Source organism: Miniopterus natalensis, chromosome X (genome assembly GCF_054644295.1).
Source record: "Miniopterus natalensis isolate mMinNat1 chromosome X, mMinNat1.hap1, whole genome shotgun sequence".
Lineage (NCBI taxonomy): Eukaryota > Metazoa > Chordata > Mammalia > Chiroptera > Miniopteridae > Miniopterus > Miniopterus natalensis.
Genome location: NC_142103.1, coordinates 40,702,451 through 40,774,539, shown reverse-complemented (window position 1 = coordinate 40,774,539; position 72,089 = coordinate 40,702,451). Strand labels below are relative to the sequence as shown.

Genomic DNA, 72,089 nt, shown 5'->3' with positions numbered 1-72,089 from the left:
GGGAGGGAGCTTTGAGCCTCCAAGCCTCAAGGCTGGGAGCTCAGCTCAGGCTTCAGGGGGGACTCCCCCTTCCTATGCTTCCCCCTTACCGGACCCCGTGACGTGTCTTCAGTGCTCCCCATTCGCACTCTGTCCACTCAGGTATGTTTTCCTGGTTTTTCCAAGCTGGTTACATAGGATTTTAGGAGTAAATCAAGTCCAAGTCCGTGGCTGGGTGCGGGGGTGCTCTGCTGCTCCTCACAGCGCCACTGTCTTCCTCTCTCCCTGTAACTTTCTTAATGAACTTTCTTTTATAGTTTGATATATTCACTCTGAATTCTTTCTTTGTCAAACTCAAGAACCAAGGTCCAATTTCACCACCAACACCACTGGTAACATCACCTTTGTTCTAATTTGTTTAAAAGAAACTCATTCCCAAGTTGATGCTGTTCTATATTCTGGTACCTAAAACCCCTTATAACGACAAGAGTGAGAACCAACAGGGAAACCAGATGAGTGAGCTAAATGCTGCACCAGAGGCAGCCCTTGCAAGCATGCCCATGGCCGGTGGGGCACCAGCACTGTAGCATGGGTCCTCTCACCTTACCATATGCATTACACCAAGGACTGTGTAGAAAGCCAGTGAGAGCCAGGGAATTCAGAGGAGGTAGCAGAACAATCTTCACTCTTCTCCTACTAGACTCCTGCCCAAACCAAGATGGTGGTGTAGGTAAACATGGTATGCACTTCCTCTCATAACCACATAAAAATTACAACTAAAGTACAGAATAACCATCATTCATAACCACCTGAAATCTTACAACTAGGGATTTAAGGAAGAAACCACATCGAGGCTGGTAGGAGGGGAAGAGATGCAGAACAGGCTGGTCCCACGCCCACATGTGGTGGATAAAAATTGGGAGGGTTAGCTTGGCCCCCCTTGAAGAGTGAGGGGTCCTAGCCCTGCACCAGGACCCCCAGCCCAGGGTTCTAATGACAGAAAGTGAAATCCCCATAACTTCTGGCTGTAAAAACCAGTGGGGAAGAAAGCTAAGGGAGATGAAGGGCTGCTAGAATCCCAGGCAGTTCCTCTCAAAGGGCCCTTCCACAAACTTACTTGGAGTCACTCCCTCTGAGCTCCAGCACTGGGGAAGGAGCTTGAAAAGCACAGGAAACTTATACGGAAGAACTGATTTGTTAAGGCAAGACGTGGAGGAAAAAGTGAGAAGGCAAACACCATATCTGAGATTCCATAGACCTGGATCATGGTTTGCTCCAACATGGTGATTCCTGAAAGCTACACCAAACCAAAACTTTGGACCCAACCAAGCTGCTTCCAGTGGCTTTTCCATACATACATCTTGTCTTGGTTTATGCTTCAGATTTTCCTAAAAATCTCTCAAACAAGCAGCATCTGGCCTCAGCATGCACCATACCTCTCTATAAGTGGCCCCAGGCTGACACTGGAAGGAGCCAGCCTCGGTTTTCAGCTTGGCCTGGCCTGGGCACTTGCAAGCCTAGCATAAGTAGCTGCCACTTGCAGATCACTTTGTAACTCATGCTGGGTGGCCCCAGGCAGAATACAGGCAGTGGCTGACATTGGCTTGCATCTCCCAGGAGGCTTCAGAGCCATCACACCCATTGGATAGCTTCAGACCACATTGCAGCAACTCCACCTAACTGCCTCCACAAACAACACACTCAAAAGGTAGACTCATCAGAAACCAGAACCCCACTGAAGTAAGTACTGCTCTGTGGGTTCAACCCCTTCACAGCTGATCCTCCACAGTGGTTGCAGCCATTCCTCACAGCTTAAGGGTAAATTTCTCCCATTGATGTGCCAACAGCAATCATGGTTCAACAACAACAGGAGTTTCTACACAGCTCACACAAGTGGGGTACACCTGGAGCACACAGCTTGGGTGATCTTGGAGACTGTGTCACTGGACCCCACAGGACACATATTACATAATACCACTCTACCAAGCCCAGGGAACAGAGCAACTCTACCTCACACATAGAAACACACACAGGGAGGCAGTCAAACTGAGGAGACAATGAAACAGGCCTCAAATGAAAGAACAGAACAAAACTCCAGAAAAAGAACTAAACAAAAGGGAGCCACACAGTCTACCCAATGCAGAGTTCAAACACTAGTTATAAAGATGCTCTACGAACTTAGGGGAAGAGTAAATGAACTTAGTGAGAACTTCAAGAAAGCTATAGAAAACATAAAAACAAAGATAGAAAACAAAAAAGAACCAGTCAGAAATAAAAAGATACCTTCAATGAAATAAAAAAATATTACATGGCCAGGCCAGCATTGCTCAGTGTTTGAGAATCAAACTATGAACCAGGAGGCTCGATTCCCAGTCAAGGCACATGGTCAGATTGTGGGGTCTATCCCCAGTAGAGGGTATGCAGGAGGCAGCCAATCAATGACTCTCTCCCATCATTGATGTTTTTATCTCTCTCTCTCCCTCTCCCTTTCTCTCTCTGAAGTCAATAAAAACATATTGATGATTTGTACATGAAGCCAAAAATAAAATAAGTGACTTGAAATATTAGGAAGCCAAGAAACACCCAATCAGAACAGCAAAAAGGAAAAAAGAATATAAAAAAGAGAATAGTGTTAAGTGCCTCTGGGATAACTTTAAACATACCAATATTTGCACTATGGGAATGCCAGAAGGAGAAGAGAGAGACCAAGAAATTAAATGAAAAAGTAATAACAGAAAACTTCCTTAACTTGGTATAGAAAATAGACATACAAGTTCAGGAAGCACAGAGAGTCCTAAACAAGATGAACCCAAGGAGAGCCATACCAAGACACATCATAATTAAAATGCAAAAGGTTGAAGAAAAAGAACAAATCTTAAAAGCAGCAAGAGAAGAGTAGTTACCTACAAGGGAGCTCCCAAAAGACTGTCAGCTCATTTCTCAGCAGAAACTTTGCAGGCCAGAAGGGATTGACAAGAAATATTCAAAGTGATGGAAAGCAAGGACCTGAGTTTACTCTATCCATCAAAGCTATAATTTATAATTGAAGGACAGATAAAGAGCTTCCCAGACAAGAGAAAGTTAAAGGAATTTATCACCACCAAACCAGTGTAATATGAAATGTTAAAGGGTCTTCATTAAGAAGAAGGGAAAAAAAAGATAAAAAATATAAACAATAAAATGCCAATGAATGCATATCTACCAGCAATTGAATCTAAAAAACAAAATAAACAAGCAAGCAGAACAGAAAAAGACTCATATACAGAAAAAATTCTGTAGGTTGTCAGATGGGAGTGATGTTGGAGGGGTGGGTGAAAAAAATGAGAGGATTAAGAAATACAAATTGGTTGTTACATAATAGTCATAGGAATGTACAGTACAGGATAGGCAATATAGTCAATAATATTGTAATTACTGTGTATAGTGTCAGATGGGTACAAGATTTATTGGGATAACCACTTAGCAAGTTATATAATATCTACTCCCTGGACTGTACACCTGTAACTAATGTAATATTCTATGTCAACTGTAACTGAAAAATAAAAAGATTTTTAAAAGACAGGAGTGGTGATTGTGCGAAGAATAAAAATGAGACACCAAGTTGTTATTGGTGGAAGTGGGTGCTGGGGTTGGGGTCCTTATGGTATCCTGAGAAAAAGAATTTTCTGAGACTTGCATGGGAGGATGTGATTTTGACTTGTGTGGAATTACATCCCTGAGTTTCTGAAGTCTCATTTTCCTTAATCCAGACTTGAAAGATGTCAGCTGGGGATACAGTAGAGCTAAAAACAAAGACAGTGTCCAGAGTTTCCATTCCATTTGAAATTGGGTTCAGTTTAGCATTAAGCTAGTTGCAGTTCATTAGTTTTTTGTGTAGGTTCCATGTGGCTGTGGGCCATGTGGGTGAATGCAGAGGAGCCAAGAGAGTGCCCCCCCCCCAAAAAAAACAGGTATCCCAAGAGCCCTGAAAACATAAGAGTGAGAACTTCTTTGTTTAGGAGATGAAATATCTCAAATCTTCCCATGCTTGCAGTGGTCATGCCTACTCTGTCCAATGACCTGTTCTCAGGTGTGACTGACAAACAAGTACCTTCCCTATTTAACCCAGACTTTACTGGGTATGTGTCTATTCTCCACATGTCCATTCTATTTCCCCAGTGATCTGTGAGGAATAGATTGGTGGCTCCCTTGGGAATGTAAAGCTGCAGCTTCCTGGCAAGGATGTACAAATGGCATGCTTATAATATTTGGCCTTTCCTTTGCTCCTTTCCTGTTATTAATAATGAAGTTAATAGCAATGGTATCATCTCCCCCAGAGAAAAAAAAGGAATCTCTTTTAATCTTACAAAGGAGAAATAAACAAAGGTCTCTATCTTCTTGTAACTGCTTCAATCTGTAAGAGGGGCATAGATTTGCATATCCCAGGGCTTGGAGATTCTCCCTGTCTGACAGAGGAAGTGGGAAGCAAAAAGGGAAAGCAGTCTTTAAAAAAAAATATATATGTGTGTGTGTGTGTGTGTGTGTGTGTGTGTTTATTGATTTTTAGAGAGAGAGAAAGGGAGACGGATAGAGAGATAGAAGCATGAGAGATAGAGAGGATGAGAGAAAATATCAATCAGCTGCCTCCTGCACAACCTCTACTGGGGATCAAACCTGCAACCCAGGCATGTGCCCTGACCCGGTATCAAACCAGCAACCTCTTGGTTCATGGGTCTATGCTCAACCACTGAGCCATGCTGGCCAGGCAAGGGAAGGAGTTTTTATGCAGGAAAGCAGGATTTTGCAAAGTCCATCTCAGCCTGCTGTCCCTGGGAGGTAACCATGGGTGATGTCGAAGAGGATGATGCATTGGATAAGATGGCATTCCTGTCTTATTCTAGAAATGACAAACTTGACAAGAAGGTTGAAAGGAACAATTCAAAAGTGAGGCAACTTACAACAACTAAGGGTCTAGTGAGAGGTAAAAACTCATGTGATAAAGGAAAGATTAACTTACAGTATCCTAGATTATGTTGCAAGAGTGGTTTCCCTGGAGGCAGGTGTGTCATACCTGTCTGAAGGCCTTTTGTCCACCATACTTAATCTAAATTAAGCTAAGATTTCCCCCATGAGAAACTGTGGGCCTTTTCTGTTTGAACACTTTGGGCAAAAAAGGGAAAACAGTTTCAAGTGAATCTGATAGACAGTCCATGATTCATTGACTCAATCATAAGTCAAAACTATTATGTCTCATTTCAGAAGATAGTGATACAGGTGACTTCTAAAGTGAGGCCTATATTGTGTGAGCAAGAAATCAGGTAAAAATGGGCATAGGTATACATTCTATGAAAACAGAAGCAGACAAAACACAAGCCTTCTGCTGGAATTAAAGCAAGCAGTGACAAGCTAATAGACTGTCTGCAGTTAAAATATTTCTGGTGATGTCATCAGATGCTGAGCTCTGAATGGCATACACAGACACAGTCTTAAAAACAAAACTTTGAAGACAGTTAACTGCACTGGAGTTCAATACCCTCAATTGGGCATTGTGGTTTCCATTGAAACACAATTTTGCTCCCTAAGATTACACCCATGTTCAAATAGACTGAGTTAAGACCAGTCCTAGTTTGGCTTGACTATTTGCATAAACACAACAAGAGTAGCAATTGATCAAATTGATGGCACAGGCTTTCTCAAATTTGCTTTGCTGGCATCTCATTCATAAAGACTCTTTAGATTGAGCTTTAGTGAGTAGTCAGCCCTCAGGTAGGAGAAGCCAAGGCCGTAGTTGACATCAGGCTGTGCCTGGAATACCTGTAGGTTTGGGTCATGGCTCAAGTCCTTGTGGTCCCCAAGGAGTCTTGAGGTTCTTTCTTGGCATCTTTCAGGAAAGCAACCTTCCTTACTTACCTGGGAAGATTGCCATGAACCATGTGACCAAGCAAGGTATTAAACCATTTCTGCAAGTGGCTTTTGATTGGTTTTGAGAATCAATCTCAATTCTTCAAGGCTTTCTGGTGGCAACCAGAATTCAGGCATGTCTCCTTTAGACATGGCATTCCAGTCAAAGTCTTAGTCAATAAGACCATATAGTTTGGAATTGATCTTATTGGATGTATGCAATGATATGTATTGCCATGATTCATTCATTAAAAGCTGCCAGATTCTGGAGGGATCAGTTAAGGAGAAAAAAGCTAAAGGTGAGCAATTAGTATTCCCACCCTCCATAGCTTTTAGAAACATAGGCTTCTTTACTGGCAAGCACACTGACACTTTAAGAGACCTGTATCCATGGAGATTGATATATAGTAAAATTCACTGATTGATCAAACCACAGGTAAGTTGAATTAAACTAATTGGCTTAGATAGCTTAGGCCCAGATAAGATCTATTTCTCAGAGTCTGTATTCCAATAGATGACTCAGAAAAGATTTGTTAGAGGCCAGGTATTAGCGTTACAAAGGCAGACAATTCTTTTTGACAAACCCAGAATAAAATTACAGGTCAAAGTGGCCACTCTTGAGGAAAGAAGGTTGTACTGTTGATTTCATGGAGGAAAACCAAAAAGTTGAGGGAGATATGAACACTGTCTATGCTCTGGAGGTTCAAAACTAAGCCAGCTGGGAGAATTGACATTTGCTTGCAGTCTGATGTCCCTTCCAGGGTCTGAGACACTCTTCCCAAGACAGTAGTACAGTTGTCCAGGTGTGGGGCCTATAATTCCACTTGGAAGATTCTGATGCCCTCTGACCTTACTGGAGGATTTTTATCACTCTGTTTATCTTGGCTCTTTTAAATTGTGGTTAGTAACCTGTCAGTACCTTGTATTTTCTAACAGCCTCAGTCCCTTACCAGGCTTGGTAGTGTGAGACAGCTTCCTTTAAGAAAGGAGTAAGTATTCTCTCTTAATTTGACTGAATATAGTTTAATATCCTGGGCCTTGGGTTTAAATTCTGTTTCCAGTTAGTTCCCAAGATTAGATAACAAAAAAACCTTTCATTTCTATGAACACCTGTACATTTGAAGCTTTTTTCTATTAGCTATATCTGTGGAAGAAGCATTAATGACAGGCAATAACATTTGTATGCATTAAAACATAATTGCTTTTGCAAAAGGAAACAGTATTACTAACAAGCATTAGGTTAAAAAACTTGCATCAGTTTGGTTCTGTTGCTTGATTACAATTTTTGCCCCAAGCAAGATGGCCACCAGGGGTGGGACTTCCTCCGTCAAGCAGAGGGCCTTCAATGACAACTTCTACCTTTGAGCAAAATGGCTGAATAGTAACATTGTTGTTTGCACCCCCAAGCAATTAGCAGAAGGGGCAGGGCCATTGAAGCTAGCAGAATCTGTTTGCTATGGGCAGGGCCCATGCAGCAGCTTTTTAAATTGGCACCCCTGCCCAGCCAGCATGGCTCAGCTGGTGAGCATCGACCTATGATCCAGAAGTTCACTTTTGGATTCTTGGTCAGGGCACATGCCTGGGTTGTGGGCTTGGTCCCCAGCAGGGGGTATGCAGGCGGCAGCCAATAAATGACTCTATCATCCTTGTTTCTCTCTCCTTCTCTCTGAAATGAATAAAGGTATATTAAATAAATAAATAAATAAATAAATAAATAAATAAATAAATAAATAAATAAATAAATGGCACCCCCTCCCCTTTCCTCCCCAGCACACAGCCACAAAGTCAGAAGAGAGCACCCTAGGCCTGCAGGGCTGTGGTGGAAGGTGAAATTCCCAAGTTGCATCTTCCAGCGGTAGGCCAACACTTGTTGGTCTGAGTCCGGAGAGAGCAAGGAGGGAAAAACAGAGTAGCTAGGGGTGGTTAGGGTTGCTGGCACTAGGGTTAAAGAAGCTGGAGGAGGGGGGCAGGTGGCTTGGAGTCAACCTTAAACTCCCTTCCCCTGGGTCTGGGAGCTATTTGGGGCATGGCTCCTGAGATGCTGGCAACACACTTTCAGAGTGGAGGCTAGGTGCTGAGAAAGGATTAGTCTGTGCGTGGAATGTTTCCAAAGTCTCCCAGGCCAGGCACAGAACCCATAAAATTGACATGTGTGCACCTCCCTTTCGCCCCATGGAAGTTCCCAGTCCTGACAGCTGTGATGGTGGCACTGAGGAAAGCTGGGTGCCAGCCCCACCTCTGGAGGAAGTACAGGCAGCTGTGGCTGGGGACCAGGCTGGAAGCCAGTCCTGGGTCTGAAATAGCAGCATGCCAAGCAGCGACAGGTGAAGAAAGTGCCTTGCCAACACTGGAATTAAGATAGGGGATAGAGAGAAGGATGAATTTTAGAATTCCCAAAATAATGAAGTTAAATTCCATTTCTCACCAGGCTGTCCAGGGGCTTGGTCAAACTCCACCTCTTCTGCTCTTTCTTTCTCTGAGTGCTGGCTTGGTGGCTGAGCAGCAGGGTGATGACAATGGCAGGGAGGGATGCCTTCTATGGAGTCCACAAGTCCATTCTCACAATTAAATCCATTTGCTGGTTGTTATTCTGTTTTCAGAGAATTGCGTGGGTGGAATCTCTCCATTGCTAGTGGAAGTGGCGTTCTTGAGGTGTTGTTGGAATAAAAATTTTCAGAGGCTCCCATGGGAGGATGAGAAGCTGTAAAAAGTTTTATTTGCATGAAATTATATCCCTCAATTTCCAAAGCCCCATTTCCCTTAAACCGGTCCTGCAAAAGGTGCAGTAGGGGATCCAGAAGAGCTAAAAGCAAAGCGAGTGTCCAGAGTTTGCGTTCCATGGTGGAGCTGGGTCCAGCACAGCATCAGACTAATTCCAGTTCCATTCTGTGTGGGGTCTACATAGCTGCCGGCCATGTGGGTGAGTGCAGAACTTGGGAGCCCCACAAGCCAGTATTCAGGTGCAAGCAGTGAGCAAGAATGGAGAAAATGGCCAAGAGAGGGAACTCCCTTTGTTTATGAGTTTATGTATCTCAGATTTCATGCCCTTGCAGTGGTCCTGCCTTTTCTGGCCAATGACCTGTCCCAGGTGTGACTGACAAATAATCACCTTCTTATGTCATTCGGACTTTACTGGGCATGAGTCTATTCTTTGTTTGTCCAGTCACTTCCCCCAGGATCTTTGGGGAACAGACCTGGAGAGTGTTAAGCTGCAGCTTCCTAGCACAAATGGCATGTGCACATTATCTGGCCTTCCCTTTGCACCTTTCCTGTTAATTAATAACTGGGTTATTACAACGGTATCACTTGGAGAGTGTTAAATTTCAACTTCCTGGCAAAGTTGTACAAATGGGGTGTCTATAATATTTGATCTTCCCTTTGTTCCTTCCCTATTATTAATAACTAGGTTAATTACAATGGTATCAAAGTCACTATCTCCTTTAATTTAAAATGTTTTGAATTCTTTCCCTGCTATACATGAATTGCTTGAACATACATCTCAATCAAGAATATATATGCTAACTAGGCTCATAACTCTGATTGTCTTTTTCCAATTGCTCTTGATTTATACAATGTGTGTAGAAATAATGCCTGTACTTACTTTTCAACTTCTTTATATTGTTTATACCAGCCATTTACTGGACAGTGTTGAGAGGTTTTGCTAAAGTCTTACTGATTCAACTTCGAATGTCAAAATCTACTCTAAAAACCTTAACAAGTCCAGGAGAAAACCCTTAAAGGTCGATGGCCTTAGTTGCTCAATTGGCTATAGCCCAACCATGAGAGTCCCACTAAGGTAGTAGGTAGACCCAGAGCAGGTAGCCAAACTATTCTTGTTTTGAACCAAGATGAAACACACCTAAGAGGGACAAACCTGATTAATCATCAAGCTCGTCTACTAACAGTTTCCAATAATTAAAAAAAAAGCTGACCCCCCAGAAGAAAGATACATTTGATGTAGGAATGTATCTGTTAAGATGGACTCCCCATGGTCAACTGAGGGCCTAAATATTATAAATAAGCATGTTATTATTCTTTATCATAGTCTAATTTTTTTACAAGTCTTTTTATTCCTACAAAATGTTTTATAACTTTAGTTTTTTTTTCTGTTTAAAACTATTAACTGGTTTTTATCAATATAAATATTTGAGAGCTTTACTATTCAATTATTTTCTTCACTTTGGGAATGTCAGAGAGGAACATTTTTTGTTTTGTTTTTGTTTTGTTTTTATTCTTCAAGGTTATTCTAGCTGGTCTAATAATCAAATTGACATAAGAGATTAACAGGAGAAAAACAAATTAAAGCTTAATACAGGCATACCTGTATACGTTAAGACAGAGCCAGGAAAATTGAGTAACTCACCAAAGTGGTGAAAGCCATCACCTAAATATCACCTTCAGCTAGACAACAGAAGTTATTTGGAGTGCGGAGTCAGATATGAGAGATTACCAGGATGAGCACAATAAACATGGATAAGATTGTTATGCAGATTCAAGTCTCAACCTTCTCTGTCCATAGTGTATATAAGCCTGGTAGTGAGGGAAACAGCATTACAAATGGAGATTTCCCTTACAAATGCAAATGTCCTTTTACAAAGGGTAAGTTCTACTTGGTTTTCAGAGCTTTTCTCTCAGCTGAGTCAAAAATTAAAGTCTAAAATAATCAATATCCCCATAGAGGCATATTTTGTGGTGTCAAACTTTGCTCTCCTTCAGAACTTGTACATCAGGCATGCAGTGTTATTAATTTTGATTCTTTTGTAGATATTTGTTTGCAATATTGATACCAGATTTTCTCCTTACCGGGTTCTTTGTCTTGTGGAAGACTGAAATTTACCGACAATGGAAGAACAAGTGAAAGAGTACAAAAGTTTATTGTGTGAAGAAAGCAAAGCTCTCAGCATACGAGAAGGGTCCCAAAAAAAGGTTGCCACAGAGGCTCACTAGTCTAGGGGGTTATATGCTCATTACTTGGACTCTATTGGTTAATTCTAAAAGCTGTCTTAGCAATATCCAATCCCTTTAAATTCTGAGTTTCCCACTCTCTTTTCCCACAGTCCAGGTTCATCCATGGGGCAAGCTGGTTTTTTTCTTTGTGGTTTCATGGATGACTGCATGTATTCACATTCTTGCCCCTCAGCCACATCTTGTTTGTGCTAGACAGTCTTATCTGTACAGAACATTAGATCCCTAAAGGCCTCCTCCTTCCTACAGTCCCCTTAACCCTAAACTGCCTAGCCATTTCTAATTCCTCAATATATAAAATTGATGGCTCTAGTGATGTCTTAATAACCTGGTTATTATTTAACAGGAAAGAAGGAAAGGGAAAACTGGATATAGGCATGCCATTGATACAGCTTTGCCAAAAGCTGCATTTAAAATTCTCCAAGTGTATTCCCCTCTGATCAATGGAGGAAGGGACTGGACAATAGACAAGTGCTCAATAAGGTCTGAGTAATGTGAGAAGATGCCTACCTCTCTGTCTTACATGGGAACAATTTAGTGGTTAGAATAGCTGTGGCCACTGAAAACATGCAACACTTGAATATTTAAACTTCCAAAGAAAATTTCTCCCTTCTTCTCCTCTCTCTCTCTCTCTTACACACACACACAAACACACACACAAGCATGCTGGCCCTCCTGGAATGCCTGTGGCAGGGGGATGCACTCCCCTGAGCCCATGTGGTGCTTGGCCATGTTGGACTCCACACATGGACTAATGGACTTTAATTAGCTTGGATGTTGAGCCACCCCCGGCTGCAACATGGAACGGAAGCTCTGGACACTGGCCTTGTTCCTGGCTCTGCTGCAACCTCAGCTGCACCTTTTCCAGGATTGGATTAAGGGGCAGGGGACTTTGGAATGCAAGCAATATAATTTTACACAAATAAAGCCTTCCACATCCCACCCTCCTGTGGGAGCTTCTGAAAATGCTTATTTCAACAGCGCCCCAAGAACCTCCATCTCACTCCTATGAGCGATGGGGAAATTTGCTTCTCTGGTAACAATAGTACAGAGTAGTCCAGGATAAAATTATAAAAAAACAAAACAAAAATTCAAAGAAGAGTTATTTCTCATTAGGGCATGACATAAAAATGCACAGGTAAAAACCCCGAAATTAAAAAATATATATATTTACCAAATTTGTCTTTAAGAAACATATTTAGAAGAGAGAAGGAGGAGGAACCCAAGCATATATAAATCTGTATATAAAAATTATTTTACTAACCTGAAACTATTGTCTTGTACTGTTGACTTTAAAGGTTCACTGCCATTTTCCAATAAGAATGGCCTGAAAAACATTCCATCTTTCTAAGCCATGATGAATGAGTGTCTATTAAAAGCAGCTAAAAGAAGAAAAGCCACTAATGTATTTCATACAGTCACTGATCAGTTACTGACATGTAATATTTCATTATCTTTAGGACATTAAGAGATGTTGTGTACCTGAAAACAACAGCTTGTATGATAATACATCTATCATTACATGTGTCATAAAAGCAAAAAGGACATAAATTAGTTTCTGCCTCTTAAAGTCTAATTATTTGTAAAATCATTACTTGGCACTTTAACAAATTTATACAACGAGGTTAATGTTCTGCAACATATTAAATTTTGCAATGTGTTTTCACTTACTGCCTTTTTAACCATTAGTGTTTAGTGGTGTGAATGACATCATATGGACAGGAACACTAACTTAAATTTCCCTGTTATGTGTGATAGTGATAGTAGTAGCACTACTGTTGCTCAGGTATGTCTTTATACAACTCTTAATGAAGATTAAAACAATGTTGCTAGGCGAGAATTTACTTTTCATTATATTTCTGAACCTTATTGATAATACAGTTTCATGGATAATTGCAGAATCAACTGTAAACTAGTACTATCTTGGCCTAGAAAATGACCAAGAATGAGAGCTTATGGTGAAATATTATGAAATAGTTTTTTTGTTTTTTGTTTTATTTTTGTTTAAAATATTACAGATGTCCCTTTTTCTCCCCAATGACTTGTTCCACCCTGTCCCATCCCCATCCCCAGTCCCTCTCCCCACCATTGTCCATGTCCTTGGGTTGTGCATATATACATATAAATTCTTTGATTACTCACTCCCCCTCCACCCACCGGCCCTCCTCCATCCCTCTGACATTCTTTTCATCTATGATCCATGTCATTGAATCTATTCTTTTCATCTGTTTATTAAGTTATTTAAATACCACATATAAACAAGATCATGTGATGTTTGTCTTTCTCTGCCTGGCTTATTTCACTTAGCATAATTTTCTCCAGGTCCATCCATACCGTCCCAAAGGGTATGAGATTCTTCTTCTTTACAACTGTGTAGTATTCCATGGTGTAAATGTCCCACAGCTTTTTAATCCACTCATCTACTGATGGACACTTGGGCTGTTTCCAGATCTTGGCTATTGTAAACTGTGCTGCTATGAACATAGGGGTGCATATATTCTTTCTGATTAGTGTTTCAGGATTCTTAGGATACATTCCTAAGAGTGGAAATAGTTTTTTGAATTTTAAGTTTAGTTTTAGACAGTATAATTTTTAAAAGACAGTAGAGCTAATTGAACAGCAAAATATAAATGTCTTTGGACATGTTTGGCTTAAATGCAAAAGATAGAGCATCTTGCCACATGTATTTACTGGGTTTGGGGTTTGAAAAACTCAGAGCTCAGAAGCTGTACAATTGATCAGAAAATATCTGTTCTTAACAAATGTCCTAGAACTTAAGTGTGAATAATCTGCTCACTGTATATAATAGATGTATTTGAAAACAGTTACAAAGTTTTAGACAGTGCCAAGTATATTAATAGTGCTAATGAACACTAGATTACCTTAGAACCTGAGATTTTTTTCAGTATCTGTGGTGTTATTGTTTGAAGTCCTGCAGAGGTTTCAATAATTTGAAATCTATAGTGAGAGGTCATATAGAGAGAAAAGCAAAGCTTTTGTTACAAAGAGCCCAATGTTTGTTTTTTGAGTCCATCTGTTTGCATGAATTGGCCCAAAGAAATGCACAAGCAAGAGTTTGCAGTACAGAAAGAAAAAAAATAGTTTAGTATTGAATTGGACAATATGGAGGCAAGGAGCTTATGCTCTAAATATCCAACACCAAATGGCATGTAGATTACAGATTATCTAGGGCAAAATCAGAAGACACTATGCTTTAGGGGTTCAAGGTAGTGCTGGAAGCTGACTGGTTGGAGGTGAGGTAAGGGTAATAAATCATTTCTTTGGGTCTTGAGAACGGTTCTGAGGTCTTTTCCTGCATTCCTCTGTCTGGTCTCATGGGAAGTTAACCAGGGAGTCATACACCTTAGAGATCAAAAGCTGAAACATAACTTAGGTCAAGAGGTGCGGGTTTCATTTTGGGTTTGGGTCCAAATGGACAGCACTGGCCCTCTCCCTCCTGCACACCATTCTCTCCATCCTAAATAGATGTGACATCCTCAAAGCCAGTAGGATAAAGAAAGTAACCTGCTGAATGGGGAGAAAGGTGCCAAAATATTGTCTGTATCTTAAACGATGCCATCCTGTATATGTGCTGTAAAAATCTCTGTAATTTTCCCCAAAGCTGTTTCTCTTTATCTGCAAATCTAAATAATTAATAGAAGTTAATTTATCTGAATATAAGAAGCATATACCGACTTGTAATTTCTAACTTCTTATGTTGCAAAAGAAACCCTGTGGTGCGAGATATATAAATATATTTAATTCTGCCAGATTAAAGTTCTGCTTTCAAAAAAAAAAGAAAAAAGAGGTATCTTTAGCCTGCCAGAGGTACAGACATTGTGACCATTAGTCAAGTCTCAGCTAGTGTCTCCTGCTGCTTAGAGGTTTGCTGGTTGTATGGAGGCAGGTGGGGGCAGGCTAAGTCTCTGAGGGTTATATATATAGAGAGAAGGATATGATTTCTACCATTAGGATTTAAAACTAGGTTTACTCAAAGTCATAGGGGCCCTTGGTTTCACTTTTTCCCTATTACAGGAAGGGAGTGTGGGATAAAAACAAAGTATGAGTACCAGATTGCCTGGATTCAAATCTTAGTTTTGACACTTATTAGCTCTAAGATCTGGTGAGATTACTTACCATTCCTGTATCTCAGTTTCTTTATATGGAAAATGGCAATAAAAGTACCAACTTCATAAAGTTAGTGTGTAGATTAAATCAATTAATACAACCAAGTCACTTAATACATTTTTGCTTTATTTTACTGCTCTGCCTTACAGACAATTTGCAAATATTCTCTTACATAAAACTTTTGGAATAACAAAATAAAATACAGGAAGGCTGTACAGTGAGAAAATAAATCTCTGTTTTGTCACATGGAGATTATTTTCAGAGTTTAGGGAATTATTATAGAATTTGTGAATTATTGCTGATTTCCTAAACGGAGGTCCAAGGTGCAATCCCCATTGACACATATGGTACAAGAATTCCCTAAACAAGATGATCAGTGAGTAGTTTGGAGAATTTTATGCATCTCAGTTCTCCTTAATGCCCCCTAATTCTCTCTTATTAATTTTTATATGTAGGAAGGTAATAGTGCATCTGCAAATTTCCATCAGTCAATTTAAAACAGGCCAATAATAGGATGTTATTTTATTTTTTTTTAAACTTGACATTTTCCTACTGATATTTCAATTTTTTAAAATTTTATTAGCCCTGAAAACCATCCTATCTCAGGCATGCTAAAAAACAAAACAAACAACAACAAAATGTAAGGTTTAAGCTGCATGAATTTATTCCAAAGTAAAATCTGATTTTTAGAGCAAAAGGAAGGGAGAGGAGAGAGAGAAAAATATCAGTGTGAGAGAGCAACATCCATCCACTGCCTCTTGTAATCACCCTACCAGGGATCAAGCACACAATTCGGGCATGTGTCCTGACCAGAATAGAATCAGCAACCTTCTGGTTCATAAGACTATGCCCAAAGAACTGAGCCACACTGGCCAGGCCTCCAAAGTTAAATTTGCGTAACAAAGATAAGCAACATCATGGTTAAAGAAATTTGATGCTATCACAGACATTTGTGAACTCCTAATTTCATTGGATTACAGTTAAACTAATCTTTATGTGAAAAATCTTGAAGTTGGTATTGATGAAAAATGAATGAGAAGAGAATTCTCTCTGTTTGGAACAATCACTAATGCCAAGGTTATGATGGAGGCAGGCCACAGCAAAGGCGTTGTCTTTCTTTGCTATATATCTCATAAAGAAGTGAAAAAGCCGTCATGAAAATAAATGGAAAGACTGTAGTCATCAAACCACTGTATGTGGCTATAGCACAAAGCAGGAAGGAGCTCCAGGCTCTCCTCACTAAAAACAACATGGAGAGATGGAGGTAAACCTATATTAAACTCTCACAAGGTAGCAACAACATCAAGTAACTGTCTGCCAATTCTTCCTCAACCTCAACATGGAAATGAACTTTTTGCAAGTCTGTTCAGGGCCAAACATCATCCATCTTAGAATATACATTATGTTCACTACTCAGCACAAACAGCACCTAAGCCATTTTTCAGCACCTTCAGATCACTAAAAGTTCCAAAACTCAGCTCAGCCTATCGGATTACCAATACTTCAACTAAGACCACAGCTCTTCACCCTCAAAATTCTGCTGTAGGACCAAAAATGTTTCAGGCATTGGAAGCGCTCTAAAATTTAAGTGGGAAGGCCAGCATCCATTGAGAAGCTTGTCCCTGTTTATAGGCAAGTTCGTTTGCCAAATATATATGTGTTGACATTGACTACTATGCAGAGGAAGCTCTTGGGTGAAAAGAAATTTCCTCTTGTTCAATGCATTTATCCAGTTCTAACTGGAGAAATCTCTGGCATACTGTTGGAGATAGATGATGCTGAAATTCTTCATATGCTCAAATATCATGAGTCTCTAAAAAGCCATCCTTGATCTGCAATCCCACCAAGTTTAAAATACTGACCCCCTCCCTTCCCTAGGGGAGGGAAGATGGCGGCACTCTGACAAGAAGCAGAGTGCCCTTGCTCCCAGCCATGGACTCGATTTACCACTAAATACTATGCAACCACCTTGAAAAAACAAGAGAAATATACTTCAGTGGACATATTTCAAGTAAGGAACACTGAAGAAACATCATAGAGTCTGGTACATCATAGAGAGGGGGCCATAGAAAGGAGGAGTCCCCCTTGAAGCTTGTGCAGGGCTCTGAGCCCTGAGGGCTAGAGGTTGCAAAGCTGCCTCCCATTGAGAGTGTGGACTGGCATTCAAAAGCTGGGATCTCAAACCCGGAGTGGAGGAGAAGGGAAGGAGTGCCCATTCAGGGTGGGCCGAGGAAGCCAGGGCAACAGTGTGCCTACAATGTGCCTAATGGTGGCAGCTGGAACAGGAGACTTTCACCCTGGGTACTTACCATAGGAAAGGCTGTCCTGCAGTGTGTGGCTTTCGAATAGAAAGGGTCCAGAGGGCTGCACTTAGCAGCTACCAAAGGGACCCTTTGCTTTCCTGTAAGGCATTGTGTAAGACCACAGGAAGCATTTGAACTGTGCAGTGTGGGGGAACAGGAAGAGAGCCCTCCCTCCACCAAAGAGAGGACAGAAACCTCTAGCAGGGCAAATCAGGTCTCCAGCTGCTGGAGCTTCCAGTTGGGTGAATAAGAGATTTTTGACCTACTCTGAGGGAAGCTGGGATAGCATGTAATGAGCTGTCCCAGCTTTACTGAGATCAACTGTGCAGGGGACCTGCATAGGGCTGACTTTGAGAACCATCCTGCTTTGTTCTGAGGCAAGGGGGCACCGGGACCTCACAGCACTGGTTCTCTGCTTGTTTGTTGCTTGGTGGGTTTTTGATTGCTGAACAAGTGTCCACCTTCCTGGCTTGCATGGGGGAGACAGACAAGCTGAAGTTGGGATTTGTGTCTGCATTGTGGAGAGTTTGAACTGAGTGCCTTGTGAGATCAGCCAATCAGAACTGGAACAGGAGTGGCAGAGCATGCCTATCTCTCCAGCAGGCTAGGAGCACCACCCCCAACAAGAAAGAGGCTGGTTCAGCTCACTGAAGACCCAGCTGTCCTCTGTAGTGCACACTCCTGAGGGGGAAGGGAGAACAGCACACAGGACAACAATACAAGAATAAGACTCTCAGGGGCTATTGTTTGGGAACTGGAAGAAAATCTTAAAAACACTTCTGGGGGCAGGCAGGCAATGTGCGTGCTCACTGCAGTCTTTTTTTAATCAAACCCACTGAGCTTAGGCCACTGAAACTGCCCATACAGAAAAGGCAACAGACTGAATTCAATCTGAACCTGTAGCAAGCCATTGTATGGGAAACTAGAATTAGAGGATAGGGTAGAGACTGAGGAGTGGGCTGTGAAGCAGAGACTAACTTCCCCACAGTACCTGATAACAAAACCTCTAAATAAAGGGAACAACAGCCGGAGCTGCACTAACTGACCTGCCCAATAGACTCTTCAGAAGACGCTGGAGTAAGACCAGGCAACCACAAGAGGGAGGCAAAATAGCTGACAGGTGGAGGTGGTCCACAGAGAGCCTCAGACTAGGCAGCTACCTAAGGACACCAGAGCCAACGCTAGACAGCTCCTGACATTGGCTGACACACAAGTACCTCCCAAGAGACCCAAAATCAGCATACAAAACACTGAGCCTCAGGCAATATAAGCGGCCCAGATGAAGTGACCCCAACTGTCTTTTCTTTTGGGAGAAAAGAAAAAAATTACCTTTAAAAAATTTTTGTTTTTAATTAATTTAAAACATATATTTTGTCTTGCTTTGCTTGTTTTTTTGTTCTGTTTTGTTTTCTATTATCAAGATTTTCTTGATATTCTGTGCTTTATTGCTGGGATATTACCATTATAACCAATAACTATTACTTTTCTCTATTGTTTCCGCCATATCTCTTATTGAACTCCTTCCTGCCTTTGATTTACCTCTCTTTCTCTTCTTGTTCCATTGGCATAACTTCTCTCTCTTTTCCTTTTCTTTTGATCCCTTTTATTCTCTGTCTTCCTCTCTTTTTGTTTGTTTGTGTTTGTCTATTTAATTTTTATTTTTCAACCACCTTCCTATTCCTACTTTCTACTCCTAATTTTTTGCTCACTTTCTTTCCTTTCAAAATCTTTTCTCTGCTCTTTTTATTTTCCAGTAGCTTATCTATTTTTTACTTTTTATCTTATTTATTATTATTGTTATTTTACTATTAGCAATAATATCCTTCTCTTTCTCTCTCTCTCTCTTTCTCTCTTTTTATTTTGCTTTAGCATTTGTATTCTAGTTTCGCTCTCCTAATTATACTTACTCTTGAGTAGTTTTCATTGTGATAGTTAGGATATTCTGTAAGTTATTGTTTGTTTACTGGCAGTTTGATTGTGCTTGTTTTCCCCTGTCAGCACCTGTACAACAGCTCCACGACATACTTGTGGCTGAGCCTCACAGTTAGCCAACCTCAGAGGAGGGTCCTCCCATAAATGGGTCAACAACAATCTAGACAAAATCACAATAGAAGAGCCAAAGAACACACTAAAAGGATGCCCACAAAAAGGACATATCTAGAGAGTATAGTTAAGAAGTGTAAGGAAAACACACCTCTGGGCCCCACTGGACATACACTACAAAATCCCACTGCACAATACTGGAACACAGCAAATATACCAAACATACAGTTACTAACACTGAGAGTCACTAAAATGGGGAGACAAGAAACAACTCCTAAACTAAAGAAGACAAAAAGTTGCCAGAAAAAGACCTTGATGAGATGGGAGTTAAGCAAGACATCAGAAATAGAGTTCAGAGTAATGGTCATAAAGATACTCAAGAAAATTAATGACAATCACAAGACACTTAATGGGAAGTTCCAAGAACTTAGTGAAAGCTTCATCAGCATGAATATATATCTATATAGATATAGATATATCTATATATCGATATAGATATAGATATAGATATATATTCAACCTGGGTGAAATGGACAAATAAGGAACAGGCAAGAATGAAAAATACTATATCTGATATCAAGAATACACTGGAAGGAATTAAAAGTAGGCTCAATGGAGTAGAGGATGGAATAAGTGAGTTAGAAGATAAGTTAGAAAAAAGCAATCAGAGCAGCAAAAAGAAAAAAAAAACTGAAAAAGAAGGACAGTTTGAGGGAATGTTGGGACAACATAAAGCAAAACAACATTCACATCATAAGGGTACAAAGGGGAAGGAAAGTAAGCAAGAGATAGAGAAGCTGGTGGAAGAAATAATGACAGAAAACTTACCTAACCTGGTGAAAGAGAAAGCCACACAAGTTCAGGAAGCAAAGAGGGTTCCAAACAAGAGGAACCCAAAGAGACCCACTCCAAGACACATCATAATGGAAATGGCAAATGTTAAGGACAAAGAGAGAATTATAAGGGCTGCAAGAGAGAGAGACAAGCAGTGACCTACAAGGGAACCCCATAAGGCTGACAGCAGACTTCTCAACAGAAACACTTCAGGCCAGAAGGGCTTGGCATGAAGTTCTCAAAGTAATGAAAAACAAGAACCTGCAACCAAGACTTCTTTATCCAGCAAGGTTATCATTTAAAATTGACAGAGAAATAAAATGCTTCTCAGACAAAATAAGGCAAAAGGAGTGTAGTACCACCAAACCAGAATTGCAAGAAATGCTAAAAGGACTGCTTTAGGAAGAAGAAGGAATATTAAGAGAAAGGTACATCAGCATAAAGGGAAAAAATGACATTAAATAAGTATATATCAAAAAAACCTTAAATGTAAATGGATTAAAAGCCCCAATCAAAAGACTTAGGGTAGCTGAAAGGATAAGAAAACATGACCAATATATATGCAGTCTACAAGAGACCCACCTGAGAGTAAAAGATTCACACAGGTTGAAAGTGAAAGGATGGAAAAATATATTCCATTCAACTGGAAAGAAAAAAAATAACTAGAGTAACAATCCTTATTTCTGACAAAATAGACAGCAAATTAAAGACCATAACAAGAGACAAAGAAGGTCACTACATAATACGAAAGGAATCAATCCAACATGAGGAAGTAACCTTTATAACGATATAGGTACTGAATATAAGAGCACGTAAATATATATAAAAATTCTAGATGGACTTTAAGGGAGAGATTGACAGCAAAACAATCATAGTGAGAGACTTTAGCACCCCATTGCCACCACTGGACAGATCATCAAGACAAAAAATGAACAGGGAAACACAGGCCTTAAATGACACACTAGCTCTAACATACTTAATAGACATTTACAGAACATCTCATCCCAAAGCAGCAGAATACACATTGTTCTCAAGTGCACATGGAACATTCTCAAAAATAAACCACACGTTAGGGCACATAACAAGTCTCTACAAATTCAAAAAGATTGAAGTCATATCAAGCATCTTCTCTAATCACACTGGCATGAAAATATAAAAATTTTTATATTTGCCTATAAAAAAAAGGCAAAAATATTCAAACAAATAGAGGCTAAATAGCATGTTCTTAAACAATGAATGGGTTGCCAATGAACTCAAGGAAGACATCAAAAACTTCCTGGAATAAAACAAAAATGAATAGAAAACAACACAACTCTATGGGACACAGAGAAAGTAGTCCAGAGAGGAAAGTTCACAGCATTACAGGCCTACCTCAAAAAACAAGAAGAAGCCCTAATAAACCATCTAACACAACTAAAAGTATTAGCAAAAGAAGAGCTAGAAAAGCCCAGAGGAAGTAGAAGGCAGGAAATAATAAAGATCAGAGCAGAAATTAATGACATAGACTAAAAACACAATACAAACAATCAATGAAACCAAGAACTGATTTTTTGAAAGCATAAATAAGATTGATGAATTTTTATTCAAGCTCCCTAAGAAACAAAGAAAGAGGACCTAAATAAAAAGTCAGAATTGAAAGAGGCACTATAACAATTGACAGAAAGAAATACAAGGGATTGAAAGAAAATACTATGAGCAACTATGTGCCAACAAACTGGACAACCTGGGTGAAATGGACAAATTCCTAGAAGCATACAACCTTCCAAAGCTTAATTAGAAGACTCAGAAAACCTGAAAAGGCGAATAACAACTAATGAAATTGAAGCGGTAATAAAAAAATTCCAGCACACAAAAATCCAGGACCAGATGGATTTACAGGTAAGTTTTACTAAACATTCAAAAAAGAATTATCACCTGTTCTCAAACTATTCCAGAAAATTCAAGAGGAAGGAAAATTGCCAAGCCCTTTTTATGAGGCCAGGATCATCCTAATCCCAAAACCAGATAAAGAAACTACAAAGAAAGTTATAGGCTAATATCTCTGATGAACATAGATGCTAAAATCCTCAACAAAATACTAGCAAACCAGATCCAGGAATACATTAATAAGATCATATACCATGACCAAGTGGGATTCATTTTGGGCATGGAAAGCTGGTATAATATTTGTAAATCAATAAATGTGATACATCACATAAACAAAATGAAGGACAAAAATCATATGATCATATCAATAAATGTAGAAAAAGCATTAGACAAAATCCAGCAGCAATTTCTGATAAAAACTCTCAGCAAAGTGGTAATAGAGGGATCATACTGCAACATAATAAAGGGTATATATTACACACCTACAGACATCGTACTCAATGGTCAAAAACTAAAACCATTTCCCTTAAAAACAGGTACAAGACAAGGATGTCCACTTTCACCACTGTTATTCAACATAGTAGTGGAAGTCTTTGCCACAGCAATCAGACAAGAAGAAAACATCAAAGGTATCCAAATTGGAAAGGAGGTAGTAAAACCGATTATTTGCAAATGACACAATATTGTACATAGAAAACCCTAAAGACTCCATCAAAGTACTACTAGATTTGATAAATGAATTTAGTAAGGTAGCTGGATACAAAATTAACATCCAGGAATCAGTGGCATTCTTATACACCAACAATGAGCTTTCAGAGAGAGAAAATAAAAAAGCAATACCATTTACCAATGCAACTAAAAGATACTTAGAAATAAACTTAACCAAGGATGTAAAAGACCTATACTCAGAAAACTACAGGACACTGAGAAAAGAAATACAGGAAAATATAAACAAGTGGAAGATATACCATGCTCATGTATTCGAAGAATCAATATCATTAAAATGTCCATACAACCCAATGCAATATATAGATTCAATGCAATTACTATTAAAATACCAATAGCACATTTCACAGAGATAGAACAAATATTCCAAAAATTTATATGGAGCCAAAAAAGATCCTAAATAGCTGCGGCATTGTTCAGAAAGAAGAACAGAGAGGGAGGGATCACTTTACCAGACATCAAACTATACTACAAAGCCACTGTAATCAAAACAGCCTAGTATTGGTATAACAAACATATAAATCAATGGAAGAAAATAGAGGCCCCAGAAATAGACCCACACAATTATGGTCAGTTAATATTTGACAAAGGAGGCAAAGAATACTGTAGAGTACAGAGACTCTCTTCAATAAATGGTGTTGGGAAAATTGGACAGGTACATGTAAAAAAATGAAACTAGATCACCAACTTACTCCATACACAAGAATAAATTCAAAATGGATAAAAGACAATGTAAGTGGCAAAACCACAACAATCCTGGAAGAAAACATAGGCAGTACAGTCACAGACATCTCACATAGTAAAATTTTCACTGATACATCTCTTAAGGTAAGAGAAAAAACAGAAAAACTAAACCAATGGGACTCTATCAAACTAAAAAGCTTCTGCACAGCAAAAGAAAACAGCCTCAAAATACAAAAGAACCCCTCAGTTTGGGAGAACATATTGCCAAGGATGTATCTGATAAAAGGCGAATTTCCAAAGTGTACAAAGAACTCATACAACTCAACAAGAGGAAGACAAACAATTCAATTAAAAAAAAGGCAAAGAACCTGACTAGACACTTCTCCAGAGGACGGCCAAGAGACATATGAAAAAACACTCAAGCTTGCTAATCATCAGAGTGACACACATTAAAACCACAATGAGATATCACTTCACACCTGTAAGAATGGCTGCCATCAGCAAATCAACAAATGACATGTGCTGGCGAGGATGTGGAGAAAGAGGAACCCTGGTACACTGCTGGTGGGAATGCAGACTGGTGCAACCACTATGGAAAACAGTATGGAAGTTCCTCAAAAAATTAAAAATTGAACTGCCTTTTGACCCAGTGATCCCATTTCTAGAAATATATCCTAAGAATCCTGAAACACCAAACAGAAAGAATATGTGCACCCCTATGTTCATAGCAGCACAATTTACAACAGCTAAGATCCGGAAACAGCCCAAGTGCCCATCAGTAGAAGCCACAATAATTTCCTGACACCTATTCAATTGTGAATTATGGTTACTAATGAAATTTATGAATTTTTCATCCTAGCTTACTATAAATCTGTCAACAAAAAGGTTGCTGCCACCAATCCAATGCCAACAGAAGCCCCTAGTCTGGGGTGCAGCAAAAAGAGGGACTTAATTCAAGTCAACAGTTTGCAAACTTGAGTAAGGCAGCCTCCTGTGGGCTCCCTTGAGACAATGGGGAGGCCAGCTTATATAAAGGAATTGCCTGCCTGGCCCTTGATTGGTATATTTTTATGCAAAAGAGGAATCCAAATTTCCACAGTTTGATTGGCCCAAATAGCACTGTCCTTATTGGTCAGAATTGCCTGTCCTGATTGGTTGTTATTGAGCTGCTCTTATTGGTCAGTAAATATGCAAATGAGGATATAGCTGAGCAGCTCCAATTGGACTGGGCAGGTCTCAGCCCATTGATCAAAATATGACTCCAGGAACTCCTTTATAAGGTCGACTTAGAGAACAGTTACACAGTGTAGGAAGCTGGCAGCTCAGTTTGTGACTTTTCCCTAAAATGCAGAGTGCATGAGAGGCCTGCCACCAATAGCTGCTAGACTCTATGAATTTGAGCCCAATTAAAGAAGTCCTTCTTGGTAGGTATATTCTTTCTAAAGGTCAACAGATCCAACCCTATAACTTTTTCTTTCTAATGTAAACAAGGTCTAATTATACCAACCACATACTTCTGTCTTCCTGACATTAATCTCTGCATCCAAAAAACTTTTCATTTGCTGAATCCAATCCTAACAGCCATAAAGGCCAAGCTCATCACACTTAATAAAAAAAGCAGAATGAGCTGACTCCCAGGGTCCCTTTAAATTCTCTTTACTGATCTCCTGATGCAAATTTTCTCACCTACATCACTTACAGTGAGTTAGTTATTTTCATTTCATTCCATCCAGTTCTTTCTTGTGTGTACTCTTATCTCTACAACTAACATATTATCAAAATAAATTTTATAGCTACATATAAAATGCATCACACATGGCAAAAGACATTTGCTTCAGAGCTTCAAAAGCTATAATAAACAAATCTCTTAATACAAATTTTCTATAGAAATAAAGCATTTCCTATCTCTAATTAAATTTTTCATTTTTCATGTTGCACAAGTTTTGAAAATGCATGATGGAATTTTTTTAAATCATCATCCCTACCACAGAAAGATAACATTGTTAACAAGTAGGTATATATTCAAGACTTTTTCTTACTCATATGCACAAAATATATGAATATTTTGTAACTTGTTTTCTCATTAACAACATATTATGAGCATCATTCAAAAACAACACATACGTGCTTATACATTATTTTGAAATACTACATAGTATGCCATTGTATGGAATACTGTGAGGAATTCACCCAAACTCTTACTATTGAACATTAACCTCTGTCCAGTTTTTCTGTATTATTAGCAATGTTAAAATTAACATCTCTATAAATACATCCTTAATCAGTGGTCTGATTAATTCTGCAGAAGTTTTCTAAACGTGGAATTACTAAACCAAAAATAATACACACTGAAAGGTTCATGATAGCACCAATTTCTCTTTTGGAAAATTTGTACCAATTTACATTTTATTAACTGTATGTATGAGTGTTCATTGTCATCACACTTTCACTAATAAAGAATATTATTCTTTAAAGAAAAAATTCTTCCCTGAAAATAACTAATAGCACTGCCAGTGTGTAAGATGAAATTTCTGCTTGCAGAAATGAATGTTTCAAACAATGAAAAGTATAAACAATGGAGAAAATGATGACAATAAAAATTACAAATAATCTTCACCAAGCAAATGTCAACTGTCATTACTTATATTTAATTATTGAATATTTAAAAATAAATACAGAATATAATTTCTTTTGCCGTGCAGAAGCTTTTTAGTTTGATGTAGTCCCATTTCTTTATTTTTCCCTTTGTTTCTCTTGCCCTAGGAGATGTGTCACTGAAAATTTCACTACTTGAGATGTCTGTGACTTTACTGCCTATATTTTCTTCCAGGATTTTTGTGGTTTCTCAACTTATGTTTAAGACTTTTATCCATTTTGAATTTATTCTTCTGTATGGTGTAAATTGGTGATCTAGTTTCATTTTTTTGCATGTACCTGTCCAATTTTCCCAGCACCATTTATTGAAGAGATCTGTATTTACTCCATTATATGCTCTTGCCTCCTTTGTCAAATATTAATTGACCATAATGGCGTGGGTCTATTTCTGAGGTCTCTTCTCTGTTCCATGGACCTATATGTCGTTGTACCAATACCAAGCTGTTTTGATTTCAATGGCTTTGTAGAATAGTTTGATCCCGCTTCTAGGAATATATCCTAAGAATCCTGAAACACCAATCAGAAAGAATATATGCACCCCTATGATCATAGCAGCTCTATTTACAATAGCTGAAGTCTGGAAAGAGCCCAGGTGCCCATCAGTAAAAGAGTGGATGAAAAAGCTGTGGTACATTTACACCATAGAATACTATGTAGCTCTAAAGAAGAAAGATTTCTTACCCTTTGGGACAGCATGGATTGACCTGGAGAATATTATGCTAAACAAAATAAACCAGGCAGAGAAAGATAAATATCACATGGTCTCACTTATATGTGGAATCTAAACAAAATAAACTGATGAACAAAATAGATTCAGTGACATAGAAGCATGGCACAGACTGAACTGATGAGTCTGAGAGAGAAAGTAGGGGTGAGTAGGGAGAGATTAACCAAGAATTTATATGCATATATGCATAACCATGAACACAGACAATAGTGTGGCAAAGGCTTGGGGATTCGGATGTGGGGTGGAAGGAATCAATGAGGAAAAAAAGAGACATCTGTAATACTTTCAACAATAAAGATAAATTAAAATAAATAAATAAATACAGAATATAAGAAAATAAAAAAGAGAGGAAAGAAAAATAATTAAAATGTAATATTTTCAGAGCTGTAGTAGGAGTAGGCAAAATTACACACAAAACAATAATTTAAATTAGTTTTCACTTTTAATATTTTTCTATACTTTTGAACAGTGCAAAATGACTTTAGCATTTTACATTCCAGAATTGTGTTATTTGGATTTTACTTGGTGATTACTTGGAAATTCCAGAAGGATATGTAATTTGGATTTTAAAACTCTTGTTTAGTAAAAAATGAACAGAGGTGCAACTATGAAAGATCCTAATAGCTACAAATACCAGATTATTTCACAAATAGCTTCACAAAATATTACAGTATAAAATGGAAAATGTCAAAATAACAGGAAATAACAGGAAATATAAATATATTTCAATGACTTAAAATTAGGCAGATTTTTAAGAAAGGTGTTGGAGAGTAAGGGAATAACTATAAAAACTAGAATATGTAAATGGTTTTTAAAAGAGCAAAATTTCCTCCATTTTTATTGTTACTATCTTATACTAAATCCAAATTGTTGACCAAAGACAAGAAAAGTAGATCTCTCTCTCTCTCTCTCACACACACACACACACACACACACACACACACACACAAAATACATAATGCTCTCTATAAAGGTTTATTTTTTTAAATGTTAAATACATAATTTTTGCTAACAGAACAGTTTCAGATTTCATACTAACAATTTGTAGTAAAAATTACTATTCTGTACAAAAGATAAAATTTTTGTATCTTTCATAAATAGTTTAGATTAAACAAATTTAAAGAAATAAAATGTTTGATAACTTAGATTGATAATCTTATGAAAAGACAAGGCTAATGAGTGGCATTGAACAAGTGCTACTCTTTTTTTTTCTTCTGTTATCTCCATGCTTTTTAAAAAAAATTTATTTAAATTTATTTTTTATTTTTTTCCTTTTTTAAAAATTTATCGGGTTGACACTCGTTAACAAAATTATATAGATTTCAGGTGCACAATTCTACAACAGATCATCTGTACACTGTATTGTGTGCTTCCCATCCCAAGTCAAGTCTTGGTCTATCACCATTTATTGGCCCTTTATCCTCTTCCACTTCCCTCCACCTCACCCTCCCTCCTATCCTCCACCTGGCAGTCACCATGCTGTTGTCCCTGTCCATGAGTTTCTTCTCTCTCTCTTTTTTTTGGTTGAATTCCTCCACCCCCTCAGCCCCTCCTCTCATAGTTGTCATCTTGCTCTCTCTTAACAAATGGAACTAATGATAAAAGAACTAGAAAAGTTGTGTTTTGAACTATATTTCCTTGGTATGCTACATTCAAAATCTCTGTTACTAGGATTTCATACATGGTAACATAAACAGTATAGCTTAGACCAAAAAAACTGATGGGTAAACTCTTGTCTAAATATTTACCTCACATGTGAAAGAAGAAAATAGTAAATTAAATTTAAAAATATATAGTTTCATGTTTGAAGCTTGTATTATTCCCATGTTTTAGCTGTTTGCTGGGAATAAGTATATGGTTCACATTTCTTGTGTATTATGTCAAACTTCTTCAGTAGTCCATAGGGCTGCTCTTTCAGGAATAATTTCAGCCCAATACCAATCCAAGCAGTGGCAAATCTGTAGGGATTGATTTCAAATGTTTTAGATTCTTGGTGCTGGTCCTTCTACTATCTGACAAAAATGTTTTACAGAGTAGTGTCTTCACCCTCAAACACAGATTGCTCCTCTTATTGAGAAGGATTTGACCTCTGACATAAAGACGCAATAATTGTTCAAACTCAGAACAACTGTACAGTTATAAGAGTGAAAAGTTATGGGTGAAATGACAACCTGTCCAAAAGGCTGGCAAAAAACCATAAGCACTGGACTCACAAATAAAATATGAATCTATGGGGGTGGGGGAAAAACAATTTTATTGTAGCTTGCCTGAGTGAAGCTATTGTTGGGGCTAGCCCAACGATATCCACTGCTTTCAGCTGGGCCAATAACCTGGCAGATTTCATTGTACTAGTTTAAACCCATGGGCTGAATAAAAAACAAATGTTTCTTTCTGGAAAAACAAGTTTTCCCTCTTTGAAGATATACCAGGTAGGATGTGTTAACTTCAGAGTTTAGTCAGAGACCCAATTTGGATGAGACTACATGCCACATGACAGTGGTAACAGCAGAGAGAACTTCTTGACTAGGGCACTGGTTTGTGTAAAGGAGCAATGAAGCTAATGGGAAAAAGTAAGCAGAAGCAACAATCATAGGTGATTTTAGTTTCAAAATCATGCCAGGCAAAAATTGCTGAAGATTTTGGAACTGAGGAAGGGAAAGAGGAGAAGGGGCAGCACAGAGCAGAAACAGCAGAGTAAGCCAGGAAACATTTCTATGATCAGCATTTAGAGATAATTCTAGAGATGCCCAAATTCAAGGTTAGGATGAAAAGGGAAATATTAAATTTGAGGCAGGGTTTTTGTTCCATTGTTTTGGACAGAAGCTGCTTGCTATTTGATGTCATTTGTTACAACTTTTATGGAAAAGTCTCTTTTGTGCCATAATATGCTTGAGAAAGTCTTTGAGAAATCTTAGTTTAGAGACTCTGGTTAAGGTAGAAGTTGAGTTGATCAGAGGTGGATGTCTTGTTAGTTGAGACACAAAGAACCAAAGGTCTATTTCTTGTAGTTTGCTTGGCTGTCATGTTAGTGATAAGAGGACCTGGCAAGGAACTTCTAGTGGGACTCCACAGCAGTTTTTGTTTGGTGTTTATTCCTGTACACTAAGTCTTCTGGTTGAAGAACAGAGGTGGATTCTTTAGAAAGACAACTTGACCCTGTTGATGATAAGTTTTAGTATATTGCATTAGTCCTTTACATTATTGGACCATATTTACTTGCAATAAAGTGGAGCCTAAAGTAAAGATGTATAGCACCCAGTCAGTTTGGTTTGCCTGTGAAAAATTTTTAAGGTCACAATCTATGTTTGCCATTTGAGTCAATGGGAGTAGTTTAGGCAAGTTAGTTTATATCTTCAGACACTTTAGCAAGTTTTTAATTTTAAAGTATCACTAGCTCTTTATATTTTTTATGACTATTGGGAATAGTAAGGACAGTATAATTATTAGCCAACAGGAAATCTTACAAAATTTCTTATTTATGGTACAGTTAAAATGAGTAGCTCTTTACCAGAAAGTTAAATAAGGCCCTGGCTGATTGATTCAGTGGTTAGAGTGTCAGCCCACAGACTAAAAGATGTGGGTTTGATTCCAGCCAAGGGCACTTACCTCAGTTGCAGGCTCAATCCCCAGCCCTGGTTGGGGTCGGGGCCTGTGTGGGAAACAACCAACTGATGTGTCTCTCTCACATCAATGTTTTTCTCTCTCCTTCTCTTTCTCTCGCTTTCACTCTCTGAAAAGCAATGGAAAAAATATCCTTCGATGAGGATTAAAAAAGAAAAAAAAGGTTAAATAGATTCCATAAGTCGGAAAAAATCTAATAATTTTTTTAGCCACAATAAGAGCAGTTTTCTTTCAGAAATTTGGAAAGCCTTTCACCATTGAGAGAAAAGACAAATAAGTACATTTTCAAAGGCTTGTAATATAAGGTGATATATGAAGTCCATTTGCAAATGTTCAAAGGCTTCCTTGCAGTTCTTATCCATGTACTACCTTTTTCCAGAGTTATGAGTCTGGTAGGTTGGACATAAAGTGGAGGTTCTTAATGTTGTTCCAAAATATTTTTCAAGTTTTATTTACTGTAATGGTTCACAATGTGCACATTTTTAACCAAGTTCTATTTCAGAAGGTCTGGAGAGACCAAGTGGTCATCTTGCCATCTCTATAACCCATTGGATTGGAGTCCACACCCAAATTTCTCCAATTATCTTTTTTTCAGAATCTGATAGTTGTGGTTTTAATTTCTTCAAAACTAAATAAATTGATATGGATTAGCCATATTACCTTTAATGTGTTGACATTGTTGAACTTGGGTAAGAGTAACTTGGTTAATGTAATGGTCAGCTTACACGTTTCCTTTTCCCTCATGAGTTTGAGATTCAATGTTAATTACAACTATTGTTTAAGGGAGAAACAAAGCATTTAGTAAAACTCAGAATTGTTCACTGTACTTAATGAGAGCACCAGCAACAGTTAAGAAACCATGTTGTTGCCATAACATCATAAAGCACACCAAAAGCATATCTGCTATGAACGTTAGCCCTTCTATCCTTTGCCAGCTAACAGGCTCTAGTCAGTCAAGTTGAGCTAATTGTGCTGATTAGACTTCAGGAAATGGATTAGATTCAATAAACTTTTAGAAAGTCCTAACAGCACTTCCAGCTTGAAAATATCCTTGTCCATTCTTAATATGTGACCCATCTACAACAAATTCTAAGTCTGGGTCTTATAGAGGAGATTAAAGTGAGGCAGGGAATATTCTTGGATTAATGTTAAGGGATTGATGTCTTCCCTTCTTTGGAAGAGAGAATAAGGTAGATAGCTTGATTAAGGATATGACACCTTTGGTTATGTTACAGTTCATCTTGGTCTTTTGCTAGATCTGTTATTCCTCTCTATTAAAAAGTAACAGATGTCAAAACACTTCGCACAAAAGCCACTGATTCCAAGTAAACAGAAGGTTTATTACTCTTTCAGGAATTGGCAAAGCAAGGGGAGTCCCCAAACAAGAAAGCCAACCAGTGAGAGGGACCACTGGCAATAGGGCACTCACTATAATGTCCAGAGGGAGAGAGGGAAAGAGCCTGGTCATAGTGACATTTATAGAACTGAGACCCATGGGTGGGATTTTGTTGAATAATGTTAGGGTTGAATTAATTTCAGATCACCTGCCCCTTGTGAGGGGTAAGGAATCAAAGGGATAGTTCCTTAATGTTTTGAGCTTTAGTGTTCCTAGGGTAGTATAAGGAGAGGCCATGTGGGGTCTGTACTGACTCATTATAGTTATATATTTGTTTTCCCTACATCTGTAGATGAAGTAGCCCAGATGACATTAAGTATTAAGGAAATTCAGAAAATTTAGGTAATTCTAGAGTAGAAGAGAGTTAGAGACACCAGAGTCAAGAATAGTCAAGTTGAGCTAAATAATGAGATATTTGACTATCAGAGTCAGGAAAAGAAAGAAAAAGTCCTTGGAATATGCACTTAATGATAGCTCCCCATTGAGCCAAAAGATCCCATCCTAGCCCTGCCCGGTGTTGCTCAGTTTGTTGAGCGTCAACCCACGAACTGAAAGGCTGCCTGTTCGATTCTGGGTCATGGCACATGTTGAGGTTGCGGTTTCAGTCTTGGTCAGGGTGAGTGCAGGAGGCAACCAATTGATGTTTTTCTCTCTTCCAAAAGTCAATAAAAAACCATATTTTTAAAAATCCCATCCTAATAAATTACTGGAGGTAGAAAGACTGAAGAGAAAGACATATTGAGAAGTTAAGATTCCCAAGAAGGTAGGCAAAGTGGGGAGATGAGATAAAGATGATAAAGAGGAAATGTGTTTAGTAAACCTTTTATCACCAAGACCTTTTGATTGTTCTGAGGAAGGGTGATACAAAATTAGGAGAAATTGTTGGTAAAGAGTGTCGCTCCAATGTCTACTAAAAACAAAGTACGTGGGCGATTTACTAATATAATTATTTCTCCTTGTTGACCCAAAGACAACTGGAACACTGAAGGAGGCCTTCCTCAGAGAGGAGCTGTTTTGTTTCTGATTTAGCAGACTGTTGGGTGGTTTATTTTCTGGCCAAAGAAAGACAGTTGTGTACTCAGTAGCGATTTTCTTTGCAGTATTTTGAAGTATCCTTGCTTACCTGTTTTGTGTCTATCAAGCTGTTTAAAATCAAAGTGCCATAATTTTTTATTTTCTCTTTATTATGCTATCCTCAAAATGCTGGGCTACATGATCTGTCATTCTATATTATGCTTCTGAATAGCATCTATTTTAGGTTAAGAGCTGTTAACAAAAATGTGAAGATTGCTTGTTATAGTGTTAATGCAAATACCAAACCCTGAGCATTTCCTGAAAGTGGTTTCTAATCAATGCCTAAAATTAAAAGACAGATTAATTTGTTGACAGGATTGAATTATTCTAAGTAAATCTTAGGTGGAATCCTTTAGGAATTGTCTTTAAAGACTTTCTCTTATTCCCAATGCTTTCACATATTTAGAGAGGAGGGGACAAAGATCTTACTTTAAAGGTGAAAAAGAGCTGGGAAAGGGAAATAAGAGGAGAAAAAGTCAGAATGGAGGTTTGAGAGCAAAATAGAAGGGAGTTAGAAGGGAGTGGCACTATAAGTAGCACAAACAGAGTTTAAAAGGAGAAGGTCTTTGGGGAGCTAAAGGCTAGAGTTGTTTTAAAAGAAGCCTCAATAAACTGGAATCTCTTGAATTGTTTCTTTTCTTAGCTTCTTTACAACAGTTAAGTGAAGCTGCTCATTATAAGTAGCTATCTTATTTCCTTTTTGTTTTAAGGCACCATGAAAGGGCCACTAAGCTCAAGATTGTCTCTTGAAGTCACACTACAGAGCCCATGGTAAAAGATTATAAATAGAAGAAAAGAGAAGGGACTTTTCCTACCTAAAGACAATTGTCTAATTCTTTACTTGGCCAGATATCCCAAACAGATGAAAGGAAAACAGAGGTAGTGACTTCAGTTAGACAATAGATGAACCCTTTCAAAGATGCAAACAGCAGAACAGCAACCTCTGTGTTGCAGGAAAAATTGAAGCACAAATGTAAAAGAAGAACTTACCACTCAAAGCAGTTGTGATCCCAGAGAAAGAAGGAAGCCTGAGTTCCTTGGTGTACTCTGTCTTAGTGTGAAACCTCAGCAGATGGGTTCATCCAGACCAGAGTTCCATAACAGAATAAAATTGTCAAGGAAAAAAATACCCAAGGTGACTCAAATAGAAGTTAAACACTTTAGTTAGGTGATGCATGTCGGAAAGTACCTTAAGACCTGGAAACTCTCTGAAACAAAGCTGAATTGAAGGTTTTATAAGGTGAGGAGATGATGAGAGGTATGTGACTGTATTTGTTCTCCGTTGCTGCATAACAAATTATCACAGATTTATCTACTTAAAATAACACATTTATTATCTCATAGATTTTGTGGGTCAGAATTCTGAGTATGACTTAGCTAGTTTTTCCATTCAGGGTTTCACAAGACTATAATAAAGATGTCAACCAGGCTGCATTATTTTCTGGGACTTAGGTTCCTCCAGCTCACATGGTTTTTTGGCAGAATTCAGTTCTTTGCAATTATATGACTGATACCTTCAGATCCTAGAGGCTGCCCTGAGGCCCCTGTCCCATATACCTTTCCATAATCCATTCATCTAATCAAGGGCATGACTTCCCATGACCTACTGTCATATTCTATTGGTTAAGAGGATAGGATTGAGTGAATGACTCTTGAGAATATTATGCTGAGTGAAATAAGTCAGACCGAAAAGATAAGGATCATATCTCACTCATATGTGAGATATAAAACAGCAGGTACATGTCCTCAGTCAGAATCGAACCTGGAACCCTTCAGTCTGCAGGTCAACACTCTAACCACTAAGCAAAACTGGACAGGGCAAAATTTATGTAATCTTATTAACCAATATCACCCTAATAAATTTAATGAAAAAAGAGGCTTATACAAGGGAGTGTATCACTGGGATTCACTTCAGGGTATGTCTGCGACAGTGACTGTGGCCTTCCTCAAGGTTTTAGTTTTCTTTATCAATAACTGCTGCAAAACTTGTAGCTGGAATGCTTGGATATGTTTTGTTTTGGATATGTTTGGTTTTTCATGATGCCTGCTAGAAATTGTTGGTGTAATCTCATTTTTGCAGCTGTTAGAACAGTGTTTTAGAGAGCTATCCTTACAAGTTTTGCAAGCTAACTATTAATTGTCTAATGCCAGTTAAAGTACACAAGAAAGTGAGGTAGACAGTTTTAAAAAAGTAAAAAAAAAAAATAGGAAGAAGTGAAGGGAAGAGAGAGGGGGGAAAAGAAGCCAAAAATAGAAGCAAAAAGTGCTCATATATACTAAAATTGATCAATACAGAGATGATTAGCATGGACCCTGAGCAAGGATGAAATGGAAATTTGTGATGCCTTCCTTATTTAAAAGAAAAAAATGTAGCCAGGCCGGGCATGGCTCAGCGGTTGAGCGTCGACCTGGGGTCCAGGAGATCGGGGTTTGATTCTGGGTCAGGGCACATATCCAGGTTGTGGGCTCGATCAATGACTCTCTCATCATTGATGTTTCTATCTCTCTATCCCCCTCTCCTTTCCTCTGTCTGAAATCAATAAAGATATATTAAAAAAAAAAAAAGTAGAAGCAAAAAAAAACGGGACTACTTTAATTCTTTTACAGTATTTTCAAAATAAATGTTATTAATGAAACTTTTCCTTGCCCAGTACAATACCAGGCATTTATGTTAGATGCTGGGTAAATAGTTGTTGACTTATAGAAATAGGTCAAGTTTTAATTTCATCCATTAGAAACTTCTTCTGATATTAAAACAAGCCTAAATAAACTAAATTTTATCAAACATTTCTCTTACTAAAAACTATACTTTATTCTGAAATTAATTTAAAATGCAATATCTTAATGACTGCAAATCAATAGTGAATATTCAGGAAATAGTGTATAAGATTATTCCACTGTATATATAAAGTCCTGAACACTTTCAAAATAATATTTGTTCATATTTTAAGTTGTATGTAATCTCATTGCACAATGCGCATGAGACAAAACTACTACTCTCCACAACATAATATTTTCTTCTGCCATACTGTGCTTCCCATTATACATTGTAATGTACTCTGCCACAAGTTTCAATTAGTTTAATACCTTTTAAAATACCTCCATGTTTTCAAAACAAGGAAGGGGGTATAGGCTTTAATTTTGAAAATAGTCTTAAGAGGATTTATGATATGCTGGAAAGATATTTTAATTATTTGAGTAAGAGTTAAAACAGAGTTTTATAAAGTGAGAAGAAATTACTTCCAATAAAAAATAACTCTGGTGATATGTGATTAAAGATGGTGGTGGACTGAGTGGAGGCTACACTGACACTCTCCCAGGCCCAAACTAGAATTACAACTAAAATATACAGAAAACATCTTGAAAAATCAACTGTAACTGTAGATTAGCTGGAGAGCACCCTTATAACCAAGGAGGAAAAGTAGAGACCACATAGAGACTGGGAGTAAGTGAGGAGGCATGAGAGGGCTGGCTGGGCTCCCAAAAGCAGCAGCTGAAGGTCTGGAGGGACATCGCATCTGTGGGGGGTTCCCACTGAGGACCGGGGCCTGAATCCCAAACTGGGCTTCCCAGCCAAGAGCACCAGAACTGAGAAAGGTGCCCACATAACATCTGCCTATGAAAAGCAACCATGTTTCTGTCTGCCAGAGAGAGATGGCTGGAAATGCAGGTCCCCTCTTAAAGAGGCAACACAAAGTTTCATTTGCAGCTACTCATCTTGGGCTCCAGCAGAGGGAGGGAAGAGTGGACTGGAGTTGTGTGAGGAGAATCTAGGATTGTGTGGGCTCTGGATATAGAGCTCAGAGGGCACGCCTCTGGATTCCTGTGTGGAGTCATTTCCCCATACGGCAGAGGACATTTTTCATAGGCAGACATCTACCTTCCAAGCAGCATTTGCCTGAGGGGGGAGTTATTACCCTACCCTGCTGGAAAACCTTGCCTTACCCCATGGGCTTTCTATAGCCTAAGGCTCCTTAAAAGAATCAGATTATTCAGCCTGCAAGCAGAGGCAGACCTTAGAGTGCTTTGAATCTCTGCCTGATATGCTTCAGGACTTGGGCCTTGGAAAGGTAGACTTTAGTGTGCATCTTAGTCTTGTCCAAATGCATCCAGCCTCAACAGAGGGGACCTGAAGCTGTGGGTTGTTGATATCTTCAAACAGGGTAATCAAGGCCAGTCACAAACGGCTTCTGACATTCACCTGAACCAGAGACTCTCCAAAAAGACTGAGAGTCCTAGCAGGTCTACCTATTACATAGAAACAAACCGAAATAGGCAACCAAAATGGGGAGACAAAAAACAAGTCCCAAATAAAAGAACAAGAGAAGTCTTCAGAAAAAGAGTTAATTGAAATGGAGATAAGCAATCTATCAGATACAGAATTCACTATACTGATTGTGAGGCTGTTCAACAGTAGGAAAAAAGATATGGAAACTATGAAAAATGACCAGTCGGAAATAAAGAATGACAGCAGAAATAAGGAATAGATTGAAGAAATAAACAGCAGATTAGGGGAAACTGAGAATCGGGTCAGCTAATTAGAAAACGGTAGAAAAAAATCACTCAATCAGATATCCAAAAAAGAAAAAAAAAAAAAACAATTAAAAAATAGGACAGTCAAAGGGAGCTGTGGGACACCATGAAACATAACAATATTCACATCATAGGAGTGCCAGAGGATCTAGAAAGTAAGCAAGGGTTAGAGAATCTGTTTGAAGAAATAATGGCAGAAAATTTCCTTAGCTTGGCAAGGGAAAAAGTCACAAAAGTTCAGGAGGCACAGAGGGTCCCAAGCAAGAAGAATCCAAAGAGTCCCACATTCTGACACATCATAATTAAAATGCAAGAATTCAAGACAAAGAGAATCTTAAAGGCAGCAAGAGAAAAGCAGTCTATTACCTACAAAAGAGCTCCCATAAAGCTGTCAGCTGACTTCCCATCAGAAATTCTATAGGCCAGAAGGGAATGGCATGAAATGCAAAACAAGGATCTGAAACCAAGACTACTCTATCCAGCAAGGCTATCATTCATCATAGATGGTGAAATAAAGTGCTTCCCAGACAAAAAAAAAAAAAAAAGGCCAAAGGAATTTATCACCACCAGCATTGTAGGAAATGTTAAAGGGGCTGCTGTAATTAGAAGTAGAAAATAGAAACATTGCAAGAAATGTTAAAGGGACTGCTGCAATAATAAGAAATAAAGAGAGAAACATAGGCATAAAGAATTAAAATGGCAATAAATAAGGACCTATCAATAATAACCTTAAGAACTTTAAGGGAGAGATCAACAGCGATACAGTCATAGTTGTAGACTAATACCCCACTGACTTCAATGGATAGATCATCCAAACAAAAAGTCAACACAGAAACACGGACTCTAAATGGCACACTATATCAGATAAATTTAATTGATAGTTTACAGAGCATTCTACCCCAAAGCTGCAGAATATACATTTCTCTCAAGTGCACATGGGTCATTCTCAAAGACAGACCACATGTTAGGACACAAGACAAGTCTCTACATGTTCAAAAAGATTGAAATCATATCAAGCATCTCAGATCACAGTGGCATGAAATTAGAAATCAACTACACTAAAAACACTCAAAAACATTCAAACACATGGAGGCTAAATAGCATGTTATTAAACAATGAATGGGTTACCAATAAGATCAAGAACGATATAAAAAACTTTCCAGAGACAAATGAAAATTAACACACAGCAACCCAAAATCTATGGGATACAGTGAAAGCAGTCCTAAGAGGGAAATTCATAGCACTACAGGCCTACCTCAAAAAGCAAGAAAATTTTTTAGTAAATCATCTTATCCTACAACTTAAAGAATTAGAAAGCTCCCCTGTGAAGCCATCCAGACAAGGGCTTTTGTTTGCTGGGAGTTTTTTTATTGTTGCTTCGATTTCATCAGTTGTTATTAGAATATTCAGGTTTTCTGATTCTTCCTGATTCAGTTTTACATGACCTCACTCATATGTGGAATGTAATAAACAAAGTAGACTGAGGAACAAAATAGATCCAGAGACACAGAAACATGGAACAGGCTGATGAATCTCAGTAGGAAGGTGGGGGTGGGAGAGTGGGTGGGGAGAGATTAATAAAAGAATTTATATGCATATATGCATAACCCAAGGCTACAGACAATAGTTTGTTGAAGACCTGGGGGTGGGACAGATGGGGGGCGGAGGGGATCAATGGGGGAAAAAAGGGGGATATCTATAATACTTTTAACAATAAAGTTAAATAAAAAAAAATCTGGGGTGGGGAATCTTTTTTCTGCAAGGGCCATTTGGATATTTATAACATCATTTGCTCACCATACAAAATTATGAACTTAATAATTAGCTATGAATAAACTAGACTTATTGAATTTTGAGTCCCGCTTGCAGTTGCTTTGGCAGGACCACATCCAGTCATTTCAGCCAGCAAGCCATACATTCCCCACCCCTGAATTAAATAATGTGTGATTAAATGTAAAATCCTGCTGTAGTTAGCACTCAATAAATGTTAGTCTTCCCATGCCTCAAGTAGGTCTTCACAACTAAGAACCAGATTCTTTTTTCTTGATCATTTAATTAACACTTCTGTGGAAGTGTTACTCACATAAATTGGAAGGATCATTACAATCCAGCAGATGTATAGATAATCTAATTTCAAGTGCTCAGACTGGTAAATTCACTTTGAGACATTCTTTTCATCTCCCTGATGAAGAAGACAACACAGTCATCCCAGCAACCCCACTGGAATCCTAATATATATTACTATTCTTTAACAATCTTATTTTAGCTTAATTTACTACCAACATGTATTAATTGGGTATACATTCTAGTGTACAATTCTGTGCTAACTAATGTGTGGTAAGTATGCAAGAAAAGAGACAAGCATGCTTCTTGCTCTTAAGGAAATTCCAAGCTAACTGGGACAAAAAAATAAATACATATGGAACAATAAAAGACTAAATGGTTTTGCTTGTAAATTTAATTGGAGTTCAGAGATGTGAGCTCAACATAAAGTTGGAAAACATTTCTGTAGGAGGTGGGAGTTAGCTGGGGTTGCAAAGAATTTGGAAAGACATAGAAGAGGGGCAACATGTTTTTTTAGATTTGGATGAAAAGCATGAGGAAGTCAAATAGCTGGAATGCTAAATACTTTTAGGGTATATAGGCTATTGAATGCTTATAGAGTATATAGGATAATGTAGTAGACTGCCTCTAAAATATCCCCCAACTATATCCACCTCCTGGTACTCATGCCCATGCATTTTCACTTTAAGTGTGGACTATACCTATTGACTTGTTCGTAACAAATAGAATATGGGAAAAAAATGGTGGGCAATTACTTCTGAGATTAGGCTACATAGACACTACAGCTTATTTTGTGCTCTCTCTCTCTCTCTCTCTCTCTCCTGGCTTGCTTGCTCTGTTGAAGCAAGCTACCATGTTGTAAACTGCTTTATGAAGAGGCCTATATGACAAGCAAATAAAAGAGTCCTCTGATTAACACCCAGTAAGGAACTGAGGTTCTCAGTCCAACAATCCGTAAGAAATCAAATTTTGACATCAACCATATAAGCAGGCTTGGAAACTGATCCCCTCACAGCCTAGCCTTCAGAGTAGACTACAGCACCAGCCAACACCTGGATGCAAACTTGTAACTGACCTTGAAGCAGTGACACTCTGATAAATTGCATCCAGGGAGTTCTGACCCATAGAAATTGTTAGATAATAAATGCTGTCTTAAACCACCAATATTTACAGTAATTGTTACACAAAATACAAAACTAATATGAATATGATGGAGAAACACATCTAACTGAAGCAAAGGGTATATGATAACCAGATACAGTGGTGACTAGAAGTGGAGGGTGGAGGGAGGGAAAATTAAAGGAAGGTGGTAAAAAGGTGCAAACTTCCAGTTTTAAGATAAAAGAATACTAAAGGATGGCTCTCTCTGGACCATGCTTGTGTTTTCCCTTCTTCTTCCCCCAGGGACATTCTCTCTGCCTTTCTTTTTTCTAAGCTCCAAAAGCACTTCTTTTGCCTCTGTAACTTGTTTCCAAGCCCATGCGGCCCAGCTGGCTCACTTTTTCTACCTCAGTGACTTTCTACATAAACTTTCACTTATTGAAGAAAAAAAAAGAAGAATACTATGGATGCGATGTACAACATGATGACTATAGCTAAACTTATTGTGGTAATAATTTCACAATATACAAGGTGGGGCAAAAGTAGGCTTACAGTTTTAAGTATGTATCATTATTTATTAATTATTGTATTATTTTCCATACAAACAACTGTAAACCTACTTTTGGCCCATGCTGTATGTAAATCAAACCATCATGCTGTATACCCTAAATTTATACAGTGATGTATATAAATTATTTTTCAATAGAACTGGAAAAATAACTATATGTCAAAATAAGCTTCTCTTAGGCAACTTCAAATTATATATATATATAATCTCCAACATTAAAGTTAGGCTGGTTTCAAGAGAAGCACTGTTATTGCAGTTATCTTCGAGACAAGTGACAAAATCAGACAGAGCCAATGAGTGTGAACCACTCATGTGTCAGAGGTGTGCCAAATCAGGCAGCATCCAAAGAAGGAAAAAAGTTTGTCAAAACTTATTCTTGTGAAAATAGATCAGAATAATTTTTCAGAGTTAAAATAAAAAATATATGATTTCTATTAGAACAGTGCAATTTTACTAAAGAATGAAATCTGACTATGAATTCAGCATATACTGTTTAATAAACTCTATAGAGATAGCTATGTTAGTTCCATATATTCTCATTGTGACAGTGTTACTGAAAATCTGCTAAAGAACGTCATGCTTGCATAAAATGTATTGACCTATTATATCTTACTAGCATAAAAATATATAGAGAAGGTAAATTTTGGTTTTACCTCTGACTTGTTAAAAATAAAATGAGGTGACTAAAGATTGAGTGGAACTAATTATAAGGTTGAGCAAGTTTGAATTCATGCACCTTTGACTCTATCATCTTGTCCAGTATTTCTCTGCAGCAAAATGTGACAGCCTACTAATGAGAAAAGTGAGCTGTTTTATTGAGGAAAAAATGATGTATACATGCATCTTTAGAATCCTTATTGTTAAATTATCCATGGTCATTCAAATCTAAAAGTATTTTCAAAAATCTTATTCACATATTACAAATAGAAATCTACATATCTAATTTCCACTTTTTTATAGAGATACAATTAACCATTTTAAAGTGTATAATTTAGTGGTGTTTAGTGTATTCACAGAATTGTGCAACTATCTCCATTATCTAATTACAGAACACTTTCATCAACCTGAAAAGAAACCAAGTACCCATTAGCAGGCATTCTCTAGTCTTCCCTTTCTCATCAATTTTTAATTTGCATTTTGATCTTTCAAGAACTGTGACTTTTAAATTTTTGAGTTAAGCATTTAGGAAAACATTTCTTATCAAGAACAAAATGCTTAAAGCAAGGAATTTACAGGCATTTTCTAATATTTCAAACAAGTGCTATTGCCTAGTGTTAAGAGACCTTGAAACCTCTGAGCAACTTAGGGACATATGCGTAGTACAGACGAATGAGTGAAAAGATGAATGAGAGCATCCGCTACTTTCATAGTAGAAAATATTTACAAAGGGGAGGAAATATCAAGCATTTGAGGTTTGAGAAAAGACATGTTGCATCCCTTAGTATAATCATAATATGTAACTGCATCACAAATATTAAGAAACAAAACACAACATTGGCAAATCTACAATATTTTATGTCTCATTATTCTTTTTATTTATGCCATTATGGCTACAGATTTTTCATCTATTTCCTAATGTTGAAAGCTAAACACAAAGACGTCTATAGATTTCCATGCTATGCCTTAAATAAACCCTCTTATTTATTTTCCAAGAAATATAATTTCTTAGAATAAACAGTGAATAATAGTTACAATCTCTTCTCAGTAATATGAGTACTTTCTATTGTCCTTAGTCAAAATTAATATATACATTCAGTCATATGTACTTCATGGCTAATGACCAAACCATATCAATAGTGTCAAAGTTATTAACACCCAAAAAGTATTTGATAAATTAACAATTTCATATTTGTTAATATGTATGTCAACAATTTCTGCTTATATTAAAATTACCAATAAAATTTTCAGAAACAAAACATTTTTCTTTATCATATGAGTTACTAGCTACTTAGCTTGGGTTATGTAATCATTTGCCAATATCCAACTTGAACTATAGTATATTTTTTATAAGTGAGAAGTCATTTCTCACAGGGTAAGCCTACTACAATTATCAGAATACCATCTCTATTAGTTTTTTGCTGATTTGTAACAAATTACTACACACTTAGTGGCTTAAAATAAAGCCCTTTTTTATTATAGTTTTTTTAGGTTAGAAATTCAGGCAGGCTGGAATTAGGTTCTCTGCTTAGGATGTCATAGGGTCAAAATAAGGGCTCCAGAAGGGCTGAGCTCTCATTTGAAGGCCTCTAACTGACAGCGTAGGAGAAGAATTCACTTCCTAGGTCATTCTTGTTGTTGGCTGAATTCAGTTTCTGTGGTTAGAAGATTGAGGTCCCTGTTTCCTTATTGGTTGTCAGCTGGGGTCTGCTCTCAACAATTAAAGTTGCCCATATTTTTTTTCCTGTGGTTTCCTCCATCTTCAAAACCAGCAATGCTTCAAGTCCTTCCATGTTTTGACTCTCTTTTTCTGCTGCTCATCATTTGAAGAAACCTCTCTAATATTATAGGACTTGTAAGATTAGACTAAGCCTACTTACATAATCTCTCATTTGTCTTATAAAAACAATCATGAGTGATAGCTCATCATTTTCATAGATTCCAATATACTCAAGGAGGAAAAGTGAAGGTCATTTGAGGTCATTCTTAGAATTCTTCTTATCACACCATCTTTTCTCAAATTCAAAGTACTTTATGTAGCATTATCTCCTATATATTAATCTAAATACATATTTAAAATGATGCATTATAAATAAATGATACAAGTAAATATAATAAATAACATCCTTAGACCACATACTCTCCCTGACTTGTATTATTGAAAAAAACCCCAAGGTGGTTTAGTGGGACAGGTAAGAATTGAGTAAGAATCTGGTTAATACGATTGTCTAGTATTTCTTGCTTTTTAAGGCTCAGAGCAGGTCTGCTTCAAAAGAGTCTATGTGAAATGATTCAGAGAAAGTTATGATATTTATTAGAGTATGAAGACAAACAACAGCAAGTATCAATTGTTTGGTCTGTATCTTCAAAAACTTACATTGCTTAGAACACAGAACCAAAATTTAAAGGTAGACTATTCAAAATACAAAAAAAAAAAAAAAATCAATTTATTCATCAAATAACTATGAACAGATTGTTTTGTGCCAGGCAACACATACATGATACCTGCTTGCATATGGCTCCCTGTCTGGTGAGTGGGATGGACAAAAAATCAGCAAGAAAACAAGTAAAATAAACACATACTGCAACAAATACTGAAATCAAACAGGATGCTGAATCAGGGAGTGACAAAGAGAGTTTGTTCAAGTGTGGTTATGGGAAAATTTTCCAAGGATGTGACAGTAGAGTTGAGATTTAAAGGATAAAAAGAACTGAAAAGGAACCAAGAGGAAATATGAATAAGATTTCAAAAATGTTGACATTATTGACCCAAACTCTGACACTTTATGTGAATTCAAATTTTAATTCCCTCATTTGTAAAATGAGAATAATAATGTAAAATATATTCTTGCAGCAAAATTTTTGCCCAAGGACATTCTGGGCATTACAAAGAATGGTACTGTAGATAAAATATATATATATATATTTTACTCATAATTTATTAAGCAACTTTAGGAATCCAAGAATTCTATGGTTCCTACCTCAAGAACTTAACACTAATAAATTGGAATAATAGACTAATACATATATTGATACTTCCTGTAAGACTGTTGTTTTCTTCTTAGTATCTCAGGTGCACAGAGTAGAGTTTATCATTTTCCTCAGCTCAGGGTGCATTGTCATTATTGCTTGTGCAAAGACCTTCTCTTGCTTGTTAATTCATTTGTATCTGTATTTGTATCCCTTTTCCCACTCTTCCCATCAACTATTCTAACATATTCAATACATATTTTTTTGTTTGTATTTTTGCAAAAATAGTTATTGCTGTCTGCGGATATATTTTAATTTACATAAATTGTGTTCTATTGTTTATATCTCAGTAGATGTCTTACTTTTTCACTCAGCACTATGCTTTTTGTATTTTAATACTTTACATAATTTTAGTGTATTTATACAATGTTTTAAAATAAACAAATATTTTAGATGTAAGTTTTGATAAATTTTACTTTAAAAGATTTAGATTTACTGAGTGTTGAAAATGTAGTACAGATAATTTTATATAACCCTCCCTCAACTTCCCTTCATTTAATATCTTACAAAACCATAGAATTATTTATCAAAATTAAGAAATTAGCACTAGTATGACAATATTAACTAAACTACAGACTTTATCAAGATGCCATCACTTTTTTTCACTAATGTTTCAGGAGCCCACATTTCACTTAGTTATCATATCTCCTTAGTATCTTTCTATTTATGACAGTTTTTGAGTCTTCCCTTCTTTTGGTTTTCATGACCTTGACACTTTTGAAGAATCTTACATATTTTATAAAACATTCCTTAATTTGGATTTGTCTGATGTCTTCCCATAATTAAATTGAGGTTATTTTTTGTGAAGAATACCTTAGAAATGAGTATTTCTCTCAGTGCATCCATATCAGGGATATATGATGTCCATAAATATTACTGGTGATGTCAAACTTGATTGTGTGGCTAAGGGGTATCTGTTAGAATTATTTCCTATAAACTTTTTGTTTTTCTCTTTGTTATTACTGGTATTTTGGGGAAGATGCTTTGAGACTATTTAAAATATCTCGTTTATGTTTAAATTTTTGCTCACCAATTTTAACATGCATCAGTGGATATTACTTGAGGCATATTACTGTGGTATTCTCACTGTGATTCTCTAGTTTTCTCATTATTTTTACATTTAGTAATTGGAATTCTTCTGTAAGGAAAACTTGTCACTTTTTCTCTACTTATTTGTTTATTCAGTTATTTATTTGTATCAATAGATTCATAGACAGTTTTTCTTTTTTAGTTATAAACTATACTATTATTGACTATTTTGTTGTATAATGTATTCCAGCTTTGGCCTTTGAAACTCTTTGTTTGGGTTCTGTGCCCTTTTTTTCCCCTTTTAAAATTTGTTTATTTGTTAATAATTTATGAATATTTGTTTATGTCAATTAATACATTTTTGCAAGGTAACCTTTAATAACAAAACAGTATTCTAGTAAATGGGTGAGCCATAATTAATTTAATAAATCTCTGACTGTTGGAATTTTGGGTTGTCAATATATATTTATATTGTAATAAGAACATTTAATGTGAAATAAAGCCCTCTTAACAGTTTTTTTAAGTACAATAGAGTATTGTAAATTGTAGGCACAATGCTATACAGCAGATCTCTATAAATTACTTATCTTGCATAATTGAGAATTAAATTCAGGATCTCAAATAAATATTTACACTCCCATGTTCATTGCAGTATTATTCATAATAGCCAAGATGTGGAAACAACCTAAATGCTCATTGACAAATGAAGGAATAAGGAAAATATGGCATATACAGAGTGTCCCAAAAAAATATATACACATTTCAAATAATTATAAAGGCAGTGTTTATTAAAATATATTTAATTTTCAAAATGTAATAGAATCAGCGGTTAAAGTGTGTATACATTTTTGGAGGGACACCCTGTATATACAAATACTGCATAAGAACAAATACTGCAAATTCCACTCCTATGAGGTATCTAAAATAGTCAAACTCATAGAAACAGAGAGTAGAATGGTGGTTGCCAGAGTCTGGGAAATTGCTTCTGTGACTTTTTTGTTTTTTTTTTAATTTTATTTTTGTTTAAAATATTACAGATGTCCCTTTTTCTCCCCAATGACCCATTCCACCCCCTTCCCACCCCCCTCCCCAGTCCCGCTCCCCACCATTGTCGGTGTCCTTGGGTTGTGCATATATGCATATAAATTCTTTGGTTACTCTTTCCCCCTCCACCCACCTACCCTCCTCCATCCCTCTGACATTCATCAGTGTGATCTATGCATCCATGTCATTGAATCTATTCTGTTCATCAGTTTTTTGGGGTTTTTTTACATATTTTATTTTTTAAAAATATATCTTTATTGATTTCAGAGAGAGGGAAGGAGAGGGAGAGAGAGAGATAGAAACATCAATGATGAGAGAGTCATTGATCGAGCCCGCAACCCGGGCATGTGCCCTGACCAGGAATCGAACCCGGATCTCCTGGATCCCAGGCCGACACTCAACTGCTGAGCCACACCCGGCTGGGCATCTGTTCATCAGTTTATTAAGTTCTTTAGATTCCACGTATAATTGAAATCATGTGATGTTTGTCTTTCACTGCCTGCCTTATTTCACTTAGCACAATGTTCTCCAGGTCCATCCATACTGTCCCAAAGGATACGAGATTCTTCTTCTTTACAGCTGCATAGTATTCCATGGTGTAAATGTCCCACACCTTTTTTATCCACTCATCTACTGATGGGCACTTGGGCTGTTTCCAGATCTTGGCTATTGTAAACTGTGCTGATATGAACTTCAGGATACATGTATTCTTTCTGATTAATGTTTCAGGATTCTTAGGATACAGTCCTAGGAGTGCAATCACTGAGTCAAAAGGCAGCTCCATTTCTAATATTTTGAGGAACTTCCATACTGTTTTCCATAGTGGTTGCACCAGTCTGCATTCCCACCAGCAGTGTACTAGGGTTCCCCTTTCTCCACACCCTTGCCAGCACGTTTGTTGATTTGTTGATGGTAGCCATTCTGACAGGTGTGAAGTGATACCTCATTGTGGTATTAATTTGCATCTCTCTGATGATTAGCGACGTCGAGCATTTTCTCATGTGTCTCTTGGCCATCCCTATGTCCTCTTTGGAGAAGTGTCTATTCAATTCCTTTGCCTATTTCTTAATTGGGTTGTTTGTCTTCCTCTTGCTGAGTACTATGAGTTGTTTGTACTTTGGAAATTAGCCCCTTATCAGATATATCCTTGGCAAATATGTTTTCCCAGAGCGTGGACTTACTTTGTATTTTGAGGCTGTTTTCTTTTGCTGTGCAGAAGCTTTTTAGTTTGATGTAGCCCCATATTTTTATTTTTTCTTTTATTTCTCTTGCCCTAGGAGATGTATCAGTGAAAATTCCACTACGAGGGATGTTCTGTGACTTTACTGGCTATGTTTTCTTCCAGGATTTTTATGGTTTCGATACTTACATTTATCCATTTTGAGTTTATTTTTGTGTATGGTGAAAGTTGGTGGTCTAGTTTTATTTTTCTGCATGTATCCATCCAATTTTCCAAGCACCACTTATTGAAGAGACTGTCTTTACTCCATTGTATGCTCTTGCCTCCTTTGTCAAATATGAACCAACCATAATGGCGTGGTTCTATTTCTAGGGTCTCTGCTCTGTTCCATTGATCTATATACCTGTTGTTGTAACAATACCAGGCCGTTTTGATTACAGTGGCTTTGTAATATGGTTTGAAGTCGGGTAATGTGTTCACTCCCACTCTGTTCTTTTTTCTCAAGATGGCTGCAGCTATTCAGGGTCTTTTCTGGTTCAATATAAATTTTCAAAATGTTTGTTCTAGGTCTGTGAAATATGCTGTTGGTATTTTAATAGGAATTGCATTGAATTTATAAATTGCTTTGGGTAGTATGAACATTTTAATGATATCAATTCTTCCAGTCCATGAGCATGGTATATTCTTCCACTCGTTTAAATCTTCCTCTATTTCTTTTTTCAGTGTCATGTAGTTTTCTGAGTACAGGTCTTTTACATCCTTGGTTAAGTTTATTCCTAGGTATCTTATTTTTTTTTAGTTGCGATGGTAAACGGTATTGCTTTTATAGTTTCTTTCTTTGAAGGTTCATTGTTGGTGTATAAGAATGCCATTGATTTCTGGATGTTGATTTTGTATCCAGCTACCTTGCCAAATTTGTTTATCAAATCTAGTAGTACTTTGATGGAGTCTTTAGGGTTTTCTATGTACAATATCATGTCATCTGCAAATAATGACAGTTTTACTTCCTCCTTTCCAATTTGAATGCCTTTTATGTTTTCTTCCTTTCTGATGGCTATGGCGAGGACTTCCAGTACTATGTTGAATAAGAGTGGTGAAAGTAGACATCCCTGTCTTGTTCCTGTTTTTAATGGAAATGGTTTTAGTTTTTGCCCATTAAGTATGATGTTGGCTGCAGGTATGTCTTATATGGCCTTTATTATGTTGAGGTATGATCCCTCTATTCCCACTTTGCTGAGACTTTTTATCAGGAATGGGTGCTGGATTTTGTCGAATGCTTTTTCTGCATCTATTGATATGATCATATGATTTTTGTCCTTCATTTTATTTCTGTGAGGTATCACATGTATTGATTTGCAGATGTACCAGCCCTGCATCCCCGGAATAAATGCCACTTGGTCATGATGTATGATCTTTTTAATGTATTGCTGGATCCGGTTTGCTAGTATTTTAGTGAGGATTTTAGCATCTATGTTCATTAGGGATATTGGCCTGTAATTTTCTTTCTTTGTAGTATCTTTATCTGGTTTTGGGATTAGGATGATGCTGGTCTCATAAAAAGAGTTTGGGAATTTTCCCTCCTCTTGAATTTTCTGGAATAGTTTGAATAGAATAGGTGTTAATTCTTCTTTGAATGTTTGGTAAAACTCTGCTGTAAATCCATCTGGTCCAGGACTTGTGTTTGCTGGGGGTTTTTTGATTAGTGCTTTAATTTCATTAGTTGTTATGGGCTTATTCAGGTTTTCTGCCTCTTCTTGATTCAGCTTTGGAAGGTTGTATGCTTCTAGGAATTTGTCCATTTCCCCCATGTTGTCCAATTTGTTGGCATATAGTTGCTCATAATATTTTCTTACAACCCTTTGTATTTCTGTTGGGTCAGTTGTTATATTGCCTCTTTAATTTCTGATTTTATTTATTTGGGTCCTCTCTCTTTGTTTCTTAGTGAGTCAGGCTAAAGGTGCATCAATCTTATTTACCTTTTCAAAGAACCAGCTCTTGGTTTCACTGATTTTTTTGTATTGTTTCTTTAGTCTCTATGTCATTAATCTCTGCTCTGATTTTTATTATTTCCTTCCTTCTACTTCCTAGGGGCTTGTCTTGCTGTTCTCCTTCTAGTTCTTTTAGTTGTTGTGTTAGATGGTTCATTAGATCTTTTTCTTGTTTCTTGAGATAGGCCTGTAATGCTATGAATTTTCCTCTCAGAACTGCTTTAGCTGTGTCCCATAGGTTTTGGGTTGTTGTCTGTTCATTTTCGTTATTTTCCATGAAGTGTTTGGTTTTTTCCTTGATCTCATTGGTAACCCATTCGTTGTTTAATAACATGCTATGTAGCTTCCCTGTGTTTGAATATTTTTGATTTTTGTTTGTAGTGGTTGATTTCTACTTTCATGACAGTGTGATCCAAGAAGATGCTTGATATGATTTCAGTTTTCTTATATTTGTAGAGACTTGCCTTGTGCCCCCACATGTGGTCTATTTTTGAGAATGTTCCATGTGCACTTGAGAAGAATGTGTATTCTGCTACTTTAGGGTGAAATGTTCTGTAAATGTCAATTAAATTCATTAGGTCTTGTGAATCATTTAAGGTCTGCGTTTCCCTGCTGATTTTTTGTCTTGATGATCTGTCCAATGCTGACAGTGGGGTGTTGAAGTCCCCCAGAATGATTGTGTTGCTGTCAATCTCCCCCTTAAAGTCCCCCAAGAAATTTTTTATATATGTAGGTACTCCTATATTGGGTGCATAAATGTTTATAAGGGTTATTTCCTCCTGTTGGATTGATTCCTTTAGTAATATGTAGTGACCATCTTTGTCTCTTGTTATGATCTTTATTTTGAGGTCTGTTTTGTCAGAAATAAGAATTGCTACTCCAGCTTTCTTTTCCTTTCCATTTGCATGGAATATTTTATTTCATCCCTTCACTTTTAGCCTGTGTGAGTCTTTTGCTGTCAGGTGGGTCTCTTGTAGACAGCATATATTTGGATCCTGTTTTCATATCCATTCAGCTACCCTATGTCTTTTGATTTGACCATTTATTCTGTTTACATTTAAAGTTACAATTGATATTAACTTATTTAATGACCATTTTTCCCCTTTATGCTGATGTACCTTTCTCTCACTATTCTTTCTTTTTCTTAAAGCAGTCCTTTTAGCATTTCTTGCAATGCTGGTTTGGTGGTACTGAACTCTTTTAGCCTTTTTTTGTCTGGGAAGCTTTTTATTTCACCTTTAAATTTAAATGATAGCCTTGCTGGATAAAGCAATCTTGGTTGCATGTTCTTGCTTTCTTTACTTGCATAACTTCATGCCACTCCCTTCTGGCCTGAAGAATCTCTGTTGAGAAATAAGCCTTATGGGGGTTCCCTTGTAGGTCACTGCTTTTCTCTCTCTTGCAGCCCTTAATATTTTCTCTTTGTCCTTGACATTTGCCATTTTAATTATGATGTGTCTTGGAGTGGGTCTCTTTGGGTCCCTCTTGTTTGGAACCCTCCCTCTCTGCTTCCTGAACTTGTGTGGCTTTCTCCTTCACCAGCCTAGGGAAGTTTTCTATCATTATTTCTTCCACCAAGTTCTCTATCCCTTGCTCTCTTTCCTCCTCCCATGGCACTCCTATAATGGGAATGTTGTTTTGCCTCATGTTTTCCCAAAGCTCCCTTAGACTGTCCTCATGCTTTTTAAGTGTTTTTTGTTTTTGCTGCTCTGATTGAGTGATTTTTTTTTACCTTGTCTTCTAAGTCACTTATTCTATCCTCTGTTTCATTGAACCTGCTTTTAATTCCTTCCAGTGCATTCTTGATATCAGCTACAGCATTCTTTATCTCTGTCTGAGTTTTATTTATGGTATGTTTCTCTTTTTTCATGTTTTCACTAAAGTCCTCGATCTTATCATCTAGAGTCTTCTTACGTTCCTTAAACATCTTCATAATCCATACTCTGAACTCTGTTTCTGATAACTTGCTTAACTCCATCTCATCAACTTCTTTTTCTGGGGATGTCCTTGTTTAATTTGGGGGTTGTTTCTTTGTCTCACCATTTTGATAGGTCTTGATGTTTGTATCTATATATTAGATATATTTGCTGTCTCCCAGTCTGTGGGATGGGATTTTGTCTTGTGGGTCCAGTGGAGGCCAGAGGTGTGTTTTCCTTATACATCTGAGCTCTTTGCTCTAGGTGTGTCCCTCTTGTGGTTGTCCCTTTTGTGGTTTCTTTATGTTCCATTGTTGTGGTTGGGTCTAGATTGTCATTGATCAGTCCTTGGGAGGACCCTCCTCTCTGGCTGGCTAACTGTGTCTCAGACCCAACCTCGTTGTGTAAGCTGTTGTACGGGTGCTGGCAAGGCAGGACAATACACAACTAAACTTCCAGGAATCAAGAGGTATCTTACAAAATATCTTGACAGTCACAATGAAAACAACCCAAGTGACAATAGAGCTGAGAAAGTGAAGGCAGAACACACACCCACACACACACCCACACACACAAAAGCTTAAAAAAAAAAGAGAGAAAGAAAAGTAATGCTTTGAGAGAGAGAGATGTATATTGTTGTTAATACTGGTGAAAATTTAGAAAATAATAATAAACTAAATTTTTAAAAATAGAGAAGCTACTGGGTGATACCAGAAGCAGAGAAAAGATTCTGAAAGAAGGGCCAGCAAAAAATTAAGGGAGAAAATAGGAATAGGATAATAGTTGAAAATGAGAAAACAAAAATACAATAAAGAGAATAAGAGAAACTAACAATCGAACAAAAAGACAGGAAGACAGAAGGGTGGATAACGAAAGAATGAAAGAAAAGTAGAAAAAGAAAAAAGAAAAAGAAAAAAAAGTTATGCCAGTGGATCAAGAGGAGACAGAGAGATAAAGCCCATGCAGGGGGCAGTCAGGTAAGAGATTTGGGGGAAACTATACAGGAAAGCAGTAAACTTGTTTATAATGATAAAGTCCCGGTCGTTAAGCAGGGATATCAAGAAAGTCTTGATATTAGAAGTAAGGATTAAACAAAACAAAGCAAATAACCCAAACAAAACTAAAAACAAGCTAAGCAAGACAAAATTCATACTTCCTTGGGGTTTTCAGTCTTTTATCTCCTAAGGACTTCAACTGATTGAATGAGGCCCACCCACCTAATGAAGGGTAATCTGCTTTATTCAAAGTCTATTGATATAAATAGTAATCTCAAATAAAAATAACTTCACAGTAATTTTTAGTCTAGATGACTGGAAAAACTGTTGCTTCTCCTCTGGACCCATGTCAGTCACTCCTCTTTGCTTCTAAAAGTATAACTGGACTCAAGCCCCAGCAGTTTCTTAAATGTGGAAAGGTACTTTAAATCCAAAAGAACTACATGAGTTTAAAGATATATATTGGTTGATTTTAGAGAGAGAGGAGGGAAAGAGAGAGAGGGGAAGCAAACAAGAGATTGATTTATTGTTCCACTTATTTACGCATTCATTGGTTTATTTCTGTATTCTGACTGAGGGTTGAACCTACAACTTTGGTGTATTCGGATGATGCTCTAACCAACTGAGCTACCTGGCTAGGCTCATGACTTTTTAAATTTATGCAGGCTGAAATTTGAGGACTATGTGTGGGAATGGATAATAAGGGTGTGGAATAACATTGAAGAGAATATAAAGTTATATTTTAAAGTTAGATTGGGATGAATTTTTTTATATTAGCCTGTCTGGATCTCAGCTGATCTTGTAGAGAAAGAGCCTTGAGCTATCAGGTGTCTTAGCTGATTAAAGCAATAAGCTAAAAATGAAAGTTTTAAGCTTTTAATCACTTATTAGAATGATATAAGCAAAAGTCTAAAACTGATGGAAACAACTTTTGCTCTAATTTTCACCGTGGAGCAGTGCATAGGTAGATCAGGTAGGTCAGGTGGATCAACATAGATTTGGGAGTCATCTCACACTTGAAGGAATGCTGAACAAAAGACCGACAGTTTTATAGATTCTATGGTTGGAATAGGGTGTGGAGGCCTCAGAGTGCTAAAGTACTGGGGAAAATTTCATCAAGGACTCTTTTCCCTTCTTTTGTAAGGAGGTCTCCGCAGAGACTACTGAAAAAGAAATTTTCCCAAAGCTTCAAATAAAAAGACCTAGCAATGAAGTGCTGGGGTTAGAGGTATAAATATGTGAAGAGCATGTCTGCTTATAGAAACTTGAGTACTTGACTACAACTCCTTGTATAACTGCAATGCACTAGCTATGTCCCATGGAAGGGGAGGGCAGCTTTCTCCATGAGGCTTGTGAGGTAAAGCCTTTGTGATTGCTTGTCAGGCCCTGAAAAACACACATAAGTTTTTAACCAGGAGCTGGACTCCTTCAGTTTACGAATTGATTTTTCATGACATGAGCAAGAAACATAGCTACCCCATTAAGAACCTGGTCAAACTTTGAGGTGCTCTGACAATTAAAAGACAATTAGTCTGAGGTAACAGCAGACTAAAGCCATGATCAAGATCACTCCAAACAGTATGATCAAGCTTGCTTGGAAGATTGAATACAACCAATATTCCCAATAATTACTAAGCTAGGAAAATATGGCATATTGCTCATTATTAAGATCTATTTCAGAGAGATAAGAGGTGTTTGCTTTGTTTTTGTATGAATCATTTTATTTTGCTTTTTTTGGTATGCATCATTTTTTTATTTTACCCTGCCCAAGGCATCAATTTAGGTACAGCACAGCTTTGGAAAATAAATTGAAGCTGACCTGAACGATGTTCAGATCTGAGGTAATGTCAGGATAGTCATGGAACATACATAAGAAGTACAATCTTGGAAGACATATGTGGTCTCCATGGAAACAAAGACTTTATAATGCTAGGTCATTCCAAACTGAACATACATTTCTCAGACAGTCAGGTTAACAGTGTCCCCCTTGTGGCTTCCAATCATGGGGTCTTCTGTCCTTGTATCACCAGTTCAGTCATATAATCTAGTTTGGTCATTGATTTAAGAGGGCCTGCCTGAGGCAATAAGTTTTAAACAGTTTTTCTGTGACATTAGTCTCATGAATGTGGATGACATGTGGAGATGTTTTGTGTGGAAAATGCAGGAGCTGAGGCATCTTCTGCTGTCTCATAGTTAGCACTGTCAGGCATGATCATAGCCTCAGCAATCAGTTTGAATCCAAAGTACTGCAGCTTAAAGAAATAGCACAGGAGGTTATCTTTAGAAGGAGAAGAAATCTTCCAGTAGTTCTGAAACATAAAGTTTATTAATGTCCTCCCACTACCCCTGGGTATTAGGGTTTTAGTTTGTTATTTTTATCATCAATGTGTCCCATATAGCAATTAAAGTTTTACATTTGTAATCATTCCTTATTTTTATCTAGACAATTTGTTCAGAAAGATAACATGTTAGAGGAATAAAAGTATTTTTATAGAAAAACACTTTTTTATAACTTAACCATATAAACACACCATGTTAAAAATTGGTTAGAACAAAATCCTGAATTTTCAATAGATTTCACTCATTACTGTTTAATAGACATATCTATCACTTATTTACTTGAGTTTTTGGGAAGAGTTCAAAAGGGATAAAAAGCCTTCAGAGAGATCCATCGAGACTGAGGTGTCAGTAACTATAAAAGAAGGGTGCACACAATTGAAGAAAGGGACCAGAGAATTTGGTCAAACATAACTGAGAAGTATGTTTTTCAAGAAAATGTTACATTGAAACCCCAGACTGTTTTTCTGTATTGTATAACCCAGGCTTGGGTTATCTCTCCCCTTCCCTTCCCCTCACCAGCCTCTTAAGCTCATCTTTTAATTGTCCATTAAAACACTCAACTACCCCTGCCACTTAGGAGTGGTACGGAGCATAGAAAGTCCATTGTATGCCCCATGATTGGTTCCATTTGTATATAGTTTGGGCCAGAAATCCAGGACCATTATCAGATGCAATATGCTCAGGGATTCTGAACAAAAATCAAATGTGGTCTTGATAGTGTGGCCTGAGTCGATGGAACATATGAATATGGAAAGGCCAAACTTAGAGAAAGTATCAAATGCACTTAGGATGCAGCCAAATTCTGGATGGGATGAGAGGCCCAATATGGTCTACAAGAAAGTCCTGGCTTGTTGGCTTGGTATTCTATCTCTAGGCATTATTTTTAACCTGGGCCATCCTCTAGCAAGCAAGACAGTTTTTCTTACTCTTTTGGTAACCTCTGTCAACAGTGACAGTCCACATGAGAAGGTCCAGTTGAGGGTGGTGTCTGAATTTCTATGGGCGGTCCTCTTGTGGATCCAGAAACTGTTTGTTTGCATATTTGTTTGCTCTGGGAGATAAGATAGTTCAGTTTCTACATTTAACTGTCAAATGCAGTCTGATTGTTGGTTGTTTTCCCCTCCTCAGCCTAGAGACCTTTCTGGAAAACAATTACATGGGTAATGAAAAGCTGATTTGAATCCAAACTGATTTTTATCCAAATGTCTCATCCTCACAGTGAAGCTTATTTTATGTCAGTCTAAGGCTTTTCAACAGCCAGGTCAAATGGCCAGGCTATTAGTTATAGCCAATGAGTTAGGTAGGTTTACAGTTTTCCATATGCCCTTTTAGAATGGACATAACTGCAGCAATTCTCATTAGAGCTTGGAGGCAAAGGCTAGCAAAGGTGCACATAGACAATATATCAACATCAATAATACATCCAGTAATGAGGACCATAAAGAGGGAGATTTTTAGAGACCCAAATGTACCTACCTAGAGTCACTTTTGAGCAAAGGTCCTGGAGGTGGTGGCCTCAGACCCCAAGCCAGAGAACATTATTTTTTTTTCTCTTCTTGGTGCCAGGGATTATAGAGATCACAGTCACCTGTGCACCAGTGCTTAAAAGTCCCAGAAAGTATATTTTTATTTTTATATTGAACCCAAATCTTAACAGAGGGCCTCCAGTTTCTCCTGGGTACAGAAAGACATTAACCTGATTTTTAGCCTTCATTATTTCTAAAGCTGAGACCTTTGAATAAATGCCTGTGGGGCACACCAGTACATACCCAGGCCCATAAGGATGGGCAGCAGAAACAGTTCTTTTCAGTGACAGAGACTCTTCATCAGGGTTTGGTCACAAGTTTTCTGGGACAGGAAAAAAAGTGAAGAGCCTGGTAGAGCAGACAGACAGGATGGACATCAATTTCTTGATTGTAACTCCTGGGGGCTGTACAGGACAGACGAGATTCAAAGAAGCCTGGGCATCTCTGGAAGAGACATGTTTGGAAGACTATAGCTATTGTTGTTGCTGCTGTTGCTTATTCTGTGAGCTTGGCAGTGACTGCTGTCAGGGCACTCTGAAGGAGGGATTTGTGGAAATGTGTCCTATACTGTGTCTCTCCCACTAGCTTTAGGGAGATGATTTCCAGATGGGATCAAACTAAAGACTCTAAGGTTTCTTCTGGGCATCTGGGTGAAGGAACATAAAGGACTCTACATTTTTTTTAAGCTCATAAAATTTGCTACACCAGATATGATTGTCAGCACCAGAGACCTGTTTAGATTATTCACCCATCTCTGGTAACTTAGTTGGACCACAAACATTGGCTAGGAAACTGCATCCCTAGCTTTCCCACCTCTCTTAGATCTCTAGACTGACCAATTAAGTAAGCTCACCCCAAAAGTTAAGGGAAAGGGGATGAAAGTTCCCCTCAGAACTCAGAAGTTTATCTAAACAATCCATTAGAATTCATTAAGCATACCCTGTGGCTTCCTCTAGCACTCCCACAGACCCATTAACTTGACTGGAGAAGTACCCCAAGGAATCCACTAGCACTTTCCAAGACCTATGAGTAAAATGCCCTGCAGGACCCTCAGACTCTTGCAAACAATCTGTTAAAACCTCTTTTTACAATGCCCGATAGACTATACTAACATGTCCCATGGAAACTTTATGCCTTTTACTCTTCTAGAATGACATTGTGTTTAATTAATTATCCTGCTTAAGACACCAACTTGTTAGGAGCACAGCTGAGTGTATATATAAAGAAAGCAAGCAGAGCTATCATGTGTCTGAGTGGCTCATTAAGGCAACATGCCAAATATGAAAGATTTAAGACTTCAATCATTTACTGTGATAGTACTATATTCAAAATGCTAAAACTGGAGGAAATGGCAATTCTCTAAGTTTTATTTTCCACCATGTAATGGAACACTGCTGGAAGATCAGGTGGTCAGGGCAACCGTGGGAATCTGCATTGTTAAGGGAGCCTCAAAAAAAGACCCTAACTGTTGCATGGACTCTAAAGTTAGGGGAAGGGCTTAGGTGGGGCTTGGAGTGCAGAAGTACTGGGTAGTGGGACAAAGTAAAGTGTCTTCAGGTTTTCCCTACTTCTCCTCATAAATAGGTCACCACAAAGGTACCTGTACAGGACATCATGCCCAAGGCCACAGGTAAAGAGACCTAAGAATGAAGGTTTGGGGGCTAGAAATGTAAATATGCAAATAACATGACCCGCAGCGTGGTGGCAGGGGTTGTGTGTGCTGAGTCTTTGCAACTCCCTTAAGAGACTGTGATGCACTTCTTGTGCTCCTAGTGTGTCATTGGGAAAGCAGCTTTCTCCATGAAGCCTGCCAGGTAAAGCCTTTGTAAACGCCAATGGTTGGAATTGAAAAACCACACATAGGACTTTAAACAATGTCTTAGTCAGCTCAGGATGCTATAACAAAATACCATAAATTGTGTGGTTCAAACAACAAACATTTATTTCTCATAGTTCTGAAGGCTCGAAAACAGATGAATCTCAGAGAATGACAGTGGATTATCATAAATTTAACCAGATGGTGACTCCAATTGTAGCTGTTGTACCAGATGTGAATTCATTTCTTGTGAAAATTAACACATGCACTGGTACCAGGTATGCAGCTGGTGAGCTGACATTTTTTCCCTATACTGTATCTGTTAATAAAGATTACCAGAAGTGGTTTGTTTTCAGTTGACAAGGCAAGCAAAACAACTTCACTGTCCTATTCCAGGTGTATATTAACTCTCCAGGCCTATATCTTAATTTAGCTCACAAAGATATTTTTTGTCTTCCTTGTCCACAAGACATCATAATTATATTGACAACATTATGCTGACTGGTCCTAGTGAGCAGGAAGTAGCGACTTCTCTAGGCTTAACTACTTACATATTTGCATGTCAGAGGGTAAGAAATATATTCTACAAAAATTCAGGTGCTTTCTACTTCAATGAAATTTCTAGAAGTCCAGTACTGTGAAGTATGTCAAGATATTCCTTCTAAGGTGAAGCACAAGTTGTTTCATCTCACCCCTGCTAGAACCTCCAAAGGGACACAGTGCCTTTGGATTTTGGAGCATGCATATTTTTCCTTTGGGTGTAATACTTCAGCCCCTTCACCATGTGACCCAAAACTCTGTTAGTTTTGAGTGAGGCCAAGAACAAGGGAAGGCTCTCCAAAAGGTACAGTCTGGCTTGCAAGCTACTTGGCCACATTGGCCATACTATCTAGCTAGCAGATCCAATGGTGCCTTAAGTGTCAGTAACAGGCAGGGATGCTTTTTGGACCTTTCACAGTCCCCCAGAGTTAAATCGCAAGGCAGGTTATCAAAAGTTTGAAGCAAAGCCCTGCCATTCTCTGTTGATAATTACACCCCAAAGCTACTGAGAGCTAGCTTTTAGCTTGCTACATGGCCAAACTGAAGGCTTAAGCATGGTTCAACAAGTTACCATGCACCTCAGTTGTCCATCATGAACTGGGTGTGTCTCACTCCCTAAGCCATAAAGTTGAGCATGCACAGCAGCCCTCTACTATTACATGGAAGTGGTATACATGAGATTGAGCTTGAGTAGGCTCAATCTTTAAGTTACATAAAGAATTGGTGCAAATGCTTATGGTCTCCAGTCCTGCTATACTACCTTCTCTTTCTCAGCCGGCAACTACTGCCTCATGAGGCTCTTTCTACAACCAATTGACAAATGAAAGGACCATACAGGTCTTTTCTACAGATTATTCTGTGTGATATGCAGGCACTACCTGTAAGTGAACAGCTGAAACACTACATTTCCTTTCTGGGACACTCCTGAAGGGGTGTGATAAAGGAAATCCTCCCAATAGGCAGAGCTTTTATCTGTGTACCTAGATCATAGTCCTTGGAATGAAACATGGACAGATGAGCAATTACATTCTGATTCATGGGCTGTGGCCAACAGGTTGGCTAGATGGTCAGGGCTCTGGAATAAAAAAATAAAAAAATTGGAAAATTTTTGACAAGGAGATCTGGGTAAGAGGTATGTGGATATAGCTCTCTGAATGGATAAATAACTTAAAGATACCTGTGGTCCACTTGTGTTCTACATGCATGGTCACCAAAGTGAATTCTTATCAAGTGATAAAGAAATGCAGTCAACGTTTTCCCTCATCCACCAATGTTATTGCTCAATGGGCCCATGAACAAAGTGGCCATAGTGGCAGTTATGTAGGTTATGTGTGTGCTCTGTAACATAGGCTTGCACTACCCAACCCAACATAACTAGAGTCACTGCTGAAAGCCAAATCTTGGAACAGTATAGACCAACACCAAATCCTCAACATGACACCATTACCCAGGGTGATCAGATAACTACCTAGTGGTAATTTGACTTTATTGGAATGCTTCTATCATGAAAGGATCAATATTTGTTCTTTCTGAAATAAACACTTACTCTGGATACAAATTTGTATTTCTAACATGCAATGCTTTTCCCCAAACTACCAACGTTAGTCTTAAAATATGTTTTATCCACTGACATGGTGTTCCACACAACATTGCCTCTGATCAAGTACCTTATTTTACAGAAAACATAGTGTGGAAATAAGAACATGTTCATGGGATTTACTGACCTATCATGTTCTCCATAATCCTGAAGCAATTGGCTTGATTCAATGGTGAATGGCCCTTTGAAGACTCAGTTACAATGCCTGCTAGGTGGCAATACCTTGTAGGGTTGGAGCAAATTTCTCCAGGTGACTGCATATGGTCTGAATCAATCTTCAATATGTGTTGCTATTTATCCCATAGCTATGATTAAAGCTAGAAATAAAGGAGTGGAAATGGGTCACTATTACCCATATTTATGAAATGGCAAAATTTTTCGCTTTCTGCTCCTGCGGACTTGTGCTCTCCTGTCCTGGAGGTCTTAGTTCCAAATGGAGAAATCACTCTACCAGGAGACACAACAGATTCCTTTGAACCAGAACTTAAAACTGCTACCTGGTCACTTTGGGCTCCCCATGCCTCTGAATCAACAAGCAAAGAAGTGAGTTACTTTGGTGACTGTGCTGATTAATCCTGATTATCAGGGGGGGATTGTACTCCTCCACAATGGACATATCATCGACTATGTGTGGGCTATAGAGGAACCCTTAGGGTGTTTGTTTATTATTACCATGCCCTGTGATTAAAGTCCATGGAAATCTATAATAACCCAATTCAGGCAGGGCTACTAATGACCCAGATATTTCAGGAATAGAGTTTTGGGTGATCTCTCCAGGTAAAAAAATCATCTGAAGTACTTATTGAGAGCAAAGGGAAGACATACTGGGTAGTTGGAAAAGGTAATTTTAAGTACCAACTACAATCATATTACCAGTTACATAAACAAGGACTATAATTGTCATGAGTACAGTAAGTCCTTAATTAACATTGACAGTTTCTGAAAATTTAAGCAAAATGACAATTTTACCATAGGTTAATTAACATAAACAAAAGTTAAGTTCCTACAACAGCATCTCATCAATGATATAATGACTTTAAACAAAACATCACTTGCCAAACTGCTGTAGTTCTTCCTAATATGTTATGAATATGTACATATATAGCAAAGGTCTTTGTTTTCTTCCTTTTTTAAGTCTCTTGTCGCAAAACATAAAATATATTGACTTTTTATCACATAGCATTTTAAGTATAGTTGACATTACATCATAATGTCCTAGATATAGGATATCAAGATATCAAAGAGAAGAGTGAATATCATCAAAAAAATTTACATTATCTCCCGGGATGAGGATTAGTGTGTTTTTGATTGTACTCAGGATAGTGTTATCATATTAGGCAGATGTACCATCTTGTTATTGTCTTATTGAGAATTAAGTATGGTTTTAGATGTGCATAAGTGCCTAAATTGAAAACACCTTACTTGTGATGGGTAATTTTAGGTGTCAGCTGGGCTATGTAATGGTACCCAGATATTTGCCCAAACACTAATCTGGATATTGCTGTGAAAGTGTGTTTTGGTTGAGGTTAATATTTAAATCAGTTGATTTTGAATAAAGCAGAATATCCTCCATAATATTGGTGGGTATCATCTCATCATTGAACAACGTAAGAAATAAACTGACATTCTCCAAAGAAGTGAAAAAGCCTTCTTGCTTTTCTTGAGTCTTTGTATCCACAACCAGATCACTCTGGATTTTGGGTGTCAGAAACAAAAGGATTCTTCCAGAGAAACTCACATACAGTTGGGGTCCAGCTACACAAGGCCTTTCCTGCTGGGCCCCAGCCTCTTCTCCCCAGGTGGCTGTTTTCTCTCTCTGCCTCCGTGCGTGCGTGCGTGCGTGCGTGTGTGTGTGTATAAAATATATAAATATCAAAGAGATATTTACAACATATAAAATATAACAAATATAACATATATTTATATGTGATATAAATATAATATATACATATACTGTTATTATAATATATAATATAATAAATATTATAATATAATATATAATATAATATAATATAATATAATATAATATAATATAATATAATATAATATAATAAATATAATAATATAATATAAAAAAAGTCACTCTGGTAAAATGCTATAAATCCCTTTGGGAAAGACTGGGGAAAAGAGTACCAATATAAATGTTGGGCACTATAGGGTGGTGTTCCTTCCTCTTGGTTACCCAGCTTTTTCTCCATTCAAGTGGTTCTTGGTTGGCAACTTGGTTGAAATTTGGGGATTTAATTAAGTAACAGAGCTTTCTTTTTATGATTCAAGTTAGACTTTTGGTCGTTTGAGCTAGAGCTCTTCTGCTTGTACAGATATAGTAAGCATTTAGTAGACTTCATATTTATTACACTTCCAGAAACAGCATGATCAAATCTCCAATGCCGTCTTTAAGGTTCTGTTCCTTTCTAGAAGCACTCTCAGAGCCATATAATTCTCATTGCTGCTTTCACTCTGTTGTCCATTAGGCCATTAGGCTAACCATGCCCACCTTGCCTTTGGTGATTAAGTGCTGCTACTTGTCCTCTGAAATCCCTGGATCCAATGATCTCATAACATTTAGGCTTCCAAATTCAGTGCCACTTGTCCTCCCTGTAATTTCTATCATTCAAAAAAGAATAATTACAGAGCCCTTCAAGGATGCTGAGTCTACCCTTACTTTCATTTTTTCTTTTTCTCACAGCTGTGGTAAAAGTTATGGTTCCTGGACTCTCAGGATGAGTGAGGAGATTTGAAATGATAATCCACTCTGACATTTCTTTCTTCATAAGCTTTTTTAAAATTTCATTTTCAATTACAATTTTATTCAATATTTTGTATAAGTTTCAGGTGTACAGCATGGCTGTTGGACAATCATATCCTCTACAAGCGGATCCCCACATTATTTCAAGTATCCACTTGGTACAATACAAAATTATAAAAATATTATTGGCTAGATTTCTTATGCTGTACTTTACATTTCTTTGACTATTTTGTAACTACTAATTTGTACTTCTTAATTCCTACTTCTTTTTCACCCAGCCCCACAAGGCCCCTTTCTGCTGGCAACCGTTTGTTCTCTATACCTATAAGTTTGTTTCTGTTTTGTTTCTTTGTTTACTTTGTTCTTCAGATTTTGCATAAAAGTGATCCCACTTCTGGGAATATATGCTAAGATTTCTGAACACCAATTTGAACAAATATATGCACCCTTATATTCATAGAAGCATTATTTATAATAGCTAAGATGTGGATACAGCCCAAGTGCCCATTATTAGATAAGTGGATAAAAAATGTGGTACATGTACACTGTGTGGTACATTTGCACCATGGAATACTATGTGGCTGTAAAAAAGAAGGATCTCTTACCCTTTGAGACAGCATGGAGGGACCTGGTGAGTATTATGCTAGGTGAAATAAGCCAGTCAGAGAAAGACTAGTATCACATAATCTCACTCATATGTAGAACCTAATGAATAAAATAAACTGATGAATAAATAGATCCAGAGACATAGAAACATTGAAAAGACTGTCAAATCTCAGAGGGAAAGGGGGAAGTGGGCGGGAAGAGATTAACCAAGGAATTTATATGCATATTTGTATAATCCATGGAAACAGACAATAACAGTGCAGTAAAGGCTGGAGGGGGCAGGAGCAAGATGGAGGCAATCAATAGGGGGAAAAAAGGGGGACATCTGTAATACTTTCAATAATAAAGATACATTTAAAAACAAACAAACAACAACAAAAATTAATCATATTAGAGAACCAATGTCAGAAACTACAGAACTAATTTGAAAAACTAATCCTTAATGTTCTGTTCCTCTAGAACCTCTCTTGGAACCAGAATCTGTATTAGACAGTGTTCTCCAGAGAAACAGAACCAATATGTGTATGTATATAAATAGAGATTTACTTCAATGAATTTGCCCAGGAAATTTTGGGAGTTATAATGTCTGAAATCTACAGGGAAGGTCTACAGCCTGGAGACGCAGGGAAAAGTTAATGTTGCAGCTGAGTTTGAAGTCTGCCTGGAGGAAGAATGCTTTCTTTTTTTTTTAGATTTATCTTTATTGTTGAAAGTATTAAAAATGCCCCCTTTTTTCCCCTGTTAATCCCCTCCACCCTGTACCCCTCTCCCCAAACCTTCACCCCACTATTATCTGTGTCCATGTGTTATGCATATATGAATATAAATTCTTATGTTACTCTCTCCCCACCCCCCACTCCCCCCTCCCCTCTGATATTCCTTAGACTGTTCCATGCTTCTATGCCTCTGGATCTATTTTGTTAGTTGGTTTATTTTGTTCATTAGATTACACATATGAGCAAGATCATGTGACACTTCTCTTTCTCTGGCTGACTTATTTTGCTTAGCATACTACTCTCCAGGTCCCACCATGCTGTCTCAAAAGGTAAGAGAGATCCTTGGTTTATGAAGCTGCATAGTATTTCATTGTGTAAATGTCTGAGAAGATGCTTGATTTGATTGCAGTCTTCTTGAACTTGTAGAGACTTGTTTTGTGTCCTAACATGTGGTTTCTCTTTGAAATTGTCCCATGTGCACTTGAGGAGAATGCATATTATGTAGCTTTGGACTGGAATGTTCTGTAAATGTCAATTAAATCCATCTGATCTAGTGTGTCATTTAGAGTCACTGTTTCCTTGTTGATTTTTTTATCTGGAAGATCTGGTAAAGTCAGTGGGGTGTTAAAATGCCTTACTGTGACTGTATTGCTGTCAATCTCTCCTTTGAAGTGCTCCAGAAGTTTTCTATTTTTTGTTTTTCAGCCTGTGTGAATCTTTTGTTTTGAGATGGGTCTCTTGTAGACAGCATATATTTGGGTCTTGTTTTATTATCTGTTCGGCTACCTCATGTCATTTGATTGGAACATTTAATCCATTTATATTTAAGGTTATTATTGATAGGTACTTATCTATTGCCATTTTATTTCCTTATGCCGATGGTTCTTATTCTCTTTATTGCAACTTCTTATTACAGCAATCCCTTTAACATTTCTTGCAATGCTGGTTTGGTGGTGATAAATTCCTTTAGCCTTTTTTTTGGTCTGGAAAAGTCTCTATTTCACCATCTATTTTGAATGATAACCTGGCTGAATACAGTAATCTTGGTTTCAGATCATTATTTTGCTTTATCTTCAATAAGTCATGTCATTCTCTTCTGGCCTGTAGAGTTTCTTATGAGAATCAGCTGACAGCCTTACAGAAGCTCTTTTGTAGTTTACAGATTGCTTTTCTCTTGCCACCTTTAAGATTCTCTTTGTCTTGAATTTTTGGCATTTTAATTATGACGTGTCTGGGTGTGGGCCTCTTTGCATTCTTCTTGCTTAGGACTCTCTGTGAATCCTGAACTTCTGTGGCTTTTTTCTTGACCAGGTTAGAGAAATATTCTGACATTATTTCTTCACACAGGTTTTCTAACCCTTGCTACTTTCAACCTCTTCTGGAACTCTTATGATGCAAATATTGTTATGTTCCTGTTGTCCCACAGCTCCCTTAGTCTGTCCTCTTTATTAATTGTTTTTTCGTTTTGTTTCTATGGGTGAGTGATTTTTTTCTACCCTGCCATCTAATTAGCTGATCCAGTCCTCAGCTACTCCTAATCTGCTGTTCATTCCTTCCAGTGTTTTTTTTTTTTCTTTCTACTGTGTCATTCTTAATTTCCTTCATAGTTTCCATATCATTTTTCATGCTGTTGAACATCCTTATGCTCAGAATTCTGAACTCTATATCTGCTCTATTGCTTATCTTTATTTCATTTAGATGTTCTTCTGGAGAATTATTTTGTTCCTTCATTTGGGGCTTGTTTTTTGTCCATTTTGGCTGCCTGTTTGGATTTGTTTCTATGTATTTGGTAGATCTGCTAAGACTCCCAGTCTTTTGGATGGTCTCTGGAGCAGTTTGTAACTGGCCTTAAGTACCCTGTTTGTAGTTTTCCACATTCTACAGCTTCTGGTTTTCTCTGCTAGGGCTGGGTGTGTTTGCACAGGACCAATATATGCATCAAGTTCTGCTTTTCCAAGCCCTGGGTGAAGAAACAAATCAGACAAAGACTCAAAGCACACAGAGGTTGTTATGCAGTCTCTTAATTTGCCTCAGGCTCTAGAAACTCTACAGGGTGGGACCAGAGGTTTTCCAGCAAGGTGGAGCAATTGCTTTCCCCACTCCCCCTAGCAAAAACTGCTTAGAATATAAATGTCTGCCTGAGAAAGATGTCCTCTGCCTTTTGGGGGAATGACTCAGCACCAAGATCCAGATGGGTGCCCTCTGAGCTCTAGCCTCCCATCCAGCCCACCTGGATTCTCTTCACACAGCTCTAGTGCACTCTGCCTTCCCTCCACCAGAGCCCGAGGTGCGTGGCTGTACATGAAACTTTGTGCATTAGCCCTTTAAGAGGGGGCCTGCATTTCCAGCCATCTCTCCCTGGCAGGCAGAAACCTTGCTGTTTTTTGTGGCAAGATGTTATGTGGGCACCTTTCTCAGTTCTGGTGCTCTGGGCTCAGGAGCCCAGCTTGGGATTTAGATCTCAGAGTTCTCAGTGGGAACCCCCCACAGCTGAAATATCCCTTGGGACCTTTAGCTGCTGCCTATGGGAGCCCAGCCAGCCCTCTTATGCCTCTGCACTTCCTACCAGTCTCTATGTGGTCTCCACTTTAGGTCCTGGGTTATGAGAGTGCTCTCCAGGTTGTCTTCAGTTGAAGTTGATTATTCAGGATGTATTTTAAAAATTTTAGTCATAATTCCACTTTGGTCCCTGGAGAGTGTCAGTGCAGTTTCTACTCAGTCTGCCACCATCTTAGATCTCTCCAGAATGCTTTCTTTTCTTTTTTTCTCTTTAGTCCTTCAGTTAATTGGATGAAGTCTACCCATGTTGTATACAGAAAACTACTTTAACTATACTGATTTCAATATTAATGTCATCTAAAAAATACCTTCACAGAGACATCTAGACTGCTGTTTTATCAAATATCCAGATTCAGTGGTCTACTGCAGTTGACATAAAATAAGCCATCATACACAATATCTCACTAGCCCATAGTTTGCTTTAGAAAATTTGTCAAATATCCTATTTGAACTCCTCTTACCAATGTCTGCTTTCATCTCTCTCAGGTGAACACATAATCTCACCTTTCTCCCTATATCGCCTTCCTTTTGATTTTGGTCTAGTAGGTTTCTCAGCAGCTTCAACTTCTTTGTTCAATATATTCATGGAGTGTTTGAAAAAAGTCATGAATTTCAAATAATATAGCTCAGATTGGGAGCAATGCTTCTTCAGATGTCAGTACTATGTGTAAAAAATGCACTTATATTTCTCTCTATACTTCTAGCCCATTGCTTCCACCTGCAGCATAAGACTCCATGATGTACATCCACTGCATTTTGCATAATAACCCTGAAAAAGACTACAATGTGTACTTCTCCATGTGTGCATTTATAGATGTGTTCTATAATTGCTTTGTGTATAGATCCAGCAGTTTGTCCAAACTTTGAAAATAATCTACAAAAAGACATGATGTAAAATGGACAGAAGAAACAGATTATAAAGATCCAAACATTTTGTTCCTATTATTCTTCTTTTTCCAAAACCTTCATTTGTCGTTACTATCATAATTATTAGCTCAGCTGGTAGAAACCAATAACAATATCTAAATATGTATTTGTATATGAAAAGATTATAAACCATCAGCAGTTGGGGAAATCCTAAAGCAATGTGTTTCAAAGTGTGGGTTCATACCTATGTTATGTGAAGAGTCAGAGATTCTACTTATTCTATTTATAAACTATTTAGCCCACTACAGTTCATAGGTGTTGGCAGAATGGTCAAGATATATGGCTCTGAGATAAGAAACTTTATTACTCATGACACAATAGGCAACACAAGCTTCATGATTCTATCAGGTCCTCTCATCACCAAGTCCCATGGGAGAGATGCAGAGCAGTGCAGGTGAATGCTGCACACACAGTATGTTCGTGTGGCACTGAGGATCCAAGAACATAAGAAACTCCCTGATATTATAGGGCAGGCTACTAGGAGGCTTATCCAGTGTTTACCCCAGCATAAGACATTATCTTTACCATACTGGTCAAGAAATGAACCTGCCCTCTGCCCAAAAGGGAGATTCTACATCTTGCAAGACTTGCTGTATAATTGTACATCAAAAGATAGTTTATAACCAAATCCATAAGAGACTGCTATGGTCTTAATTGTTTGTGTCCCCCAAAATCACATTTTAAAACTAACCCTAAGGTGACAGTATTAGGGGGTGACGTCTTTGGGAGCTGATTATATTATGAAAGCAGCATCCCCATGAATGGTATTAGTGACCTTACAAAAGAAGCCTGAAAAGCTCCTTTGCCCATTCTACCACGTAAGGTAACAGGAAGAAGACTCTCTATGAAGAAGTGGGCTCTCACAAGACACTGAATCAGCTCACACCTCTATCTTGGACTTCCCAGCCTGCAGAAATAAATGTCAGTTTATATGAGCCACACAGTCTGTGGTATAATAGTCTGAACAGACTAGCAAGTGCTTATGTAAATATGAGACATAAATGAAGAATTGTTTCCTGCTGATCCCTGGGTGGATCATGAAATCACTTTAGTGGGTCACAACTAACACATTCAAACAGTAGAACGGAATACATGAGTGCATAGCAGATATTATGTTTGCATATTGTTTAATGCTATTCCTTTCTTTCATTAATACGTGTGTGTATGTGTGTGTGCATGTGTGTGTAACGGGACATTATGCATTATGTACTTCTTACCTTGGATTATGGTTACAGACAGTTGAAAGTTGCTATCCTAGAACAGTTTACATAGCAGAAAGCTTCAGTGGGCTAAGAATTCATGAAGAATTAGGTATCTGAGGTGAATCTTTTACCTTGCCATTGCAGTAGATATTTGGAAAATCTTTAAGAATGTTCAGCACTTTCATGAATGCCATGAGTTTGAAAATGATTTCTTAACTTCATTTCTTTGCTCATAGAATTTATGGTGAGTCTGTTGGAACTGTTCATCTTCAATATTTACTTTTGGAAAGAATACTTCATTTACCATCAAAACAAAAATAATTTAGCTATTGAAAACTTCAACTGTTACTTACTCTGACTTAAAATAACACTGATGCTCATGGCTCTTAATTTTTTTATCTTCAGGGGAAAAAATTAAGCAGAAACTTCAAAACTATTATTCTAAAAATAACAATAAAAACATTACTTATTAGCATAAATTATCCACTTTTTAAAAGAAAATTAGCTATGTTTAGTGAGGGAAGTGGCATATTTTACATTTTTACAAATCTATTTTCTGCCTTATAGAAGACAGTGGGATTCTCATATCTGCTTCTTCTTGCAAACTATTGTAAATATTGTTTAGATTGAAGTATGTGAGCAAAATATGGCCTCACTCAGACATGTGGTTAGAAAAGGGAGGACCATGAAGATTGCTTGTAAGGTCCCAAGGACCTGAGAATCCTGGGACCTCACTTTGACAAGAGTTGGGTTAGATATATCTTTCTCATCTTACCCTCCAACCTGCCTTGAAACCACTATCCTAATCTTAGTGATATTTGTGATATTTGAAAAATAAAGTGATATTAGAAAAATCTTCCCTGCCTGTCCTGTCTTCTGCATCTTAATTAACACTCATTTCATTCAAACCATAATCATCTCTCATGTGGAGTCTCAGAATACCTTCCCATCTGGTTTCTGTATTTAACTAGACTTTTGCATTTTAATTTCTGCTCATGTCACTGCTCTGTTCAAATTATTTAATTGTTCTTTCTTACTTACAGGATCAAGTTTAAACTAGTCTTTAGCATGGTGTGTCAGACAGTCTACAGTTAAGCCTCTACCTACCTCTCCAATAACTTGTGGTGTAGTCATACTGAGTGTGAATAAAAAGCCACAATATACTTTCTCATTTTTTCTTACCTTTGTGTGTGTTTCTTCCATCTGTAATGCTCTTTCTGTCCCTTATCCACTTAATGAAATCTTACTCATTTTTCAAGATTTAACTCAGGTATAATTACCTAATACCACCCTCCCTTCCCATCTTCATGCCAGAATTGGGTGGTTTTTGGTGTCTCTAACTGCATAGGGAGACATGAATTAATATTTTTAAAAAATCTTATCAAATAAAAATATGCTCAATTAAAGCTTGATATTCCTACTACAGTGTGGAAATCCTTGCTTTTTAGCTCCCTTACTAGAAACATTAAGTGCTTGTGAAGTTTCATTTAGACAGTTATCTTCAGTACATTTGGAGGGAGAAGGGGAAAGGTTAATGTAACACAATATTTTATAATTGCTGTCTTGATCCAGTATTTTTTTAGCTGAAAGCTTTTATTTATTTTTAATTTTTAATTCTTTTTAAATAGAAAAAAAATCAAAATTTTACAAAATACACATCCAGGAATTTACATAGACATGATAATTCAATGAAAATTCCAAAGACAGTGGTGAGGAAATGTTGGGTATATAAGACATTTTGTTTTTTTTACGAAGTAGAAAGGGGGGAATGTGGTATTAGATTTCAGAAGTGAGAAAGGGTGATTTATCATTTGCATTCAACACTTTTTTCTATTATTTTCAGAACCTCTCAGTTCTGGTTCAGTAAGTTTGCTAAGCCCCCACCCAAACCATCTCCCTCATCAGGCTTCCATACTCCAGAGCTATGTACCAGAAAACTAGGGACAGTCCCTATGCTCAGAAACCTGGGAAACAGTCCCCTTTAGCAAATCCACAGAAAGGATGGGGAACCTAGCCAACCTCATTCTTACTTGGCATAATTATGCTGCCACTTGCTACCCTGATCCTGGTGTGACTCCCAGTATGGCAGCCTTGTTTATTTTGTAACTATAAAAAACAAAGAGATCTGTCTTTCATCTATCCAAGATTAACTTGTTCTACTTCACCATCAAAGAATAATTAAATTTTATGAAAACATAATGTAATCCACCGTGTCAATTCTTAAAACAATCTTGCTGAAGGACTCCCAAACAATTAACATGTTCACAGATTTAGTAAAAAAAAAAAAAAAAAAAAAAGATACTTCCTATAGTAAGTGACCATGGATAAACATAACACAAATAGATATTTTAAGTGGAAAACCATATGCTTTTCAGGAGCTCACTAAGAATTTTTTGAAATAATTTAAACATTAATTGCACTCCTCATATGATGAATCCAAAAGCACACTTTATCCCTGCTTTTCATGCAAGTTATAACAAGATTAATAGTTCAAATTCTCTTGTTTGCAAAGCTATAAAATATTT

At 37.6% G+C, this 72,089-nt stretch overlaps 1 non-coding gene across 1 annotated transcript; it reads left to right on the top strand.

The window, feature by feature from the left end:
• Positions 1-35,133: 35,133 nt before the first annotated feature.
• LOC148090461 (U6 spliceosomal RNA) lies at positions 35,134-35,239 on the top strand. Its single transcript, XR_015713824.1, has one exon. It is a non-coding gene; the product is annotated as a U6 spliceosomal RNA (small nuclear RNA).
• Positions 35,240-72,089: the final 36,850 nt, after the last annotated feature.